Below are 72,089 nucleotides of genomic sequence, written 5' to 3'. Positions count from 1 at the left end.
AAGTGCTGTGCTTTTGTTTTTAACTTGAAAGTCTCACTGTGCTTCAATAGGAAGTAGTCATCTTGAGTTTGTTTAAAAATTCCTCGTCGCCACTGTTAAGTTTTGTAACTCCAAAATATAAGACCTAAATGAATGAAAACATGGAGCCAGGAGTAAATGTACACGTTTCATTTTTTAAATTTTAAACGAGGCGTGCACTTATGATGTGGCAACATAATGACATATGCTACTTATGTACTTTTACATATAAACTGCAGTGCATTATGTAAACAACATAGGATGCTTAATCAAACAATATATTTACAACTATTACTCAAATATTAAATATCCAACATGGCCGGCTTCTTCCTATACTGTAACTCAGACCTTCTAGTCCTGGTATGCTTGTAAATCTTTACTGCACGCCTTCCAGTTTAACCACATCCTTCCTATAACATAGTCTATGCTGGTGCTGCAGTGGTATCTGCACCTGGACATCAGAACAAAAAGTCTGGGTTCAAGTCTGGCCAGCTCCTTGCATGCTTTCCATCCAAGCTGGGTTGAGTTTCGAGCTAGCAACTTGGCCTTGTAAAGCAGACATATGCTAAAGGCACAGCAAAGTTGTCGTCTGATGTGCCAAACAAAGTGTAGGGAAGAACTTCTTCTGATAACATGGTGACCAAAACTGAATCCAGTACTCCAAGTGTGTCCTTACCAACTTATATAATTGCATGTGTGACATTAATTATTTTACTGATGTTTTAAACAATTCAAGTAGCCTAATAAAGAGGACGCAGAACATTAATTGAAGCTTGCTGTAACAAGAAGATTTCTTGATGTTGGGAATTGGAAAGTAAACATGAATCAGCACTTGCTCCTATTGCAAAAGAGTCCCTAAAACCAGCATAATGCGACCTTCCAAAAGATCAAAGTACAAAGTACACTTATTATCAAAGTATGTATACTATATACAATCTGGAGATTCATCTCCTTATAGACAGCCACAAAACAAAGCAACCCAATGAACCCATTTTTAAAAAGAACACTGCCAAACACCTAATGTGCAGAAGAAAAAACAAATCATGCAAACATCAAAAGCAAACGAACAACTGAAGTTCATGAAAGTAGTCCATAATAGTCAAGTGGAAAAGATACCATAAATAGATATCATTCTTCCCACCATTGTTCATGTCATTGACATTACAAAGATTCCCTTATATGGGATAAATAGAAAAGTTTCAATGAGTATTTTAGTTGAGCTGAATTATAGCAGAGGCTTGTGAAGTGTATGGAAAGCTGTGTCTTGGTGTAATTCATCATTTGTATGTGTCCTGTCATACTTGACTCAGAGTATTTCATAATAGAAACATTTGCTGTCATTTCCTTTATCATAAGCATGATTTCCACTTGTATTACGTAAAGCTTAATAATTTAAACTGCGCTTTGTTTCAATATTATAAACTTTGAACTCTTAAAGGTTGGAATAATGTGAAATTTCATCTGTTGCAGATGCAGCCACGTAAACATCTCTGGTTTCAAAGGGAGAGTCATACAGTATGTATGTTCCAGTGAATACAAAAGTATTCATTTGAAAAGAAAGACACACCTTATCAGGATCTTCTGGAATGTACTTCTTACAATGCAAATCTCTGTCATTTGTTCACTTTTCTTACAATATGTATTGAAAAATATGGATTTGAAAATCAATTATGCATTTTACGTGTAGATTTGAGAATTATAGTTTTCAATATAAAGAAATACCTGCCAGAAGTAATTGTGTAGTTCATGAGAAGTAGTATTCTCAGCCATTAAAAAGTCAAGGGGATATTTTGGACCCTGGCCTTGGGATCCACCTCCAGGCCACAACATTCTATGATGCTTTGCTGAATTTCGGGTGACGATCTGGGCTTCAGCTTGTTTTGTCCCTCAGAGCCAAACAGAATATGTTGCCCCAGTAATGTGAAGGTGATGGGTTGTTTCAAACACAGCCTCACTCAATGTGTATTAGTGAGCAGAAGTGGAATCTAAAAGCAGGGGCATTATGAGTGAACAAGGCTAGATGGGAATCTGGACCAAAAGAGTTGTGGATGGAATTCACTGTGGTTTGAATCTGATTGATTGGACTAAAAGCCATTAATTGTGAGATGACAGAAATCAAAATGATTAAATTGGAATCTAAAAATGGAAATATTACACCTCATCCCTACATAACCTTAGGTAGGCCCCAGCTCTCAGCTATTTTCCCTCAGGAGGATATTTTGGCTTTGGTAGGTGGCATGATCATAAGGCTCAAATAATTAAATTATTGTGGAATATAAATTAAACTTGATTTGCTTTCTGCTTTCCCTTGTGTTTAAAAAAAATGGTGAGGTGATCTAGATAAGACGTATAATGTGATTGATGATGGAACAGAGAAGAATTTTTATCTTATAGAGCACTGCCAAGCAAGAACTCACCTTAAAGTCAGAGGAGGTCATGTTGGAGTAAAATTACTAAGCACTTTTTCACCCAAGAGGTAGTGGAAATCTAGAAATGCTTCCCCTCAAAACAATTGGTGTACTTTTCTTAAAGTGTCAGGGAATATGTTCAAAGGTAAGTACAGACGAGGAACAGATTTGCCCAGAGGGATTGAATATTATTTTGATCATTTTATTCCTATCCTATATTTTCATTATATTCATCCACTTAAGATGCACAACTGTAAATTCTGTGCTTTAAATTCATGTACAAGAGTAGCAATGTCATTTTATAATCCTACAATGTTGTAGTAAGAGGATTAACTCGTTTAATACAACCTACGAAATGACATGAAATGTTAATGCTAAGGTGAACTTGCTTCTGCTTTAGATGGTTACAAGAACGGATAAGGATTTTTGAATATAGTGGTTTACCATCTGACTGGTATACAGAAGATTGGAATCACAGTTTTAGGCTTTACTTCAAAATTGAGATGATTAAAAATCTGTCTGCATGAATGCTTTTATTTCACATTTTGGTTTCATTTCCAGTTTCAAGAAAGAAGGTTAAGTAATAATAACCTCAAAGATGGTAACATTGCAATGTAATTTTTATAATTTTATTTTCATGTCTACTTCTGGGATTTTATTGGAGTTGTTTGGTATTTTACAAAGGGGCCATGATCATAACAGTTACAAAAATGGGGAACAAAGTCTGGGTGATTATTAGAATGAAAATGTAGATTAAAAATGAGAGTAATGCAGGATTAGATTACAGCTATCCTGTTATTGCAGGTCAGCAGCTTGCCAGCAAAACCAGAAGCGAGTTTTAAACATCCATTATTCGATTGAGTTTCCCTCTCAAGCAGGAAACTGTGCTCTGGGTGGTGCTGAGCTTCCTGGGTAGTGTGAGAGCTGCAATCTTCCGGGCAAGTGGCGAGAATTCCTTCACAGTCCTGACTTGTGCTTTGCAGATTGTAGAAAGTCAAGAGGGGAATCACTTGCTGCAGTATGTCCGGCCTCTGACCTGTTCTGGTATTTACATGGCTGGTTCAGTTGAGTTTCTTGACAATGCCCCTTCAGTGGATAGAGGCATATTCAGCAACAGTAAGGGCAGTAAATGTCAAATGTAGGCGATTAGACTAAAATTAGCAAGTTAAGATGTGAGCTAGTGTTATTGTCTCAAGTTGTAAAGTATGTATTGTAAAGATGAAGGAAGTCACTTTCTTCACCATGTCTAGCTGCTGGTCAGTGTGACTTTTCTCTGTTAGGTCATTCCCCACCTCCCCCCAACGGTATCCACTTCTGCATTGTGGATGTGACTTATTGCTCACCAGCCCTTACCGAATGTCAATCAGCTCTTGCTGCATTCATGCATGATCTTTTTCATTTCCCAATGTGTTGCAATCATAAATTAGCATTTGTAGGCTTTAACGGAGTCAACAGGGTAAACACAATTTACGGCATGCTTGCCTTTATTAATTGAGGCACTGAATTCAAGGGTTATATTGCAGCTTTATAAAACTCTAGTTGGGTTGCAACTGGCGTATTGTGTGCTGTTTCAGTGGCCCCGTTATGGGAAGTATGTGATGGCAATGGGGGATGCAGAAGTGCCAAGCAAGGATGGAGTGTTGCCTTTTGATATGGGTTGATGTAACAACAGTGCGTAGAGACATCCTCTTTTGAGGATCATCCAGTGAAGCCTGAGTAGAACTTAGAAGCAAGCAAAGGAGGATCACTCTAGTGGAGCCAATAGTAAGCAGAACTTAAGAAGTAAGTACATGTTCGGCATAGCGTTCTGGGCCGAAGGGCCTGTATTGTGCTGTAGCTTTTCTATGTTTCTATGATATCAGAAGATATAAATACAGTGGCAAAATATATTTACTCAAATGGGTGATTAAACCTGGGGGTAGGCGGACTGGGGGCAGGTTTGATGGATCACCTAAGATTTGAGAGGGCAATGTGGAGAGATTGCATAAAAATGTGTACTAAATTGGCATTTAGCTCAGAATAGTCATTTGGGTGGGGAGGGGGCAGAGTGATATTCTTTTGCATATGAAGGGTCAGGGAAAAAATGGGCAAGTCTTAGGTTTTCAGTGCAGTTATTTCATTGAATATGAAGAACAGCACAAAACAGCAAACCTATGTGTGCAAACTCCCACCATTACTGAAGCCCATTTACATCAGTGGTGCGCAAGTGGAACAGATCAAAAGCTTTAAGTTCCTCGGGGTCAATATCACAAATGACCTGCCTTGGTCCAACCAAGCAGAGTTCACTGCCAAGAAGGTCCAACAGCGCCTTTACTTCCTGAGAGAAATAAAGAAATTAGGCCTGTCCCCTAAAACCCTCACTAATTTTTATAGATGCACAGTAGAAAGCATTCTTCGAGGGTGCATCACAACCTGGAATGGAAGTTGTCCTGTCCAAGACTGGAAGAAGCTGCAGAAGATCGTGAACATGGCGCAGCACATCACACAAACCAATCTTCCGTCCTTGGACTCACTTTACACCGCACGCTGTCGGAGCAGTGCTGCAAGGATAATCAAGGACACGACCCACCCAGCCAACACACTTTTCATCCCTCTTCCCTCTGGGAGAAGGATCAGGGGCTTGAAGACCCATACGGCCAGATTTGGGAACAGCTTCTTTCCAACTGTGATAAGACTGCTGAACGGATCCTGACCCGGATCTGGGCCGTACCCTCCAAATATCCAGATCTGCCTCTTGGTTTTTTTTGCACTATCTTACTTTCCCTTTTCTATTTTCTATTTATGATTTATAATTTAAATTTTTACTATTTACTATCGATTTGTACCCCAGGGAGCATGAAGTGCAGAATCAAATATCGCTGTGACAGTTGGACACTCTAGTTTTAATTGTTTGGCGACAATAAATTAAAGTAATTAATTCAAGCAGTGTTTCTCAATGGAAACTGGCTGAACCAGTACCATCACAAGGAGGTGACAACAAATGCGACAGACATTGCGGTGTTGGAGGTACTTAGACATAGAATATTTGGAATCATCTGGTTATACAGAGCATCCAGTAACATCTGGCTTATTGGTCCACAAGATTCCATAGCTCCATAGCAACCAGATTTTATAGAAGATAAGGGTTCCTGTTTGCATGTATTGAATTGCTGGCTACTAATTTCTGCTATTCCATTCCATACAGTTTCTTCAGATGTTCACTCTTGCAGCAGTAATGTTTTCTGTGCATTGATCGACATCAAGGCGTTGCTCGGTGAGAAAGGTTCACAGCTTCATGGGGTCATCAGGTGCACACAAGATCATAACTGAATCTTAGGAGGATTGTACAAAACTCCCAATTGCATTTCATTCTTCAAATCCATCTGGTCCAGTTAGAAAACAAAAGTGAAATTCAGGGTCAACATTTCTAGTTGTAGGTGAGATTAGAACCAGGGATCAAAATAGTCAGAAATAAATCTCATGAGAAATTCAAGGGAAACTTTACTTGGGGAACCATAATTTGTTGAACTACATGTCATTAATACATTTTAAGGGAAATTTAAGGAAGCACGTGAGGGACTAAGGAATAGAGGGAGACATTGATAGTATTAGATGAAGAAATATGGGAGGATCTTCCTAGTAGATAATTAATATTCGTATAGAGATGTGGCAGTGAATGACATGTTTTTGTATTATGTTTTTTTAAGATGTACTGAAAGATAGAAGTTTCCAGCAGAAACAGATCAGGAATTATTAGCAAAGCTCTGAGTCATGCTTGACATTCTGTATTCCTGTGCCAAGACTATTTTCAAAGTGTAGAAATGTCTAACTCTTTGCTGCAGCAAAAAACACTGAACTGCCATTGGATCAGTGTCTATGTGCATTGAAAGATGAGAAACCCCAGGAAAGTTATTATTTGTTTTTCTTTATCTTAAGTGAACATTTGCTGACTGTGAAATGACAGTCCATTTTAAGTCTCATCAATTCTCTCTTCATTCGGCAGATGGAACATGTGTTGTCAAATTGTTATCCATTTTACACTTTTGCCAAAGAATAATCTCATTCCCAGTATTCCGTTAAAGGGTATATTAATAAAACTACAGTCTATATCTGCTACTTATGAATAACTTGGTGTCCAATGACTACTGGAAAAAAGTAAAGTCAGCTTCTACTTTATTCCCATGCCAACAAAATATGGAAAGATTGTTTTAATCTGCCGTTAGTTTTAAGCATATATGTAAAGCATGGGGTACCTTAGAAAGTGGATCAGGGTTTCAAATAATATATGTGGTGAAGGAAAATGTTCTAAGCTGCATCAAAGGAAGTCCCACCAGTAGGTAGACAAATAGTGGGACTTTGGCAGAGTAAAGAGTTAAAATATTTGATATTATAACTTCTGCAGTCATGAGTCAGCAAAGGTACCAAGCTAATGTGATAGTGTAATGGTTGATTCAGTGGACTAATAATGCAGACTTCCATTCAAATACCATCAACACAGTTTGTGAATTTGATTTAAGTCAGGAAAACAAAAATGAAATGAACTCTGAAACAGTAAAATGTAGCTATCAGATTGCAACAAAACCAACAGGTCTGTTAACCTTCCTCAGGCAAGGAAGAATACTTCTCTTTCCAAGTGACTTAGCAAGCCATTTAGTTGTATCAAGTCATTATTACAGGAAATAAAAACTGGATCGATTACCCATCTTTGTTATTTGAAACCAACAAATCAATGGCTGAATTGACCCCTTAAAAACTGCTCACTAACGGAAGTCACTAGCACTGAAGTTGGGAGTATCCTATAGTCCATTCAAGGTGTAGTCTAATCTTGTGCTATTCATAAGATTCCAACTTTCAGCCAACTTCCCAAGGTCCAACATCACAATCCTTGTGTATGTCTCATTTCATTCACAGACTGATCCAACAGACAGACAGCATTTCTGCAATTGATTGTGCAGAGACATTTTTTTAAAACAGCCTGAACTTAAAAAAAGGACAATATGGGGAAATTTACAATGCTCTGTTGGTACACAGATAATACCAGAGGACTGGGGATTGGTGAATGTTATTCAGTAGTTCAAAAAACAATGAAGTAAGAATGACCAGCCACTACAGGTCAGTCAGTGCTGGGAAAGCTTTAAAAACATGGACCTGAGACAGGATTAATAGTCACCTGGAGGAAAATGGATTGATTCAGACAGGTCAGGTTGGATTTGTTGAGTTTTAACTAAGAGTTAATTAAGTTGATACAATTTTTTGATAATATAGTAGTTAGGTTTGATGAGGGTATTGCATTTGCTATGGTGTATAACATATTGTGTAACGGGCTCATCGGCTAAGATGATGCATATGGCAACATAGGGACATTGAGTAAAAAGCTGGCTAAAATCAACCGGTGGTAACTCATAGTGAATGATTGTTTTAGGACTAGATGAAGATGACTAGTTGCATTTTCCAGCATTGCTATTAGGACCATAGCTTTTTCCGATCTATATTAATGACCCAGAGTCGAGGGAGTAACCTTCAAATTCTAAACTTGTTGATGAACCAAAATTTTACAGGACCATGAATTCCAAAGACGCTAGTGATGCTATAAACCAGCCAGTGGAATAGACGGATACACAATCAATAAGTTTTACTGGGCAAATTTGACATGATTTATTGAAAGAATGAAGAGAGGCAATATAGACTAAAAAGGATGCAGGAAGAGAGGGAAATGGGTTTCTGGGTACACAAGGCAATGAAAGTGGCAGGGCTGGTTGCAAAAACAATTCTGAGGTGCATCAATTGAGGTACACAAAGTAAATCTCAATATCTGTAAAAAAAAATAAGGAAGGTGCAATCACTATGATGTGATTATACTATGGATCCCACATGTCAGACCGGAGGATCCCGAAAGACCTGCTGTACGGGGAACTGGCCTCCAGCAAGAGAGCACAAGCGTGGCTCCATCTTCGTTTCAAAGACGTTTGCAAGAGAGACATGAAGTCACTGAAAATGAATGTCGAGAGGTGGGAGGACATCGCAAGCGATTGCTTTCACTGGAGGCTGGAACTACGCAGAGGTCTAAAAAGAGGAGAAGAGAAGCTGAGGTTTGCTGCTGAAGAAAAGCGCACTCGTTGGAAAAACAGCACCAAGACAATTCTGGAGGACAGTGCCTTCAAGTGCTGTCTCTGCAGCCGAGACTGTCACTCCCGTGTGGGACTCTATAGCCACAACAGACGCTGCTCTAACGCAGAATGAAGCAAGACTTTCCAGGCGCAGATCCATGGTCTCGCGAGACTAACAGATGCCACCACCTCCACCACTACAGATCCCCCGATGCCTACAAGGACACTGAAGAACAGATAAGCAGGCAAGTTAGGGAAAGGTGTAAAAACAATAGGGTTGTAATAATCAGTGGGTTAAATTTCCCTAATATAGACCTTTTTAGAGCAAGAAATTTAGATGGGGCAGAATTTGTTCCGTGCATCCAGGTGTGTTTCTTAAATTAACCTATATATAGTCCAACAAACGAAGAGTCCATATTGGAGCTTGTGTTGGGTAATGAGCCCAGCAAGGTGATTGACCTTTCAGTGGGTGAAAAATTAGGGAAGAGTGATCACAACTCCTTTTGCTTTAAGATAGTTATAAAGAAGGATAAATATGTTCCTTGCTGAAGAATAGTAAATTAGAGCAGGGTAGACTGCGAGAGTATTATGCACTGAAACTAGGGACAGTTAATTGGGAACAGTTGTTTCTGGGCAGGTCCACATCTGACTTGTGGATAGTGATTAAAGACCAACTATAAAGAGTACAAGACAGGTATGTTCCAAGAAGAAGGACAAGAATGGCAAGGTAAGAGAACCTTGGATGATGAGAGAGGTGGTAAATTCAGTCAAGAAGGAAAAGAAAGCACGTGTAAGGTTTAGGAAGCTAAACTGAAACAAAGCTCCTGGAAACTATGAAGAACTTAAGAAGGAAATTAGAAGAATCTGGGTGGGCCTTAAGAAGTCCTTGGCAAGTAGGTTAAAGAGAACCCCAAGTGTTTGATATGTACATCAAGAGCAAAAGGTTAACTAGTTAGCAGATAGGACCACTCAAGAAAAAATCAGGGAATACGTGCTTGGTGAAGGAGGATGTGGCTGAGACCCTAAATTAGTACTTTACATCAGTATTTACAAAGGAGAAAGAGGTGGAAGATAGGGAAATTAGTTTGTAGCATGCTAATTTGCATGGGTATTTCAAGATAAAGAATAAGGTAATCTGGGGTCTCTTGGAGAACATAAAGGCAGATGCGTCCTAGATCTTAATGGGATATACTCCAAGTTCTTGGAGAGAGACTACTGGGGCTTTGACTAATGTCTTCCTGTCCCTTATAGCCATAGATGAGGTCCCAGAGGACTGGTGGGTATCTAATGTAGTTCCATTATTGAAGGAGGAAAACAAAGGGTATCCAGGAATATCTTGCCATTGGTAGGGAAGTTGCTGGAGAGGATTCTTAAAGATATTATTAGTGGACCATCTGGAAAACCAGGTCCTAATTAGGGACAGTCAACATGGCTTTTTGCAAGGCAAGATATGTCCTACTAACTTGATTGAGACTTCTGAGGAAGTGATGAAGGTGACTGATAATGGTAGAGCTGTGAATGTTGTATGCATCGATTTTTAGTAAGGCATTTGATGAAGTCTCTCATTGTTGGCTCATCCAGAGATTGAGACACATAGGATGCATGGTGAATTGGCTGTTTGGATTCTGAACTAGCTTGCCCACAGAAGACACGGAGGATAGTGGTCGATGGAACTTATTCTGGTTGGAGGCCTGTAACTAGTTACCGTCAGGAATCCATATTGGCACCCCTTGCTGTTTGTGATATATATAAATGACCTGGATGCAAACATAAATGTACATTTAGTAAGTCTGCAGATGATGCAAAAATTGGTGGTGCTGTGGGGAGCATAAAACAGTGATGGCACTCTTAATGGCAAGACTCTTAACAGTGATAATGAGCAGAGAGGGTTTGGTGTTTAAATTCATAGCTCCTTGAAAGTGGCTACACATTTGATAAGGTGGTTAAGAAGGCAAACGGCATGCTTGCCTTTATTATTTGAGGAATTCAAGAGTTGAGCAGTTACTTTGCAGCTTTACAAAACTTTCATTCGGCTGCATTTAGAGTATTACATTCAGTTTTGGTCACCCAATCACAGGAAGGATGTCGAGGCTTAAAATGCCAGTGGTACAGAAGAGGTTTTGCAGGATGCTGCCTAGGTTAGAGGGCATGTGCTGTAGTGAGCAGTTAGGACAAACTTGGTTTATTTTCTCTGGAGTGGTGGAGGTTGAAGAAAGTTCTGATAAGGGTCTGTAAGATTATGAGAGATATCGATAGAGTGGACAGCCAATATGTCTTTCCCAGGATTGAAATGTCTAGTACCATAGGGTATGCATTTATGCTAAGTTCAAAGGAGGTGCATGGAACAAGTCTTTTACACAGAGAGTAGTGGGTGTCCTCAATGTGCTGCCTAGGATGATGATGGAGACAAATGTGAAAGAATAGAGACGTTCAAGAGCTCTTAGGCAGACACATGAATGTGCAGGAAATGGAAAGATATGGGCATTGTGTGAGCAGAAGGGATTTGTTTATTTGGGCATTTAATCTGAGAATGAATCCTAAGGTATTATATGGTGGCTTACAGTATAGGCACTTTGATAATAAATATATTTTGAACTTTGATTATTAATTTGATTAATTTAGTACAACATTGTGGGCTGAAGGACATGTTCCTGTGCTGTATTATTTTAAGTTCTCTACTGATATGGCCTCAGCTGGAGTATTATGTTCAATTTTCATTGTCATGTTGAAGGATTTTTAGAAGATTCAGAGAGTTATGAAAATGTTTCCTGTAAGGATAAGATTTATTTTTAAGAGAAGGTTGAGGAAAGATTTGAACATAAAATGATGATGACTCTGGGTAGAATAAACAGTGAGAGGCTGTTCCTATTGAATCAATGATGATATATCACCATTTTAAAGCAAAGAGGAAGGGAATCTTGCTGCTATGGTACAGTATTTTGATAAGAAAACAAATGGAGCATTATACACAGTTCTTGCCATCCCTAAGGAAGGTTATGTTCTTCGAAATGGTAGAGTGCACATTCATTTAATTGATTTCTAAGATGAATGTGCTTCCACATGATGTATATTCGAACACATCTGGCCTTCATTGATTGGAATTTAGTACAATGAGAGATATCTCATTGTAACGAATAAGGCTCTGGAAGGGATTGACAACATGGATATAGAGAGGCTGTTCTTTTCCATTTTAAAGTCACATTAGAATAGCAGATTGTCCATTTTGTATTGTTGTGAGGAGAAATTTATATTACTTTGCTCAGAGGCTAGTAAATATTTTGAATTACTTTACTGGCGAGGACAGCAGTGATCAGCCACCATGTATATTCAAGGCTCAAATTTAGAGTCTTTGATATTCAAGGGCTATAGGAGTTGTGTGGAAAAGTGCATATGATACAGGACTGGCAAGCCTGTAGTGCTATGTGGCCTTTTCCTGGTTTTTTAAAATACTTTTAGGCTCTTATGGTGTTCATTATTTTAATGCAAAAGTCGTGACTGAACTATTTGGAATCTTTCTCAGCCAGAAGTATTCCTGCATTTTGGTCTACTCCACAGATCTTCACCATTGCAGATGCCAATGTACAGCCATTGTCCAGGCATTGTCAAGAATTGACTGAATACGCTGATGCAATGGGCGAGACTCAAGTGCGAATTCCCCTTGTGTTCAACAATGCTGTGGGACTCCACTATAATGCTCAAGGTCTCTGCTCCAGTTTTTTTTGAGATACAGCAGAGAACTGGCTCTTCTGGCCCTTCGAGTCACATCATCCAGCAACCCACCAACTTAACCCCGTCCTAACCATGGGATAATTAACAATGACCATTTAATCCACTATCTGGTACATATTTGGGCTGTGAGAGGAAACTGGAGCACCTGGAGGAAACCCATGTTTACATGGAAAGGAACGTACATATTTGCTGACAGAATATGTTGGAATTGAACTCTGAACTCTGATGCCCTAAACGGTAATGGCACTGAACTAACTGCTATGCTGTCATGGTGCCTGTGGTAAACCATATATATGTTGTAACTGGGTTAACTGTCTGGACACGCCCCTCTGCTGACTGACCCTGTGGCTCCTCCCACAGATTCCTGTATAAAGGAGATTTTGCCTTGCCCCATCAGTCCGGGGGAAGACACTCAGCATGGAGGTCGTATTGTACAGCGATTAAAAGCCTTTCAGTATTTTACCCAACTTCAGTCTTTTGGAGTTATTGAAGGTGCTTCAGTGCCGCAGTTGTCCCATTGGCAAATACTTTACTAATTATCCTTTTCACAAGAATGGTCAAACCTAATTCAGCCAACAGTGAGTTAGTAACCTGCAGGGGACTACTCGTTTTCAGATCTCATTAAAATCATGGTCCAAAACTGGCATGAAGAACTGTACTTCACAGTTAAGGTGAGAATGTTAGCCTTCGTTATCAAGGCAGCTTATTGACTGTGTGTAACAATAAGGAACTCAAGCAAAAAATGCAAATTCATTGGGGAAGAAACCTTCAGTGGCTGCAGTCATTCCTGACAGTAGTGAAGTGTAGAATTCTTGAACCTAAATAATTTCTGCTCCAGTTTATTACTCTGTATCTTAAGGCTAGATTACTTCAGGTTCTTCATTAATGACTTTGCCCACATTCTATTCATAAACTTATCCATAATTTAGTAAGCATGTGTTGCAGATCTTGTTTCTTTTCAGGTAATTAGAAGACATTTTTCTCTTAATGCCATTTTATTTAAAGCCATTTATTTATTATCCAATTCATAATTTTGTTATGCTAATAGTAAGAGTTGTTACATCACATGTGGGAATTCCATCATAAATTCATGATTCACAGCAGCTTCTACACCTTCTGGAATGGTCACTGTGGTATTGGATCTGTGATTAGATTTTGGTCTTCATTAAGGTTGCCAGCATAAGCTTAGTTTCTTCCTCTAAACTCTTCCATCCAGCACGCTGAGCAATGGCGAGAGGATTCCGGGTGCTAAGTTATCTCACAACATCACATACAGATATTTTTGGTGATTTCCACTGACGAGATTTTGACATCATTCAGAATTTGGAATCTGGTGATGGAGCTCAGGTTCTCCACACGATGTTTGAACTGACAAACTGCACTTCCGTCAAGCAAAACGTGGAAATATTCTTTGTCGGAATAAATTTCTATCTGTCATAAAAACAGAATAAAGTAGCTGAACTCTTTGAACCCATGGAAATTATGTTGGTTTAATTGCAAAGTGTAACTTAGCTGAACTTACCCTTCAAAAACTAAAGGTTGTATTTTGACTATGTGCTTAATAAAGTGGAAGTCAGGAGATTACTCACATTCTCAACGCATTTGTATGTAAGGAAAATGAAGCACAGGAGTGCTGCCCCTCACAGTCAGATGCAGACCTGCTTTATATTGAAGAAAGCATTGCTGCACTGTACCACTGATGTTGGCAGAACTTGAAAGGAACTGGGCCGAACTCAAGAGCATGAACTGACAGGGTCAGGAAACAACAGCAAGTAGCCAATGCCCCATGTGTGCCAATAGAAAGAAAAGTAATTTGTCAAGTCCCCATATGGAGTCCTTGAAAATCGCAGGCCCTAGGCCAGCTTCTCCTTCTGAGATCCCTGAATGTGTCAGTTTACATTTTCATTCCTGCCCCTTCACATTGACCATGTTGTCACTCCTGTGGGTCTCATGTGGGAGGCAGTGCAGGTAAAAGTTAATGAAGCCTGACAGTTAAACAGCTTGGGCTTCACATTCAGCTGTCCGGAGAGGATCTCTGCGTGGTTTGAATAAAAACTTGGAGCCGAAATAAACAAAGTTGAGTTCAGCAGGCAATCGAAATGTTGGAAATTGGAAACGTACCTGAACCCTTCATATGTTTTTGTTACCTCATCATTTGTTTGTACTGAATTTGTATTGATCCTATTAGTTGCCTGCCTTGAATCCGATCTTTTGTTTTCAGATGCGAGTGAACTTATTATGCATTTCAAACAATTTCAAATGATTGTCAGCAATTAAAGCTCCTCATTTGATTGTACTATTATCAGGATAATGAGTGGTTATGCTTTGTATCCAATTCAGTCCTCACCTTTGCTTTCTATAAAACGTGGCATGGTTTTGAAGAAAACAATTTGCTTTAATTCACTTGAAGCCACTTTCTATATCAACCACTGAATCTCATGCTGTTTTTCACAGGCATTGTAGACCATGTACTGTAGTTATGCACTGGTCTGTACCTTTATGACCTCCGTGTTCATAAGCAAATCTATTTACAGTATAAATGGCTGACATTACTGATAGGGTAATTATAAGTGTTTATACAATAAATCTCAGTCCACATTGACCATTGGACTTGCCTTTTCAACTGGCTTTACACTGGACACTTTGGAAAATGATTCCTCCTCTGCAACTGATCCATGCTATTTGTCATACTCTAGTTCATATCGATGATTATGTGTCTTCAGTTACCATTTTATTACAAAAAAATGTCAAGTTTAAAATTTTGTTCCCCTAAAATCCTCTTTCTGAGGTTGAAAGCAGTCTACAGCAATACCTTTGTACAGTGTGGAGAGGTATCTGTGTCATTGAAATCATTGCACTGGATTTCACCTAGAAATAACACTATATTATGAATATTATTTTCTTTGGTGTCCATGGCTTCTGTAGTGCATGGTTAATCCATAATGTGTATATCATAGTTCCTGAAAATCTACAATACTAAACTACAGACCTGGCTGATTTGATGTACTACTGAAATCCCACAGTACAATTCTAAAAACACAAAGCCTTCCTTATGCCTCCTGATCAACATTACTGAGGGAATTAAACTCCTCTTCTGATGTTCGAATTGTTAATCCTTACTAAATGAGGACTGGCTACCTTAATTGTCAGCACAGTAATGGGAACTGCTGCTCAAAGGTGATCCATCAGGTATGAAACATAACAGGGGGTGAACGAACTGCTGTGTAAATGTAAGCTTTCCCTTTCTAATTTGCATAATCAAAGTTTGGCTGGACACCCTGTATAATTCAAGTTGTGACCATTTCCAGTCACACAGAGTCCTCTCCACACTGTGTTAACTGCTAACCATTTAATCCTCCAAACTTTGAAAGTGATTTGATGCTACAGAAACATAACTGGCAGATTCTCATAATCTTACTCCATGATTTAAGAAATCTTGCCCGAGTAAAAAAATATATATTTATAGACAAAAATGCACTTAGGTGTTTCAGGTGTGATCTTGGTAGGGGTATGAGAAAATGACCTTTAGCTAGTTTATTTAGCTAGGTCTTTTGAGTATAATTGTCTATAATGTAAAATTCTTAACACTCTAGTTTCATATAGATTTTAAAAAAGTGTTTTTCTTGTAGGAGTAAATCAACTATAATAGGGTGGATTCTAATGATGAACAATATGATGTGGCAGCAGAAATATAATGTATGTTTTCCAGGGGAATGCGTCTCTTTCCCACTATCAAGGATGAGGAAAATCAGTTAGGAAAATAAAGCAGCATGCAGAAGGCAGCAACCCTCCAGGTGTAACCTTCCACAGTGTATCCAAAAATAGCTCAGATGCTTCAAAAAATAGAGAGAACTCATGGCACAATTGTATAAGGCTACAATTGTTAACTTTGTTAAGATGATACAGTGCTAGAGCAGTCTGTCTCTCTTAACCCTACCGGCTGTGTTATAGACGTTCCTCTGAAAAATTAATGTCCCTATGATTAGAAAGGACACTTTCAGTGTTCTCTGAAAGCACAGCTGGCCTCTGACTGCATTTGGTTCCTGCAGTTTTGTTCAGCTTGGGGAATTTCTAGAGTGGATCAAACAGGCAGAGGATGGAGAAACAAATCTCTGCAGCTTCCCTGACTCCCCTTCAGTGTTTGAATGCAGACTGATTTCTTCACTGACACTTGCACTGCTGTGTGGATGCAGCTCACAATATGTTTAGCAAGTAAGTGTACCAGATGTAGAATGTAAGACAACCAGGAATAGCATTACTGACAATCAGCAATGCTTTACACGGTTCTGGTCATGTCTTACAAACATGATTGAGTCTTTTTTTTAAGAGCTGCCAAAGATTGTTGATGAGAGTAGTGCAATAGATATGTATACAACACATTAATAAATCCTTTGGAAAAGTCTCTAAATGGTAGGTTGATCCAGAAAATGAAGGGACATGTGAACCGTGGAGACTTGGTAGACTGGATCGGCAATACAAAGCCGCGGATAATGATGGAGTGATGGAGATTTGTAACCATTGGCGGCCCACATATTGGGAAGGGTGTGGAGGCTTTAGAGCAGGTGTAGGTGAGGTTCCCCAGGTTGTTGCCTGGATTAGAGAGTTTGAGCTTGAAGGAGAGGCTGGACAAACTTGGATTATTTACTCTGGAGCTCCTGAGGCTAAGGGAAGACCCAGCAAAGGTACCTAAAATCGTAAGAAACATAAACAAAAAAAGTCACAGGCCTTTTATCCAGGGTGAAACTGGCAAATACTAAAAGGGATCACCTTAAAGTGAGGAGAACAAAATTAAAGGAGATTTCAGAGGCAATATTTTCCCCATGCAGAGAGTGGCAGGTGCCCAAAACATGCTGCTAGGAAAAGTAGTGAAGCAGATACAACAGTAATGTTTAATAGCCATTTAGACAGGCACGTGAACAGGCAGGCAGTGGAGGGAGATAGACCATGTGCAGGCAGGTGGGAATAGTTTGGAATTGCATCATGGTTAGCACAGATGTTGTAGGCTGACGAGTCTGTTCCAGTTTTGATCTGTACTCTATTTTATGTTCTATGTACTTCAACCTGTATCACTTCATGGGCAAGAAATCTGCCTAAAAATTCAATTTTTCCCTTTTTTTTGAGCAATAAACTTATGCTGGCTATAGGAGTAAGGCCCAACTGGAATCACCACAAACAAAATTAGGAAATTGGCCAAACAAACTTTAAAAGACAAAATACTGGCAGTTTATATCCAAGCAACACACATCAGAGTTGCTGGTGAATGCAGTAGGCCAGGCAGCATCTCTAGGAAGAGGTACAGTTGACGTTTCAGGCCAAGACCCTTCGTCAGGTCCTGACGAAGGGTCCTGACGAAGGGTCTCGGCCTGAAACGTCGACTGTACCTCTTCCTAGAGATGCTGCCTGGCCTGCTGCGTTCACCAGCAACTTTGATGTGTGTTGCTTGAATTTCCAGCATCTGCAGACTTCCTGTTGTTTGCAGTTTATATCCAGATTTGTTTGTTAAAATAGGATTGTGTAGATCCTGATGGTAGCTTCATTTAAAGCTCTGACTTGCTATGCTGGTCACTAGGAAGAGGTGTGGAGATTAAGGGAACTCTCCTTAAGAGAACAATATACTGTAGCTGCATTCTGCTGAGATGAATGAAAACACAGAAGAGAGGGGTCACAGTGATACTCTGTGAGTATGAATTATTCTGAACGATAATCAACCCTCACTGAGTCTGATGCAGGATGAAGAATGAGGCATTAGCTCTGATATGCATGACATAAAAGAATCACTGAAGGTGAAGCTTTGTCTTCCCAAGAAAGAGATGTTGCAAAGTTTAGAGCCTCACCAAAAGAGTGCTATGTTTAAATTGTGCACTGAATACCCCATGGATAATTACCTGGAATGGCTCTTCAGCCTCGAATGGGCATGTCGTGCTCTGTTCCTCTTTACCCCATTTGTTTGCAAGGTAGGAATTACACACAAGCAATGATTCCGTAAAGCGTGGGTTAAAATGAAATGCTATCTCTTCGCTTCTGTCACACAGAAAATTGATATCAAACCTATTGGCAAAGAAACCATAGTTAGATTGCATTTAATTCCATACATTATTGTCTAAGCTGATTAACTAGGTTAATCCTTCACGAAGGGCAAAAATGTAATTTTTCTCTTTCCTTGATTCCCAACTCATGATTGCTCTTTTGGTAGCATACCTTTCCATGGATATTGATTGTTACACTATTGGCTTTCAACAATTTACCAACTCTCAAGGCCAGTATCTTGGCCACATAAAACAGTGGTCCCCAACCTCTGGGCCATGGACCGATACATTGCCGCAAAGAATGCAGGGATGCAGCGGTAGACGGAACGCACCCAGCACATCTTTAAGAAAAAAAACTGAAATCAACAAGCTAATTAATTAGGTGCGGCCTGGCACGTAAATGTTGGCCCAGATCAGAGGCGACACTTACGTGCTGGGTGGCACCTAATTAATTAGCTTGTTTATTTTGGCTTTTTTCTTAAAGATGTGCTGGATGCGTTCTGACTACCACTGCACCACTGCATTCTTTGTGGCAATGTATTGGTCCGCGGCCTGGAAGTTGGGGACCACTGACGTAAAATATTGACCTTGAGTAATAGTAGTTAATTTATTTCACTCACAAACCTGATCCAATATCTACCATCAAAGTGTTTAAGATAGGCAATCATGGCTGGTTTATTCTTTTATGATTCATTGGCATAAAGCAATTTGTGGTCTTCCATCAAGCAGTGTAAATTACGGATTGACACAGGATGAATATCCATAAACTAATGACATTTTTCCTCAAAATTTTTGAGGAATTCAACACTTCATGTAAAAATCAGTTTCGTAGACAGAAGACATAACTGATAAAATTGATGATTACTTTACCACGCCATCTCTCAGTTTAAGTGCAAACTTGGCACAGTTGGTAGTATTCCTGCTTTCGTGTCAGAGCATGAGGAACTCCACTGAATGGGTTAATAACATAACACTGAGAGAGGTCTTAATTGTTTAAATGCTATCCTTTGTGTGAGATGTTAAACTGGCATCCATCTGTCACAGATTCAGCAGTTAATGCCCAAGGGAACGTTAAAAATAAACCAATGCAATTTAGAAGCCAACATAAAGTTTGGCCAGTATCCTAACCACAGCTTCTTCTGGTATCAACACAACTAGATTAAACTGGTCACCCCCTTTAAAACTCTGGGACAACTGCACATGTAAAATGATTGCTTTCAAAAATTCCAAAGTAAACACTGAGACAAGCACTTCAGATGCTTCATCATGGAGAATGGAGACTCTGTTTACATATGGATCTTGTGAACATTTTAAGTATAATACTCCACACAGAAAACCAATGAAATATGTACTGTCGACATATGTTATCAATAGTCTGTGCCGCAGAATCAATCTTCTCCCAAAGCATAACATAAAATCATCAAATTTTGTGCTGATGGGCCCATAGGTCATTTTATACCCGGCTCAAAATTTTGGAATAAATGCCCCTGTCATTGCTTCCTTCCTGGAGGCATTAACTTGTACTTCAGGCTTTTCCTGACCAGAAGATTAATCTGTGTCCTCAGGAGTCTGGTTGAAGTCAACACAACACTGGAGTCAGTGAATTCCAAAAATGTTTTAAATCTCAACAGCAAGTACAAATGCTCATTTCAAGATCTAGGGATAAGGGGTTACTAACTCCCATCTGTGGCCAGAGATGAATAATATAACAAGTCTAGGACAATCATATTCAGTCCATCATTCTTTTAATCCTCTGGGGAAGGATTTTCCAAGGATATGTGATCTTGTAAATCAATAGAGGTTAGAGCAATTTTAGAAAAAGTTCAGATGTTTTACACCATTGCCATGGACCGGCCAAAACAGGAGTTCTTCCTACCTTGCTGCCTGGCTCCCATAGTTATTTACATGAAAGCAAAATACAAGAAACTCTCAGCAGGAGAGGAATATGTGGAAGAAAGACAACAAATAGCATTACATATAAAAGACCCTTCATCAGCACTGGGAAAATAAGGAAATCAGTTAGTTGTAAGATATGAAAGAGGGAGGAAAGGGGTAAAGGAGATACCTTCAGTAGGCTGAAGCCAGGGTTGTCTAGCTGATTCCAGTGTTTAATGTGTCATTTGGTTGCTGAAGCAGTTAGAGAGAGATGATAAATGATTGGACATTAAAGCTATAAAGAACTGGCCTGTCCTGTTCCTGAAATCCAAGCCAGAAAGAGAATGTTGGAAATGTGCTCAGCAAGTCAAGCAGTTCTGTGATAACATTACCACAGAAATGGCAAACTCCGATTAAACACAGGAACCATTTTTTTGATTGCAATGTTGAGTTCAAAAGGCTGCATACAGAAAAAGAGGTGCTGTTCCTCAAGCATTTATTGGGCCTTGTTGGATCAGAGCATGACAAAATGAATATAAAAACAACTGGAAGCTCAAGGTTACCCCAGGGCAAGTGGTCATCTAATTTGTGTTCGGTTTCTTCAATGTAGAGGAGATCATATTGTGAACACAACTTGCTATAGACCTGACTGCATGACGTACAAGTCAATAACAGCGTCATTTGAAAGGACTATTTGGATGGTGGGAAGGAATGAGGTAATGTGATGGTGTTGCATAGCAGCATGCTATAGGAAGGAGTGATTAGAGATGGAAGGGAGGAAGTAACACGGTTAATTGCCCCTGTTGAAAGGTGAGGGGGAGGGAAAGGTGAGTCTAATTGTGAAATCTTGTCAGAGTTGATGAAAAATTGCGAAAGTTGGTGGTTGAGAACACAAGGGTTAAGATTAGAGACAAAAGAAATATTTGGCTTACAGTCAAGGGCTCTGTCAACTGTTGTAGAGGGAAAGCCTCAGTTAACGGAAAAAAAAATCTCTATTTGTCTTTCCACAGCTACTGCCTGACCTGCAGGGTATTTCCAGAATTTTGTTGTTTCTTTTAAAGTCTGAGGGATCTGCAGCTTTTCATTTTTGATTTTATTTGTTCCCTGTTGGCTAACTGCACTCACTATCAATCCCATTCCTCTAGCATCCAAAGATACATTCTGGTATTAACCTATCCCTAACTTTCTAGTCCATAACCAAGCATTGATCATTGGTCTCACCACTTCCAAACTCAAACCCATCAATATCTAGGAGTTGTTATAAAGCATTTACTGAAAGGGACGACACATACAATTGTTGGCTGCAGGGATTTTAGATTTTCTGAAAATGGTCATAGATTGATTTCAGAGTTGAAAGTGTTGTGGGGAATAATCTAATATTGGAGGTATATTGACACTAAAATAAAATACAATATTTATGAGATAGATGAGATAGATATAGTAATCAAAGGTTTTAAAATATTCACTTGTCAGTAGTGGGTGCAACTGTCAAGGTAATTTTGTAAGAAGATGGTGATGAAAACCATTCTAATCCACAGTTAACTGTCTGATTGTTGTGCTGAGGAGAAATGGAATGACTTCCTGGGGCCATTTTGGAGTTAACCCCATTATTGTTGTCTGGCCTCACATCTTGATTATCCAAGTAATATTTGCTCTGCTAATGGACTTTAGTGAAAACCAAGTAACTTCATAAAACAACGGAATTTAATACTCAATGTTACTGGCACTAGTTTTGTTTTATTAGGGTTATTTCTTTAGCTGAATTTAAATTTTCCAAGCTGATGTTCTGGGATTTCAACTTATTTATCTCACGTGTCTCATTTGTCCAGTGGTCTGGGTTAATTATCGATTAAATAAACCGCAATGCTGTAGAGTCATAGAGTCATAGAAATGGACAGCACAGAAACGGGCCCTTTGGCCCATCTAGTCCATGCCAAACCATTCAAACTGCCTATTCACATTGACCTGCACCAGGTCCATAGCCCTCCATACCCCCTACCCATCCATGTACTTATTCAAACTTTTCTTAAACATTAAAATTGAGCTCACATTCACCACTTGTCCTGGCAGCTCATTCCACACACTCATGATCCTCTGACTGAAGAACTTTCCCTGCACATTCCCCTTAAATTTTTCACGTTTTACCTCTAACCTCTGGTTATTGTCCCACCCAACCTCAGTGAAAAAGTCAGCTTACGTTTACCCCTCATAATTTTGTAAATTTCCTCTCAGTCTTCTACACTCCAAGGAACAAATTTCTAACTTATTCTATCTTTCCTTATAACTTAGGTTTTCTCAACCTGGCAACATCCTTGTAGATTTTCCCTGTACTGTTTCAACCTTATTTACATCTTTCCTGTAGGTAGGCGACCAAAATTGCGCACAATACTCCAAATTAGGTCTCGCCAATCTATTATTACATGCCATCTCCTGAACTCAATACTTTGATTTATAAAGGAAGTACTTTGATATATAAATATCCTGTTGCGTTTGGATTCAAGTTTTATATACAGTGGGATGCAAACGTTTGGGCACCCCGGTCAAAGTTTCTGTTACTGTGAATGGTTAAGTGAGTAGAAGATGAACTGGTCTCCAAAAGTCATAAAGTTAAAGATGAAACATTCTTGTCAACATTTTAAGCAAGATTAGTGTATTATTTTTGTTTTGTACAATGTTAGAGTGAAAAAAAGGAAAGGAGCACCATGCAAAAGTTTAGGCGCCCCAAGAGATTTGAACTCTCAGATAACTTTTACCAAGGTCTCAGACCTTAATTAGCTTGTTAGGGATATGGCTTGTTCACAGTCATCGTTAGGAAAGGCCAGGTGATGCAAATTAGATTAGGTTAGATTATGAGGACACGCAGTCCTCTTTTATTGTCATTTAGTAATGTATGCATTAAGAAAATGATACAATGTTTCTCCAGAATGATATCACAGAAACACAAGACAAACCAACTAAAAAAACTGACAAAAAACACATAATCATAACATATAGTTACAACAGTGCCAAGCAATACTGTAATTTGATGAAGAACAGACCATGGGCACGGTAAAAAGTCTCAAAGTCTCTCAAAAGTCCCATCATCTCACTCAGACAGTAGAAGGAAGAAAAAAAAACTCTTCCTGCCATGAGCTTCCAGCGCCGCAAACTTGCCGATGCAGCATCCTGGAAGCACCCGACCACAGCCGACTCTTGAGTCCGTCCGAAAACTTCGAGCCTCCGACCAGCCCCTCCGACACCGAGCCCTGAGCACCATCTCTGCCGAGCGCTTTGACCCTGGCCCCGGCAACAGGCAATAGGCAAAGCTGAGGATTTGGGGCCTTCTGCCCGGAGATTCTTGATCGCACAGTAGCAGTGACAGCGAATCGGACATTTCAGAAGTTTCTCCAGGTGTTCCTCCATGCTTCTCATGTCCGTTTCCATCAAATCAGGATTGTGCATGGCCCCTAGTTAACACATACGATATCATATCGGAGCGGCCGCGCGCACTGCGTTGTGCCGCCATCTCAAAGCTTTGTAAATATCCTGACTCCTCAAACCTTGTCCCAACAATCAGCAGCCATGGGCTCCTCTAAGCAGCTGCCTAGCACTCTGTAAATTAAAATAAATGATGCCCACAAAGCAGGAGAAGGCTATAAGAAGGTAGCAAAGCGTTTTCAGGTAGCCGTTTCCTCAGTTCGTAATCTGATTAAGAAATGGAAGTTAACAGGAATGGTGGAGGTCAAGTTGAGGTCTGGAAGACCAAAGAAACTTTCCGAGAGAACTGCTCGTAGGATTGCTAGAAAGGCTGCTGAAACCCCTGTTTGACTGCAAAAGACCTTCAGGAAGATTTAGCAGACTCTGGAGTGGTGGTGCACTGTTGTACTGTGCAGCGACACCTGCACAAATATGACTTTCATGGAAGAGTCATCAGAAGAAAACCTTTCCTGCGTCCTCACCACAAAATTCAGCATCAGAAGTTTGCAAAGGAACATCTAAGCAAGCCTGATACATTTCAGAAACAAGTCCTGTGGACTGATGAAGTTAAAATAGAACTTTTTGGCAGCAATGAGCAAAGGTATGTTTGGAGAAAAAAGGGTGCAGAATTTCATGAAAAGAGCACCTCTCCAACTGTTAAGCATGGGGGTGGATCGATCATGCTTTGGGCTTGTGTTGCAGCCAGTGGCATGGGGAACATTTCGCTGGTAGAGGGAAGAATGAATTCAATTAAATACCAGCAAATTCTGGAAGCAAACATCACACCATCTGTAAAAAAAAGCTGAAGATGAAAAGAGGATGGCTTCTACAACAGGATAATGATCCTAAACACACCACAAAATCCACAATGGACGACCTCAAGAGGCGCAAGCTGAAGGTTTTGCCATGGCCCTCACAGTTCTCCGACCTAAACATCATCGAGAATCCGTGGATAGACCTCAAAAGAGCAGTGCATGCAAGATGGCCCAAGAATCTCACAGAACTAGATGCATTTTGCAAGGAAGAATGGGTGAAATTCCCCCAAACAAGAATTGAAAGACTCTTAGCTGGCTACAGAAAGCGTTTACAAGCTGTGATACTTGCCAAAGGGGGTGTTACTAAGTACTGACCATGCAGGTGGCCAAACTTTTGCTTCAGGCTCTTTTCCTTTTTTGTTATTTTGAAACTGTAAAAGATGGAAATAAAAAATAATCTTGTTTAAAATATTAAAGAAATGTGTCATCTTTAACTTTATGCCCTTTGGAAATCAGATCATCTTTTACTCGCTTAGCCATTCACAGTAACAGACATTTTGACCAGGGATGCCCAAAGTTTTGCATGCCATTGTAGTTGGAAAAGTATATTTTTATTAAAATTATTTTCAATTCAATTAAGCTAAATGAATATATATGAGATGATTTAAACTTTACTGAAGCAGAATTATCATCGTAATGTTAATATTTAATTTAATTCACCCATGGAACACCATGAAACATCAATGATTTTGGATAATTATCCAATAACTGCAAAAGAACAGGATAATCCTTCAGCAATCAGAGCGGATTCATCCCACAGCAATGGCAAACTCAGTCTTTGAGAACATACTGAATTAGTGAGTTTAGTGACATTACAGGCTCCAGTGTTCCCTCTAATTTGTAATGTCCTGTGTGCGCAAAAATATTGTGCTCTGCAATGTTTTGCCCAGTGACAACAAGTGCACATTGAATTTTATATATCGAGGTATTCAATTTAACAGCTAGCAAAACACTGTCAATAAGAACTTCGATCTTGTCTGGGTTTGACCATTTTCGCTCTTGTTCATCTGCACTGTCACAAGACATACATAGCAGGCCCGTAGTGAATAATGCAAGATTTTCTTTCTGGAGTTTTTGCATAGCATACATATATGACTTGCTTGCTAAATGATGCTTTAGTAGGTCAAGTTTCAGAATATCACTCCACTTCTCACTTGCAAATTCCTCAGCAACTTCTGCATCGTGACAATACACAGAGGTAACACCAGTTTCTATATGGTACATAAATATTTCTCGTAGCTGCACGTTCCTGACCTCAAGAGTTTCCGGTGTAGCAGTTTCTACTGTTTCATTAAGCCATTCCACTTTAAATGACCTAGCAGTTCCTTTGCTTCTTTGGATTTTGACATGGTGATTCAATAAATTCTTCAATAAAAACAGTATAAATAAGGTCAGTTCTCAGATCTGCAGACAGATCATCGCAAACTCCATGTTGTCAACACTGTCCATATCAGAAACTAGAAAAGGTAATGTGATTGTGAAGAATACTTGACATGCCAACAAGGTAGAGGGTGACAACCTTTTGTGCACAATTTCAATTCCTTTGTGTGCTAGTAGCAAACGATGAGTGCACACACACACACGCCACCTTAGAAGGAACATTAACCAGCTCCAACTTTCCACTTTTGTTCCAATATTGGACAGCAAGGAAAGCAAGGAAACACACTCAAAATGTTAGAGGTGCCTTGGATAACAGAGTGAACTATTTATCATGTTTTATGAAATTATTTTTGAAATCATTATTGGAACTGTCCAGTGTTACCCTGAAAAAGTTTCTGAATTCTGGCCAAATTAGGTAGCTGGTCTGAACATAAACTACTCAAATCAGCCAGATGTTTATTTGACAATGCACAGTGTGTATTTGCAAACAGAACAAGATTGCAGTCTCTCCTGTCCTCCCCCTTCCAGAGCAACATTACATTCCCAGTAGTAGCTCTCTGCCATTTGATGTTAAGTAAATTAAGCAAAATGTAAATATTGTTGGCTCCTAAATCATGCTGCTGCATCAACATTAACCAATTAACAACTGTACTTTGACCAAGGCTGTTTAATGGAGTGAGATGTACAAAGAAACCCCAGATCTAATGACAGGCAGAGAGAAAATGCTAAATAATGAATTGGAGACAGTAGGACAGGGACTGCTCTTGTTTTACAGTGCTTGCATCCATGCTGAGGGCAAGTGAAATGATCTCATTTAAACAGCGTAGCACAAAATAGGATCGTAGGCAGATCGCTGGTCTCTTCTCCTCATTACAGAAATGTTCCACCCCAGGCAACATCCATCACCTGATAGAAATATATAAGATTATGAGACACATAGATAGGGTAGTCAAAACCTTTTACTCCTTTTAGGATTATCAATGACAAGGGTTTTTTAGTTTAATGTGAGAGGAAGGAGTCTTAAAGATGATCTTCTTCTGACTTTTAATGGCGGTTGGCAGTCCAATTTAAAGGTGGATTACTGCCACCAACTGGACTGAAGTGTAGTGTAGAGAGTTAGGAAATAAAACCCCTACTAGCTCTTTATTGTCCTTATTGTCATTTAAAGTTAAGTTGGACAGCTATATGGACAGGAAAGGAATGGAGGATTATGGGCTGAGAGCAGGTCGGTGGGACTAGGTGAGAGTAAGAGTTCGGCACGGACTAGAAGGGCTGAGATGGCCTATTTCTGTGCTGTAATTGTTATCTGGTTATATGGTTTATTAAATGAAAACTAAATTACGCCAAAAAGCCCTACAGATTGTAAATAATCAAAGAAAATATTGTGAATTAAACTGAAGTATCTTTCACAACTTAGTAATATTTTTAAATGAAAACTATTAACCCTCAGAGATAGTGGCACAGCTTGCATTTGCTTTCTTTAAACCTTACAAGGTTTTTACCAAGGGAGTGGTTGATACCTGGAACATGCTGCTATTAGCTGATACAATTTCTACATTTAGACAGATACTTGAATAGGCAGGACATAGCAGCATTGTTCTAATGCATGCATATGGGATTAGCGAATATGGGCAAAATGCCGGCATAGGTCTGGATTTTGTTTCTATGTTGTACAATTCTATGTCTCTGACTCTATGATATCCTGGTAAATTCACTATACATTCTGCAGTGGATTCACACCTTTCCTACAATGTGACAAGCAAAAGTGTACACACGGGCAGATTTTTCTTAAAGCCATTAAGTAAAGCTAAAGTTATACAGGAAAAGACATATGCAAATATCTCCGAGATTTGATGTGTTCCAGGAATTGGCATTGATCTGGTTATCATCAGACTATACTGGGTGTTCACTCTCTCTGCCCCTGCCTCGAATATATTTGCATCAGTGGCAGTGATGGTGTTGCAGCCATATCCCTAAACAAGAGCCCCGCGAGTTAGTGTTGATTGACATCTCTTTGATGTGTTTCAGTGCGTTTCACAATGAGCGAGTGGCTGATCGAAATACAAAGGAAATGAAGGTGGAGGAATGGGAGAAAATTCCGAGTTGAAAGGACAGTGGAAGCTGGAGAGACAAAAGAACGAGGAAATGTGCGAGTCTAATTTATGGATTTTATTTGAACAATTCAGCTGGTAGGAGGAGCTCCAGGCTCTGATCTGCTTCTGCCCTTGTTTGATATCTGGGCACACCTGCCTGCATCCAGCGAACTTCTGGTCGGGGGTGGAAATCCGTGCAGATCTTTGGCAGTGCTTCAAGAGATATGAACCCAGTCAGAAAGCATGAACATTGAGGCAGTCAAGCAGACTCTCCAATTACCTTTTGGCTCCTGCGGTCGGTTCGCCCCTCACTGTCACATTCCACCCAGGACATAGGCCCTCAGGAAACTCAGCTTCAAACTGCTCACAAACAGGAAGATAAAGATTAATGCAGGTTTATTAAAACAATCCACTTATCCTTAAATAAGTAAATCAATAAACATATTCTTTCCAATATTGCTGGTTGACAGCCATTCATCTTCCTACATGCAGGAGGATAACTGTGACTGTGAAATTCTCTGCGAATGTTGAATCTGTACACCTGTCCCACCTTTTTCGTTCGTGAGGTGGTGTCTGAGAACGCAGAAGGACCAAAGCAGATTGGATTGAACTAATTTATTGCCAAATATTGTTGTTCCACTGTAATGTAGTGAACGTGGTTAAAATGTCAACAGCGTTACCAATTGCAATGTTATTGAGTAAACAGTCAGTGCTGAGTATATGTTCTGCTGGCACAGGCTGGCTCCCATTTCCCAACCATCACAGCAGCCACAATGTGGCTATAATATTGGCTTAGCTCATGTAGCAAAGGAGCAGGGTTAAGCAGAGCAAGAAGGGTTGAAAAGGGGAGAGGAGATGGAGGAAGGGGCCCCTTTCTGGCTGCACTATCTAATTCAGTAGCATGGCGGTTAGCACGGTGCAGTTGCAGCCTCGGATTATCAGAGTTCAAAGTTCAATTCCGGTGCTATTTGTAAGGAGTTTCTATGTTCTCCTCGTGACTGTGTGTGTTTCCTCCCACAGTCCAAAGGCGTATTGGTTAGTAGGTTAATTGATCATTGTAGATTGTCCTGTGATTAGGCTCGTTCAGCCAGATGAGCCCGTCTGCACTGTATCTCTAAATGAATAAAACTGTATCACACAGCCAGTGAAAAAAAGCCTTAATGGAATTTATTTTCCACAAAAATTGAACAAAATTCAGAAATTTTACAGCAAGACAAGATGGTTAAGAAGACACTCAGCACACTTGTATTGGTCAGGGAACGGGGAGCAAGAGATGGGATGTCATGTTGGTGTGACCACCCTTGGAATATTGTGGGCAGTCCTGGTCATCCATCTATAGGAAGGGTGACACTGAGCTGGAAAGGGGGCAGAAAGGAGTCACAAGAATGTTACTGACACTGGATACCTTAAGGATAAGGCAGTGTGTAAAAAGAGTTACCTTTCAGTCAGGTCTATGTTCAAGCTTTAAAAAGCAGGGCTCCGAACCAGTTTTCTCTGAGTTGGACAATCCACGTCAGGTGTGCATAAAAAGGGCTACCTTTTAATCAGGACGGCAATCGAGATTTTAAAGGTAGAGTTTCACGGCACTTTCTCTGAGTTGAGGAGTGACCAGTCAGCAAGAGGGATTCATTAGAAAGGGCCAATAAAAATAATACAAATGCACATGGAACATCCATTCTTTGAGTGTGCCAGACTTTAGAGTGGCTTTGGCTCATCGGGCTTGGGTGAGGTAAAGTATCTTGTAAGTTACTCTCTCTCTGTTCTTATTTGTTCGTTCCTCATCTACTCAGGCATAGCAGCTTAATGAAATTGGCTCCAGGGGCAGTGTTTTGTACTGTGTGGGATGTTGGAAGTCTGGGAGGCTGGAGGTCTCCCATATAAACGCATCTGCACCAGGTGCACTGAGATGCAACTCATGAGAGAACGTATTAAGAACTAAAGCTGCAGCTCGATGACCTTCGACTCACATGGGAGAATAAGGAGGTGTAGGCAGGAGCTACAGAGAGGTAGTCAGCTCTTGATTGTAGGAGACAGGTAACTGGGTGACTGTCAGGAGAAGGAGGGGAAATACACAGCCAGTGCAGAGTACACCTGTGGGCATTCTGCTCAATAATAATTATACAACTTTAGATACTACTGAAGGGGATGACCTACCGGCGGTGGGGGGGGGGGGAGCCATAGCAACCGTGTCTCTGGCATTGAGCCTGGTGCTGTGGTTCAGAAGAGCAGAGAGATGAAGAGGACTGCAGTGTTGATAGGAGGTTCCTTCATCAGAGGAACAGAGGCAATGTTCTGTGTGCACGACAGAAACACCCGGACGGTATGTTGTCTCCCTGGTGCCAGGATTCAGGATGTCTTGGATTGTGTCTCCGGCATTCTCAAGGGTGAGGGTGAGCAGCCAGAGGTCTTGGCACATATTGGTGCCAATGACATAGGTAGAGAAAGGTGAGGAGTGTTAGAGCGATTTTTGGGTCTAGGATATACACATTTAGCAATTGGCTTTCGCTACCAATCTTCACATCTGAAAATGTATTGCAGAGTCCACTGCCAAGAAGGCCCACCAGTGCCTTTACTTCCTGAGAAAACTAAAGAAATTTGGCCTGTCCCCTAAAACCGTCACTAATTTTTATAGATGCACCGTAGAAAGCATTCTTCTAGGGTGCATCACAACCTGGTATGGAAGTTGTCCTGTCCAAGACCGGAAGAAGCTGCAGAAGATCGTGAACACAGCCCAGCACATCATACAAACAAATCTTCCGTCCTTGGACTCACTTTACACCGCATGCTGTCAGAACAGTGCTGCCTGGATAATCAAGGACACGACCCACCCAGCCAACACACTTTTTGTCCCTCTTCCCTCCGGGAGAAGGCTCAGGAGCTTGAAGACTCGTACGGCCAGATTTGGGAACAGCTTCTTTCCAACTGCGATAAGACTGCTGAACGGATCCTGACCCGGATCTGGGCCGTACCCTCCAAATACCCGGACCTGCATCTCGGTTGTTTTGTACTACCTTACTTTCCATTTTTCTAATTTTTCTATTTATGATTTATAATTTAAATTTTTAATATTTACTATTGATTTGTAATCCAGGGAGTGGGAAGCGCAGAATCAAATATCGCTATGATGATTGTATGTTCTAGTATCAATTGTTTGGCGACAATAAAGTATAAAGTATTGTGCATTTAATTTGGAGTGCAGCTCTGAACAATGGGTTCCTAAAAGCTGTGAATCCCAGACCAGACAATGCTGATTAAAATTCATTTGGATGTCAGTGGTAGGAATGTGAATCAGGAGGGGTGAAGGGTGCATGTAGTTTCAAAGGAAGCATTGTAAATATGGAGTTGTCCTTTGATGTTTGGCACATAAAGTATCGAGCCCCATGTTGGGCCAGCAGACCTTTCGACTGAAAGCGTCTCCATATGATGCCTGTTGTGTCTTGTTTTGTCAAAAAAAGAAGCTGCTTTGTATCTACCAGTAATTTGCTCCAGTGACTTCATTCACGCAACAACAAGGAGGTCTTGAAGAGAGATTTTAGAGAGCTAGGTAGAAGACTGAGAAACAGGACCTCCAGGGTAATAATCTCTGGATTGCTGCCTGTGTAATATGCTAGTGAGAGTAGGAATAGGATGATCTGGCAGGTGAATGCATGGCTAAGGCAGTGGTGCACGGGGCAAGGCTTTAGATTTATGGATCATTGGAATTTCTTCTGGCAAAGGTATGACCTGTACAAAAGGAATGGGTTACACCTGAACCCGAGGGGCTCCAATATCCTTGTGGGTAGGCTGGCGAGAGTTATTCAGGTGGGTTTAGACTAACTTGGCAAGGAGATGGGAACCGGAGTGATATTGCTGAAGATGAGGTAGTTGGTTTACAAACAAAGGCAATGTGTAGTGCATCTCCCAGAAATGAGAAACTGATGATAGGGCAAAATTGCAGTCAACAGGATGAGTTGCAACGTAAAAGATGGACAAGACTGAAAATGATGAATACAGGACTGAAGCTGTTACATTGGAATGTTCACAGTATACGGAATAAGGTCGATGAACTTGTAGCACAGTTACAGATTGGCATGTATGATGTTGTAGGCATCACTGAATTACTGCTGAAAGAAGATTATAGCTGGGAGCTTAATGTCCAAGGATACACATTGTGTTGAAAGGATAGGCAGAAATGCAGAGGGGGTGGCGTTTCTCTGTTGGTAAAAAATGAAATCAAATTATTAGAAAGAGGTGACATATGGTCAGAAGGTGTTGAAACATTGTTGATAGAGCTAAGGAACTGCAAGGGTAAAAAGACCTGGATGGGAGTTGTATACAGACACCCAAACAGTATTAAGGCTGTGGTCTACATGTTATAATAGGAGGTAGAAAATAGATGCCAAAAGGGCAATGTTACAATACTCATGGGGCATTTCAATATGCAAGTAAATTGGGAAAATTAGGCTGGTGCTAGATTCCAAGAGGGGAAATTTCTAGAATCCCTGTGAGAGAGATTTTTAGAGCAGCTCTGCTTGAGCCCACTAAGGGATCAACTATTCTGGATTGGGTGTTGTGCAATGAAATGCAATTGCTTATAGAGCTTAAGGTAAAAAAAAACCCTGAGGGGAAAGTGATCATAATATGATTGAATTTACCCTGAAATTTGAGAAGGAGAAGCTAAAGCCAAATATATCAGTATTACAGTGGAGTAAAGAGACATGAGAAAAGAGTCGGCCAGAACTGATTGAAGGCGGGGTGAAGTCAAGATGGCGCTAAGCAGTGGCTCCTTCGCTTGCATCTTTTCAAACAGCTCTGTTTCTACCTTTGATACCTCTTTTTTTCCTTTTCAGGGTGTGGGGGTACTTTTGAAGACCCTGACCTGGAATTACACTCTGACTCCAGTTCTTTGCAGGAATGAGACCTACTCTCAGGGCCTCATGACCAGCGGCTTTTTGATATCCCAAGGACGAGGCCTGGAAGAGGAGCATACTTTTAGGGTTCTAAGATTTTGTTGCTCTGTGGACATGCTGATTCTAGGGCGATGCCCCTGACTGAAGTGTTGTGGGAGAACACAGAACATCGGGAGCAGGCGGTTAGCTGCCGGGGATTATGCATCCGGAGAGCTGCGGCTTTTTGGTGCCAACTCTCTGGGCACAGAGCTCAGAAAAGGCAACGCAACAGACTTTTAACATCGTAAATCAGCGAGTTGTTTGTTATGTCCCCCCTCTCGCTGTGAAATGGGGACACCCCTTTTTTCCCTTATTAGGGAGAGACAGTGTCATGGTCCGGTCCGTGAAGTCCACATTCTGGTTCACGGTCCGGTCCGTGGACTCAAGACTCGGGTCTTCCAGCTGTCCCTTGTTTTGGCTGAGTTAATGATAGGCACTTGATTCCTGTCTTGGGGCTTGGAATATAAGTAGCCTTGGGGTTAACTGTGGACTGCTGGTTTGTCTTGTCAAGATCCCCTGGGAGCAACCTGCCAGTGGAAGGCCAGAGTGGCTACTCGCCATCTTTAGGCTGCGACTGGGGAACCATCCCCTCATGGAGCCTTGCTGTCAGTAGTCGGAGCTGTCTTTGTGGTATGGATTTGGCCGTTTCCTGGGCCAGCTGAGTGGCCATCAACCACTCCAAGCTAGGTAGGAATCCGGCTGTTTCTGTAGCCAGCCAAGGTTGCTGGCCATAACTGCTATTTGGAGCAACCCCGATGCAGAGATGGAACTGTCTGTCATTCTTTGGTGTCTGTCTCTTCTTGTCCTCGCCTCCATGGGGTAGGTCAGGCCATTCTGCCGTTGCCCTGCAGGAGGATCTGTCTTGTCTTGTCCTCACCTCTGTGGGGTAAGTCAGGCCATTCTGCTGTTGCCCTGTGGAGGGGGGGGGGTCCTGTCTTTTCTTATCTTGTCTTTGCCTCTGTTGGGTAAGTCTGGCCATTCTGCCATTACCCGACGGATGGTCCTGTCCCACCTCGGTGTGGAGAAGTCTCATGTTAGTGCTGAGTTAAAGATGAGTCCTGGCTTTTTGAAGGATAAGTCCCGGCTCTATGTTGATGTATAGTTCCCAGTCTGTCTCCGAGCTCCAGACTTCGAGTTATCAGCCTCCGCATTCCAAGACTCAAGACCCCAGCCTACAGCCTCAAGACCCAGACCCCAGCCTCAAGCCTCAAGACCCAAGACCCCAGCCTCAAGCCTCAAGACTCAAGACCCCAGCCTGCAGCTCCAAGCCTCTAGACCCCAGCCACATCCTGTCCTGTAATCATGTCATGTCCTTGCCTGGTTCTGGGGCCCGAGCCCGAGGCAAGACCCAGATTCTGGGTCCTTGTCCAATCTCTGGCTCGGGGTCCTCCCCAAGCCTACATTCTTGTCCCTGCTCCTTGTCTGTATTCTGTCAAGTCCCTACTCTAGTCAAGTCCTGTTCCTTGTACCTCAGTGTCTGTGTCTTGCACTTGGGTTCGCTACCTGCGCCCCCATTGTGACAGAGAGAGCCTGTGGTATGTCAAATTACTGGGTGAACTCAGAATGGAGACAGTCTTTGCCAAGGTGGTTGACTTCATTGGTGTAACCTCCCGACACCTTGAATGAGCAATTTGAAACAGCAATCTAAAACATGTAGTCCATGAATGGCCCAGCAAAGTCAGTATGTACTCTTTGCTATGGTGACGATGGCCACTCCCAGGGGTGTAACGGTGTCTGTGGGGGTGCATTTTGAACTTTTTGACATTGTGAACAGCTTTTGGCCAAGTCTTCAATCAGCTTGTCTTTTCCTGGCCACCACACATAGCTCCAGGTGAGACTCATCATCTTGACTGTACCCAGGTACCCTTCATGCAGATTTACTAACACTCTGGTGCACAGTTTAGAAGGTACAACAATATGAGATCCCCACATCAAGGTTCTTTGTCATCCTGACTGTTGGTCTTGTCCCGCTGAGAACTCTGGAAACATATGGTTACTATGAGCTGGCCATCTTTGCATGGTGATTTCATAGACTTTTGACAATGTTGGGTAATTCCTTGTTTTCCTTTGTATTTCTGAATTTGTTACCGGCAACTGGTCCACCAGTGAGGTGTGGAACACTTCTGCTGGTCACAGTTTGAAGACTTTTCTTCTTCAGTTGCCAATAGTGGAAGACATGACAATCCATCGGCACTGCTGTGCTGTCTGGTACCCTTGAACTCAATGTCAAAAGAGTGGGCTCCTCAGAATAGTGCCCAATGTTGTAACCGGGTAGCAGCCATCACTGGAATTCCCTTCCTGGGATTGAAAATGGGCACAAGGGGCTGAAGATCTGTCACTAGTGTAAATCTCTGTCCATAGAGGTAGTGGTGGAACTTCTTTATTCCCCATACCAGACTAAGGGCTTCTCAATTGATCTGTGCGTAGTTGCATTCTGCGCTTGTCAGTGATCTTGAAGCAAATGCAATCAGGCGCTCAGATCCATCTTTCATTATGTGTGACAAGATGGCTCCAATGCCATAAGGGGACATGTTGCATTCCAGTCTGATGGTCATAATGGGTGTGCAGTTCATCGGATGTGATTAGGTCTCTTTGTTCCCTTGAATGCTTCTTCACATCTTTCTAACCATTTCCATTTTGCTCCTGTTTGAAACAGTGCATTCAATGGATGCAGCACTGCTGCAATGTTTGGGAGAAAATGGTGGTAGCAGCTTACAAGGCCCAATTATGATCTGAATTGTGACACATTTTCAGGTTTGGGTGCCTGTAGCACTGCTTCAGTCTTCTCTTGTGACTTACATAACCCATTCTTGTCAATGACAGGTCCAGAGTATGAGATTTCATACTTGAAAAACTCACATTTGTCTCTCTTCGCACACAGATCTCTCTCACTCATCCTGGTAAACACTTTACCAAGCTTCTGGAGCTGCTCTTCATCTTCTTGCCAGTCATGCTGATGTCAACATTGTCCTCCTGGGATACCTTGGAGCACTTGGTCAATGGCCCTTTGCCAAACTATTGGAGCTCATGCAACGCCAAAGACAAGATGATTTTACTGGAACAGTCCCTTTTGAGTGTTGATTGTGAGGAACTTCCAGCTTGACTCCTCAGTCTCCATTTTCAGATAGGGTTGTGACAAGCCAACCTTTGAAAACCTCTTGCCATCTGCCAAAGATGCAAAAATGTCTTCTATTTGTGGCAGGGGATACTGCACAGTACGCAGCACTCCTTGAAATCCCCATATATGCAAATAGCTCCGGCTTTCCCTTTCTTGATCACCAGAAGAAGTTCAGCATCCACTTTAGGATGTAGTGTGTGAGGCACTGGACATGCTTTATGAAATCTTGATTTTGCTGTTTTATCAAGTTCAATTCTGGATTCATGCTTTTGAGTTTACCAATCCCCTTCTCAAACACCTTCTCATTAGCATTAAGCGGCTGTGCCAATCTCTGCTTAGTGCTCCCATTTGGGGTGCTATTGCCTGTTGATGTCACACTAAGACCTTTGACTGAGCGCCAGTCTAGTTGGATTTTTCTCAACCATTCACGTCCGAGAAGTACTGGCCCTCCACTTTTCAATGGACAAAGCTCTAACTGCTGTGTTTGGCCTTCATACATCACATTTACTTTCCGTTTGCCTTTGGGGGACACTTTCTTAGCTGTCTAAGTCTTTAGCATCATCGAGGTCTTCTCTAATGGTGTCTTAGAAAGAGTCTGTTATTGTCGGTCTCTGAAATTATGGACAAAGCTGACCCTGTATCCAGCTCCATTTTCAGTTTTACACCAGACACATCTATTGTTATCCAAATTATTTTGTGATCTATTTCAGTTATACTATGTAATTCTAGGCATGACAGTTCACCTTTGTCAGATTCTGTTTTGCATTTGGTAACTTTATGTATTTGCTAAGTTTTGTGTTTGGGACTTTTCACTCAGTTGTGCTTTTTGTCTGCCTTGCACAATCTCTCTACGTGACCTGTCTGTAACACTTCCTGCAGACTTTTTCTATGAATCAACAGTCAATTGCATCATGGAAGGATTTGCCACATCAACAAAATTGTTGGCTTTTTGCACCATTCAGGGACATTTCATGCATTTCACATTCTAACCTCCTTTTCTGTAGTCCTTTTGCATCGTTTGCTGCGGTCTTCAATGATATTTCAATGGTCAATGCTCATTCTAAAGTTAGGTCTCTTTCAGATAGTAGCCTCTTTAGAGTGCTCTGACTATGCATGCCACATACAAGCCTGTCCCTAAATGCATCTAAAGTCACAGTACTGAGAAAGTTTGTACAATGTATTGATTGGTTCCATTAGTAAAATCTAAATCTCACAGCTGTTACGGTTTAGGGCTCAAGTGATTTTGTAAAATTGTAATAATTTCATGGAGCGTCTTTCCTGCTGGCTTTGCAGGGGTTACTGAGTTGCTTAAGAGACTGTACGTTCTTGCACCCACTAAGCTAAGAAGCGTAGGTGCTTTGTTTTTCCCTTCCACGTTGTTTGCATTACAATACAGTTCTGCCCTCTCAACATATGACTCCCAGCCTTCATTAGCGCTATCAAATTCACCAACTTTCCCAACTGGAGCTATCGCCACGTTATTTTCACTTTAAATTCAGCACTTCTTTCACTTTTATTCATGGGCCCTCCAACTTTCTCATGATATTTAACTGTCTATTTCATCCCATAATGTCTGTACAATTCGTGATATTCTCTGACGTTCAGATTCATACCCCCTCGCCAATTTGTTCTGTCTGCACACAACTACATATCAATTAAATAAAAGCATACATGCAGGACATGGCGTGAACTGATGTATTCACATTGCAGCAAGACAGAGAGAACAATGTGCATGTGTAGACACAGATCAATATGTAGTGCTGGGTGGGGGTGGTGTGGGGAGGGGGTTATTGCTCGAAAAGAAATACATCCATACATTATAGTAACCTTATTGAGGTATATAAGTCAGGAGGGGCATAGATAGTCTCTTGCCCAGGGCAGGAGTCTAAAGCTGGAGACGTAGATTTAAGATAAGAGGACAAAGATTTAAAGGGACCCAAGAGACACTTCATTATAAAGGATGGAGGGTGTGTGGAATGAGTAGTGGGAGATGCAGGTATAGCTACACTTAGACAGGCACATGGATAGGATGTGTTCAGAGGGATATAGACCAAGAGGGATGAGCTCAGGTCAGTATGGACAAATTTGGGTGATGGGCCTGCTGCTGTTGCCGTGTAACTGTCTGACCCTATGTCATTTGCCTACAGAGCGGAGGTGGAAGCGCTCCAGGCCTTTTCCCAGGCAAATAATCTCTTCTTCAGTGGCACCAAGACAAGCGAGATGGTTATCAACTTCAGGAAAACTCCCACCACTCACACTCATCTTCACATTGGCAGCACAGCAGATGAAACTGTGAACAGTTTTGAAAACCTGGAAGCTCATATCTAGCGCAGCGTCTTATGGTTCCAGAACTCATCCTGCATAGTCAAATCTCACCAACGCCTCTACTTTCTGAGAAGGCAAACGGAAGCAGGACTATCCACATCAATACTCATCACCTTCTACAGACATGCCGTTGACAGCATAGTGGTCAGCACATTGCTTTATGGTACAGATAACCCGGGTTCAATTCCCGCTGCTGCCTGTAGGGTATCTGTGTGCTCTTCCCGTAACTGCATGGGTTTCCGCCAGGTGTTCTGGTTTCCTCCCACAGTTCAAAGATGCACCGTTTGGTAGGAAAATTAGTCATTGTAAATTATCCCATGATTAGGCTAGGGTTAAACTGGGGGATTGCTGGGCGCCGTGGCTCAGAGGGCCGGAAGGGCCTGCATCTGTATCTCAATAAATAAATAAAGAACACGCTGTAGTACTGTGTGGAACAGAGCTACACGTCACTGTGTGGAACAGAAGCTGCATGGCGGCAGAGAGGAGAGCTGTACAACAGCTTAAAACTGCTCAATGCATCACTGGCACCAGCTTAAATCCCGTAAAGCACATATATACAGAAAGGTGCCAGAAGAAGGTCAGCACCACTGTGAAGGATCCCTCTCACCCTGCTCATGAACGGTTTGTCCCACTCCCATCAGGGAAGAGCCTCTGCGGCATCCACACCAGGAACACCAGGCTCAAAAAGTTACTTCCCCTCAGCAGTCAGGCTGATCAACACCTCCAACCACTAACTCACCCTACCGCCTCCCCGCCCCCACCACCACTACTTCATCATGTCCTGTCACAAGCACCTTATGTACAGACACGCCTGTACCTAGTGTCGCTTTATGTGCGCATGCGCCGGTCGTGCATGCAGCCTGGTACAGCCATTCCGATCTATTCTTACTTTCTTCTTCTTACTTTTTAATTTACATTATTTTTTGTATTTCTTTTTCTCACGGTAACACGTTGAAGCTGCACCCTCTCTAACATGCTGGTAGAGAGAGTTTTATTTGTTTTTTTTAGCGTTGGAAATGGTTACATCCCGACACGCGGGACAGAAGTAAGGTTGCATTGTGTATTCCAGGGACCAGCTAATGCCGGCCGGTTTAGCGAGCAGAGCGGCGGACGCCCCTGCTGAAATCCAGAGGAAAACACACAGAGGATGCAGAGGGGGATCACAAAGCTGAGGAAAGAGGACCGGGTCGAGACAACAGAGACTTTCGGAGAAGAGGAGTTCGGTGGGTAATACCGTTCCGGCTGACCGGATGTGCACTGAGAGCGGTAAGCGTGAAGGAGTTGGGTGCTTACTGATCTGGTTAACAATGGATGGTGCAATCTGGGGCATATTACGATCAAGGAACGTGTTTGCAGACTGGATATTGAACTTTTTACTGTTGGACTTCGGCCACATTCCACCGTGATACAACACATGGCGGCACGGGAGGTCGTTCCTGCCTGTGGCCATCAAACGTGCAGCTCCTCCCGTGGAGGGTCAGACACCCTGAGCCAATAGAATGGTCCTGGACTTATTTTCCATCTGTCATAGTTTGCATTTTGTTGTTTGATTGTTGGGGGGTTTTGTATTGCTATATTTACGCTCTATTCTTGGTTGGTGCGGCTGTAACGAAACCAAATTTCCCTCAGGATTAATAAAGTATATCTATCTATCTATATGTAATCAGTCTATGTATACAAACCAATCTTATGCATTTATGTGTTTTATTGTGTTCTTTATGCTTATTGTGTTTTTTTTAATGCTGCATCTGATCTGAAGTAACAATCACTTTGTTCTCCTTTACACTTCAGTACTGATGAATGACAATAAATAACCTTGAATCTTGAATCTTATGACATTCACAGCAAATCAGAACAGACAAAAGAGATTCTTTAATAGTTCATTGCTTTTCATTTGGCTCTTTTCTTATCATCCGCACTATCTTCATTATAAAGCTGTGATACTTGTGAACTGCAAACAACAGGAATTCTGCAGATGCTGGAAATTCAAGCAACACACATAAAAGTTGCTGGTGCGTTCACCAGCAACTTTTATGTGTGATACTTGTGAACTGACCAGGTCTTCAAGGTGTCTCCCCTTCACCTCCTCTCAGGAAAAGGGGTTGCCACTTCTGCAATGGTTGGTCCCCGGAGTTGTTGATCTTGATCTTGATCTCAGTCACACAGGTGGAGAGACTCAGGTTCTTGAGAACCAATTCAATTAAAAAAATTTCGGCTATCTGGGATCCATTTCTTGCCTACCTAGATGAGGCCGGGGGCAGATGAACAATTTCCCCCCAGCTAATCTCTCACAGCCCTCATTTGAGACTTAATGCTTAGCATTTTTGAGCACTCTGTACAACAGGTATCCTTCTAATGTTATGTCCTCTTTTTTCTTCTTTTTTGCTCATTTTATTTTCACACATGTCTGAGCTTATACGTTCTTGTTAATTTTATTTGTGACGAAAGAGGGTTACAAAAGTACACATAGACTAAGATGTTAACTGTCCTGTGCTAGCACCAGTGGGATCAACAGTTGATCTGCCACCTGTCTTCAGGAGAGAGAGATAAGTAAGACAATGGAGCAGCATTTGGAAATGTTAATGAAGAGACGAGAGAGTTTAACGGAAGGAGACACTGGTCTGGGTATTGTCAAGACCGGCTCCTTTTGAACCCTGAAATGTTTGAAGTGTGATGGACAGGCGATACCCCAGCAGGGGGATAAAAAGGGGTAGGTTCGCTAAGACACCACACACGACACCATGAGGTAACGAGACCCTGGAAGCGGTGCGTCCCCACAAGTCGGTGGGAGTTTTTGGATGTCTGATCGCGGGACCAGCCATAGACACACAGGGTGGAAAGATACGGTCGGCGGGAACCTGGTGCGTGTCCACCCTTGCCTGGGTGCAGGGTTCACCGCTGAAGAACGATCGTGTCTGGAACGGAGGGGTCACAGTCGGTGACCTCAGAAGACATTACCAAGGACTCGCCCGAAAGCTAACTGCGAGGAATATCGAAGGTCTGTGTGGAATCCGTTTTGAATATTCATTTGCTTTCGCTCTCTCTCCTTTTCCCCGTCCAATGGCACAACAGTGATTACTGCGAACTGAACCGAAATCAATTGAACTGAACTTTGCGTCACTTGAAACTGGTTATTTACCCCTAGACTGCGATAGAGCTTGATTGATCCTATTATCCTAGTTCTGTGTACATGTGTGTTTATTCATTGCTAACCTGTTGCATTTATATCCTTACTATTAGAGTACTGTGCTGCTTATTTCTTTAATAAAACTTTCTTAGTTCCAGTAATCCAGACTCCAACTGAGTGGTCCATTTCTGCTGGTTTGGCAACCCAGTTACGGGGTACGTAACATATTGTTTTTTGAAAATTTTGAAAATAAAGTATTTTAAAAAAAAGATAAATGTTTGATACTGGATCCAAGCCACACATGTATACAGGATGTCCTTGGCAAGACCCTTCATGCTCATATGAGTGGAACTCCCATCTCCCAATTCTTACCCTTTCATTTTCTGAATGGCTTGCAGGACACATCTGAGCATATTGCACTGCCTGTCTGGATATTGCATTAGTCAGACATGTTTATCAGAGCAAAATGCTCCATTATAGTCCTTGCACTACTGCTCGTCCATGTCTAGGGCACAATGGGGTACTTAGCATTCATTCCTGCTTTCAAGATTCAAGATTCAAAAAACTTTATTGTCATTCTAACCGTACATCAGCTCTGCAGGGCAGAATGAGACAGTGTTTCCCAGGAGCAGTGCAATCATAACATAACACACGCAACACTAAATAATAAACATAACAATAAATAGTAAAACACAACAGCCACATGTCAGTTAAAATCAAGTTATAAGTGTCCAGTGCAAGTTAAAAGTGTCCAAAGCAGAGTCAGGTAGAGCAGCTATTTAGCAGTCTGACTGCCTGTGGGAGGAAGCTGTTTAGTAGCCTTGTGGTTTTAGTTTTGATGCTCCTGTAACGTTTGCCTGATGGCAGAAGAACAAACAGTTCATGGAGAGGGTGTGAGGGGTTTTTAATGATGTACCGTATCTTCTGGAGGCATCGACTATGAAAGAGGTCTTGGACAGAAGGTAGGGAGACCCCAATAACCTTCTCTGCTCCCCTAACCACCCTCTGCAAGGCTTTCTTGTCGACAGCACTGCAGCTGGAGTACCAGGTTATGATGCAAAAGGTCAGCACACTCTCAACCACGCCTCTGTAGAATGTAGTTAAGATGTTAGTGGGGAGTGATACTTGTTTAAGCTTCCTCAGAAAGTGCAATCTCTGCTGGGCCTGTTTCACAATCCCAGTGGTGTTCCTGGACCAGGTGAGGTTGTCCGAGATCTGCACCCCAAGGAACTTGATGTTTTCCACTCTCTCCACTGTGGAGCCGCTGATGCTGAGGGGTGTGTGCTCAGGCTGAGACCGTCTGAAATCGATGATCATCTCCTTGGTTTTGGTGACATTAAGCGTCAAGTTGTTATCACTGCACCAGCTCTCTGACCTCCTCCCTGTACATTGTTTCATCATTTTTGCTGATGAGCCCCACCACTGTGGTATCATCAACAAATTTAATGATCAGGTTCTCTTTGAATCTGGCTGCATGGTCATCTGTTGGCAGTGTAAATGGCAATGGGCTAAGCACACAGCCTTGTGGAGATCCAGTGCTCAGCGTGATGGAGTCAGAGATGTTCCTGCCAACACGGACTGACTGTGGTCTCTCTGTCAAGAAATCCAGAATCCAGCGACACATGGCAGTGTTAAGGCCAAGCAGTGACAGTTTCTCCACTAGTCTCTGCGGGATGATGGTATTGAATGCTGAACTGAAATCAATGTACAGGATTCTGGCATAAATTTCTTTGTTGTCCAAGTGAGAGAGAACTGTGTGCAGTGTGGTGGATATTGCGTCCTCCGTAGAGCGATTTGGATGATAAGCAAACTGCAGAGGATCCAGTGATGAGGGGAGGCTGGCTGTATTATGAGGCTTGACAAGCCATTCAAAACATTTCATCACTATGGGGGTCAGGGCAACGACTTCTCCTAATTACATTTTAAGGAGGAACTTCTGTTACCCCTTAAGCTGTATCCCTGTGAAGTAATATCTTCCTTAGTATTTTTTAAGTGGTCCACACCTTTTGCACAATTATGATTTTTGTTACTTCGGCATTTGATATTGTCCCTGAGTAGAAGTTTGGTGAGCTTAGATTTTTCATGTCAAATCTTGGGTGAGTGAAGAGAAAGAAGAGTGTCGACCCTAGGACTGCATTCTAGTGAGCAAGACACAGACAGTCAACAGGGGCACATGTGACATATCAATTGGTCTGGGTATATGCTGTGATAGAAGATAATGTTAATAACTGTGGCCTAAAACAGGGCACTACTTAAAATATCACCACTTAACTTTCCTTGGCTAACATAATGGTCTTTCTGTAGAAGCAGTGTTTGGGTTATAGTTCGAGATTACAGGCACCTTGGAACGTGAGCCAACCAGGGGAGTGTGTTTTTGTGTTGTCTGCTTAACACTGGTGTGAACTGGGTCCTTTTGTTCGGCGGGAGGTGAAGAGAGAAGACGCTGGGGAGAACCGGATGTAGGATATAACCCGGTAGGAGACCCGTTTGTTCGAGATGGATTGTGAGTGGCGTTTGGAAGCTGGAATGTGCTTTCACACAGACCGAGGGCCCAGTGCGCGAGTGACGACAAAGTTCAAGATGAGCTCCAACTTGTGCACATTTGACTGTTTATAATGAATCGTTTTTTTCTTTCTTTTCTAATCCTTTATTTAAGTAAGATTCATAAATGTAAGTCCTTTAATTGAATGCAGTGTGCTATCTGTTATTTTTTGGCATTGAGTTGTAACAGGGTAGCGAAGTACACAGCATCCACACAGACCGGGATTTGGGGTGGGAGAGTCGTCTCGATCTCACAGGTTTGGCGGGACTGGAGTAGTATTCCCTATATAAGCTTCTGAAAGATTACAATGAGCTGAAACTTGCTGCCGATGGCGAACTGTCTATGTTCACCATTGGCTAACTCACCAATAACATGTTTTCTAGATCCATTATTGACAATAAAACCTGCCTAAGGAACGACTGGAAGAGCTTGGCATCTGACAAAACCACCTATAGTAGGCTTTGCCAGCTGATAAACCTACTGAGGATTTGAATGCTTCTGATTGCCATTGACAATTAAAATGATTAAAACTTATAGAATGAGAACACTAAAGCACTTTTAAACAATTGAAACTTGATGCTAACACAGTTATTGCAAAGAAGTGTATGTTGCTTTTTTTACTCTTTCTTCTCTCTCTCTGCCTTTTGTCTCCGTGCAATGGGTCTGCCCTTCCTGTGTCAACACTTGACTGCCACAGGTTCAGTGGGCAGGTTCCCTGCTGGAAAACTACAGCGAGACTGTGGTCTGACACTGGCTCCATGCAATCCTTACAGTGCAGCTGCAGAATTGCTGGTGGAGCTCAGCTGGTAAACTTGGACCTTCCACGCTTGTGTGTGATTCCTAAGCTTCCTGGAGGAGGTAGAAATGGCAACTGTTCAGTTCTGAAGAACTGACATTTCCTAGTGAGTTCCGACCTATACTGTACAAATATCTATTTGTTTATTTAATGATACAGCACAAAGTAGGCCCTTCTGGTCCTTTGAGCCATGCCGCCCCAGCAACCCCACAAACCCAGTTAACCTTAACCTAATCATGGGACAATGAATAATTAACCTACTCGGTACATCTTTGGACTGTGGGAGGGAAACGGAGCACCCGGGGAAGCTCAATGCATTCTACGGAAAGGATATACATAGACTCCTTGCAGAATTGTGCCAGAATTGACCTCCAAACTCCAGAGCTGTAATAGCATCGCATTAACTGCTACGCTACTATGGCACCCAAATATGATTGGAAGAGATAAATCACACTTCCTTCAGACTGAATATATTGAAATCTGTGTTAAATGTAATATGTAAAACAGTCCAATGGGCTGAGCTAAAGAACTGGATCCTGACTGATCCATCTTGCTATCTGTACACACCTATAATTACATTTGGCTGTTATAACACCTATACGTTCCATCACACTGGTGATCTTCACTCTGTCACTCTTCCCTGAGGCAACAGATCTGGCACACCGAGTCCTGTCTCTCACAGCCAATCTGATGGCCTTTGACAACTTTCTACAGTCAAGCATCTTCCAATGGTTGTGTAAAAGCTTCTTTCAGAAACTTCAATGGAGTTTAAATTGTTTTAAGAAGTAATTACTTTCAAAACAAAAATAATGAGTTGTTAAAAGTATATCAGCCTACTGTGAATTAATTAAAATATAAGTTGATGTAAAGAGAAAAACTTAACCTTGTTTAATTTTTTTTCATGAATGTCATCATATCCTAATGAATGTGGTTGTCTCTTGTTCTTTGGCATGGTGATGTAAAACTGAAGGGATTGGTGTCAAGTATGAACTGGTAATGGTGATTGCCAGGTAGAGAGAGAGAAATGTTGATGTTTTCTAATCCTTCTTATAATAAGGTAACATTTCCATCAACTCTTAGGATCCTCAGGACTGCAGCCACTCAGAATGGAGTTGGAGCATTCTTTGTGGCAAGGGGAAGCTTACGTCCATTCATCAAGAACATGATGTAAGGTGGTGGAAGAAGTAAATTCAAGAAGACAGAATGAGGGTACTTCTGAGAATGCATTTCAGTACATAGATGCAGAATTTAAAGACATGCTGCACACTGGGGAAGGGATGGTAAGGGTGGTTTCCTGAGATCCACTCCCTATATCAGAGCTCAATTCAGCCCAATGTTTCAGAGTTTTTATACTTTGACTTCACTGTATGATGTTACATATACTGCTCTAACCTTGCGTGGAGGCATTGTTTGGCCAGACAGCAATGTGGACACAATTCACTTCTACCACACTGATTCCACTCAGGAGAAAAGGCAGGTTTCAGGGAGGTGGGTCCCAAACACTTGTTGCTTTACTGAGAGCAGACTAGATTGTACAACTAGATAAACACAAAATTTTGCAGATGCTGGAAATCCTAAGTAACACACACAAAATGCTGAGGAACTCAGCAGGTCAGGTAGCATCTATTGAGAGGAATACAGAGTTGATGTTTCAGGCTGAGACCCTTCATCAGAGTCCTGCCTGACCTGCTGAGTTCCTCCAGCATTTTGTGTATGTTATTCTACAACTATATTGGAGTTTCAGCACGTGTAAATGAACATGGGAAGTTAGACTTCATTAAAGATAAGATTCCCTGGTAAAATGCGTATTTTGTTATGTTGACACTTCAAACATGCACTGGTGCAGTCAGTGAATAACATAAGCCTTAGCTTAGCTCTGATGGCTCTTTTATTGAATGCCCTTCTAATATACAGCATATTGCAGAGGCTCGCACATGAAATCTATTGCAGGCATTCAAATCTCTCATTCCAGGAAGTGGGACACATCACAGAGTCAGGGCCACTATAGGGGATAGGACATAATAGCGAAGTCTGCGAAACTGCTTGTGAAAATAAACATGAGTTTGCATCACTTCATTGATTTTATAACTATCACATCAACAAAGCCAGCAAACATTCCTGTAAAATGATAATCTAAATTTAACAGTCTAGTAAAAATTAGACATTGATTCAAAAACCACATTTTGGTAAAATTTTAGCTTCTGAATAGACATAATGTGCTGCACTTCATCAAAAACAACTTGTTTATGGGAGTAAATGGCCCATGTTGTTTTCCCAGGTAAGGGACTTGTTGAATGCAAGCATAGTGGCCAAACCGTCAAGGTGATTGAGGAAGCCCTTATACATATAATTTAAACATGCCCACACATGCATTCTCCCACATCCACATTTCTTTCCCTCTCAAAAATGTCCATAATGATTATTGCGCTCTTCCTGAGAAATTCAACCTAAAATTAATCCAATTGTAGTTCAACTACTAAAATGAAATGTCTTTTTCTTGAAATTCTAAGCCTGATTTGTAATCTCTAAATTAGGAATGCATTGTAGGCATAAACCTGAATGTGAATCTGGAAGAGTATTCATGATTACCTTTTTTTCTTTGTGCTCCACCATTAGCAGGTGGGATCAAAATCAAGGCCGAATGCTGGATTGAGCCTTGATATTTTGGAATAACTGCAAACTGACTTAGCGGTAGGATTCTCACCTTGGAACCAAAATCTTCTCAAAGCCCAACTTCATGGGTTTGAGTACAAAATTTTAGCCGATATTCCTCGGACAGCTGTGAAGAATTTCTCCACTGCTGAATATGCTCTCTTTCTGATGAGATATTTAAAAGAAGAGTCTGCCTTCCCTTTTTGGAGTGATCTGAGACGGCTGGGTTTATGTCGGGGATTTTCTCCCTAACACTTAGCTGCTCCACAGAAATAGATCAATGGTCATTATTAAACTGCTGTTCGCTGGTACCTCATTGTACTTGTTAATGCTATACTTTCCATGTTTGGTAATTAGCCCTTCAAGTCATCTTAAACTGCATTTAAATATAAGTTGTTATTTTTTTTCTTTACATCAAATGTTTTCAAATGTTTTTATTGTGAGGCAATATCAGCTTAACCACAACCGACAATGTCCTAAAGTACAACGCTTCTTTTTTCTTTTCTTTCTTATAACAACATAATGAAAGTCAAATGAATGTATGTACAGTAAACAAGCAAAAAAGCAAAGGAAAACCTACCACCCCATCTCCTTTCCCCCTCCCAGCCCTCCCCTCCTCTCACCCCTCCCATATGTGCTGTTTAGGTCCTACCACCCCGCACACTTAGTTCATGGAATGTACACAATTATTTTAGAAATCATATTTCCAGACAAATCTGAAGTTCACATTTAGTTTCTATGTTTGAGATTTTCAAGCTTTCTGATTAATCTTTCCTTCAACATGCAGAGGAAAAGATTTACCTCTCTAGGAAAAGATTTACCTCTCTAGGAAAAGGATGATATAGCAAAAGTATAGCCTATGCTAAGGTTATAAATATGGGGAACACTCAGCAGATTAGGCAACTTTAATTGAAATATAATTCAATTAATATCTTGGATCGAAGAGCCTTCATCTTCCATCTGTAATATTAACTCTTGTTTCCCTTTCCACTGATGCTGTCTCACCTGTTGAGTCTTCTTAGTATTTTCTGTTTTATTCCAGATTTCCAACATATGTCACTTTTATTTTTGATTTTCCTTCCACTAAGGTGTACAGAACTACCACCTAGTTGGAAGGTACTGACCTGTGGGTTCACCTTCAGATGCAGCAGAACACACCTTAATTTCCTAGGCTTCACCCATGGGTGCACATTATTAGGTAACTCAGTAAAGTTTATTTTATTTTCACATTCTAAACCATTACTAAAGCAATCTTCACTGAAGCTATATATATTCCTGTTCACCTTAAATGCTTTCCTATTTTCAGATGATCATTTATTTCATTTTCCCCTGTCACATTAAATTATATTCAGACATTTCTAAAAATATAGCAATAATTTTTCAAAATTCTGATTTTAGCTATAATGAAATTGCTGTTTGACTGAGCTATAGACCATAAGATATAGGAGCATAAGCAGGCCATTCGACCCACCATTCAGTCATGGGCTGATCTAATTCTTCCAGTCATTCCCACTCCCCTGCCTTCTCCCCATACCCTTTGATGCCCTGGCTAATCAAGAACCTATCTATCTCTGCCTTAAATACACCCAATGACTTGGCCTCCACAGCTGCTTGTGGTCACAAATTCCACAGATTTACCACCCTCTGACTAAAGTAATTTCTCCAAAGGCATATGAGAAGAAAGGATTTGTTTCATAAAATATACCTCACAATATCACTCATCTAACAGTGCATGAAGAGTCAAAATGCTGAGGGGCAACATGCACTTTTGACTCAGTAAGCAATTCATTTGTGGCACAGAAGATAGTAAACACTTTATACTCACCCTTAAGGCCATTGAATCTGCTGTGTTCTAGCTGTGCACAGGGGACTTGGGTTTACAATAGTTCCAGCTGGGAAACAGATATACAATAGGACCAAGACCACGTGGGCTTGGATTAGTGGCCTGACAAAGCAGATAGAGATATGTGATGATCTCATCGCTGTGATTCAGTTGTGACAACCTTCTCATAAAAGAACGGTAGTTAGGAATGTTTGCACTAAAGACCAACTCTTCATACTCTTCTCACTTGTTCCAAAATTCCTTTGAGTAGTCTAAGGGTGGCCTGAAAATTTTTAAGAATGTACCGCATATAAAATAAAATTACATGCATCAACTTGCTATGTCCTGGCTGAATTTTTGAACCTTAATCTACAAAAGGAGAAAATAATTATGTTCAAAACCAGTTTTGTGGCTTAAAAGGAGGCTTAGTTTTTGATATTCATTTGCATGCTACTTCTCATTGCTTAACTAGTTCAGAATCAGAATCAGAATCAGATTTACTATCACCCACGTCTTGAAATTTGTGGGTTCAATGTCCAATCAGGAGTCAGATGGCAGAGGGAAAGAATCTGTTCTTGAGTCATTGAGTGTGTGTGTGTTCAGGCTTCTGTACCTCCTTCCACAAGACTGTAAGATATAGGAATGGAATAGACCATTCAGCCCATCGAGTCTGCTCCACCATTCCAACATGGCTGATCCTGGTTCCCACTCAACCCCATACACCTGCCTTCTCGCCATATCCTTTGATGCCCTGACCAATCAGGAAACTATTAACTTCCACCTTAAATATACGTGCGGACTTGGCCTCCACCACAGTCTGTGGCAGAGCATTCCACAGATTTACTACTCTCTGGTTAAAAAAATTCCTCCTTACCTCTGTTCTAAAGGGTCACCCCTCAATTTTGAGGCTGTGCGCTCTAGTTCTGGATACCCCCACCATAGGAGACATCCTCTCCACATCCACCCTATCTAGTCCTTTCAATGTTAGATAGATTTCTATGAGATCCAGCGCCCCCCTCCCCCCCTGCGTTCTTCTAAATTCCAATGAGTGCAGGCCCAAAGCTGCCAAACACTCCTCATACATTAACCCCTTCATTCCAGAAATCATCCTTGTGAACCTTCTCCAATGACAACTCAGCATTCCTAACGGTAGCAAAGAAACAAGGCATGACATGTGTGATGGAAGCTGGCTTTCTCACGATATGCACATGGACCTTTAAAATTATTCATCCAGCTACCACTCATCAAACTTCGCCATAAATAACTTGGTGACTTTGATGTTAACTTTCTTCTCGAATGATTTACTTACTTTACTTTATGTACTTTAATAATAAGTTTACTTTGAACGTTGAATTTTCTAGATGTCTAGACAGTGTATCTCAGCAGATTAATATCGAGTGAGCAAGTGTCAGTCAAAACTTTCCTGACCTGCATCAATGCTAAGAAATATGTTTGTAACATTTATTGGGCGATGATGGAAAACATCGACTCATTTATCAAGGCTGATTGACTTCAGTCGTCCTTGTGGAGAACTGTTAACTCAGCACAGATCAGGGAATTAAACCCAAGCACCTTCTAGTTTACATTCCTCAGATTTGCACTGAATAGTTCATTACCAACTGAGCCATGAAAGAAGCTTGTCTACTTTTTAAACTAATGTCTTCCTGTACGCACTAACCATGATTGATTGCTATGTGACTCCTTGCTCAAGAGGGCAGTATTCACTACAATTTCTCTAATAGACTACAACGTAGGCATGTGTTCTGTGACAGTGCTGTGAATGGATTTAATGAAAGTTGCAATCATGCTGTGTGAGCTCTTTGCCTGACTCTGTGTTGATTTTTTTTTCTCTCTGAGAGATGTTTTATTGTCCTAGTGTCTGTTCACATTTTCCACTCTGCAGATTGGCTTTGTTGAACATTACACACAACTGCTTCACTATAATGCCATTGCTTGAGCATCAAATTCTTGCTAAAACCTGATATTTGTAACTATTGTCAACCACAGATTCCACAACAGCAGTATTTTATGCTGATTGTCTTTCATTCTTACAGAATATGATGCCACAATGATGCAGCCTCAAGTTCCCCACTGTCTGTTTTGGCATAGCACAGATTCATTCAATGTATCAACACTTGTTCAAGGATCTATTGAGAAATTATACGATTATTAGTACGATGTTAGTAACTGAGCTAGATTGAACACTGCACTTCTGAGATTGGTTATCAGATTTTAATCAGATAACAAAGCCTCTTACTTTAAATGCATCTGATTTTTATATTTAAATCTTAGAATGTAGCAGAACATAAGAGGGCACTCAGCTCATCCTGTCAATGCAAAGTTTTTGAAAGCTTTATCCAAATTCTGACTCCTCTCTTGTGCTTTTCCACTTCTTCTTTGCCCTGCCTTCTCCCTTGGTGTTTTACTGTCACTTAATGCACAGTAAAACAAAGAATTGCACACTTAAGTCACTTAACCTGATCTTCACATAGTAACTGGGACAAATACTCTGAATATCATATATTCTCGAGAAATGACACTTGTATGGGTTCAGATCTCATCAATCCATTCGTGGAATGTGAATTCAAATCCAGTTCCAACTTATTGGAATTATACTGAACCAGGATTACCAGGACAACAATAATTTCACCAAAAGACAACACTCACTAATGCACTAAGCAGATAAAGAGTAAAGTGGAAACATGTTTTGTCTAATATATTTTGTAGTCAATGTAAGCAAACTGTAGGGGAAGTGATTAATCTGGGGCAGTATTTTCTGCAAACGCAGTAATTGTGACATCAGTTGATAATACTTGGAAATATGTATTTTCAGGGATAAGTCAAATCTCCAAGAAGAATGTTTTTAGAAAGATGTAATTTAAGCGGCAGGTGGATGGGATTCTTGTTGAAGGTTTTGGTGATGTAGCAAGAGAGAATCTAAGAAAATCAACCATCCAAAAAAGTTAGCATAATATCTGGAGAGGTGAATTCTAAAAAAAAGTACTGTATACATAAGAATAAAAAAATGACCGAGTATTTCTAGATCTTTCAAACTGATTCAGGTGGTGATCGTTTCCGTGATAGAAAAGCTAAAATAAGGTATACTGACAGTACAGAATTTCTATAAGTAAACAAAATCAATCAAAGTTCTTTTGCCAGTTACTGAGACTTTAATTGTTTTTCTATTCCTGTAGAATGAACAATGATCAGCTCACAATAGTTTAAAATGTGCAGTGAATATTATATTTTAAACTGACTCTGTTATTGAAAGGGTGCCATTTTATAGGCTTGAAGTCAATGCTGGAGGCCATGGAATACAAACAGCTACAGCATATGAACTGGATGGATTGTACAGTGGAGTCTCCAGGGTTGGTTCGAAGGCCAGTTATTTTCTAAATATATGTTAATGGCTTAGACTTGTTACGAGCACAATTGCCAGATTTGTAGATAATGCAAAAGACGGAGATGAACCATGAGGAGGCTAGTAAAGGGCATCCAGGAGGTAAACACAGCCTGGTGGAAGGGTTGGATAGGTGGCAGACGAAATTTAATGCTGAGAAGTGTGAAGTTTTACATTTGACAGGAAGAATGAGAAGAAGCAAAATAAATTAGAGATGCAGTGCTAGATTGGGTAACAAGGACAGAGAGATTCCTTGTTGGAAATAGCACAGAATATTGAGAAAGTGCTGCTGCTCTCCTCATATGCAGACAAAAAGACATTTCCTATATTCTGAGAGTTATGTGATTACTGGACTGCACTTTATATTGGTTTCCTTCAGTTTCTCGGTGTTTTCTTTCTTGTGGATGATCTTTTAATTTTTTTCTGTGTTAGAGGGGGCTTGGGAGGTTTGGTGATACTGTCACTGTTCTCTTCTGTGAGTGAGGGGGTCGTGGATTGTAATGTGTAGGGGGTCGTTGATTGTTATCATGGCTGCTTTTTGCTACAGGTGGGGGGGGGGATGTTGGGGTCTGCGAATTTTATTTCTTTTCTCTTTGTGCCGGTAGTGGAGGGAGTTGATGTCTTTTCTTTCATCGACATCCATGGTCCTTCTGTATTTAATGGTTATCTAGAGTGGACAAATATCAGAGTTGTGCTGTACATGCACACTTTGACAATAAGATGAACCTTTGAACATCTAAATAAGGATTTAAGATCCTAGGCTCTATAAGTACAGGTACAGAATACCAGAGCAAAAGTCATCATGATGAACTTCTATTAAACACTGGTTGAGCTACAACTGGAATCAAGGCAATGAAGGGAGGCAAGGAGTATATGAGATAGGACACCTGTTCCACATAGCTCATATAGACCTGTTAAGTTAAAGAGGGACATGAGAAAGGAGTCTGTGGAAATGTTTAGTTCATCAGTTGGAGAGGGATGATAATCTTGAGGGATGGGTTGTGACGTCAGGAGGTTGGAGATATCATGATCAGCTGCGGGGGGGGGGGATGAAATTGATGGGCGAGGTAGCAATAGTTCTTCTACTCCTGGCGTATAGGCAGAGACCAATAAATGCAGTACCAGTGTTAGGACCTTGAAATGATGGTCAAGTGAGGTGGAGGAGTGTTTACAGGATTGCTTTGAATCAATGGTCTGGATCATATTAAGAACGTGTGCTTAGCCCATGCTTTACTCTGTCTGCACTCATGACTGTATGGCTAAGCCACCTATATATTTACAGGCGGCACCACTGTAAAATCTTAGTTGGCAATGAGGAGGTGTACAAGAATGAGATATATCAGCTAGTTGACTGGTGTTATAACAACGACCTCACACTCAATGTCAGCAACACCAAGGAATTGAACATGGACTTGACAGAAGAGGAGGTGGGAGAAGTTCAAGTCCAAGTTTAGTTGTCATTCAACCATACATGAATACAGTCAAATGAAGCAGCGTTACTCTGGTGCCAAAGTGCAAAACTGAGTACCAACAGTCATACACAGCACAGGGCACATATAGCACATATAAGACACCAAGAACATAAAAGGTATCAGTAAATTACAATCACACAAAAAAATGTAGTCCAAGTCCCTGTGTCCATGAATATTGGAGCAGTCTGCAGTCAAACACAATACGGCTTGTCCTCTGCTGAGCAAACACTAGGGGGCAACATCGACTCCCTCATGGATGCCACACCATGGCACGTCCAGCACTCTAGTTGAGGACATCGACTCCAAAGCCTCCAGCTCTCCTGGGCAGCTGTGAACAGGCGGCACCGTGCTTGAGGCCTAATCCTTGTTATGACCAAGGCCATACAGATCCTCTGCCATCCGCCAATAAGCCAACGTGTTGGACTTGCAGCATTCCACAATAACAATGTCCATAGGGTCTTGCAATCACAAGCAAAAGTGACTAAGATGATCATTTATGGTTAGATTGCACTTCGCTTTCAGAAGACAGCTCCTCCGATGTCTCTCTGACTCAGGCAGCAACACAATCCACAAGAAGTTCAGCTCCTTCAGAGACTCTTCCAAATTTCTACGGGCGTATGATGGAAAATGTTCAACTGGTTGCATCACAGCTTGGTATGGAGGCTCCAAAGCACAGGATTGTAAGAGGGTTACAATGCAGAGGGTTGTAGAGTCAGCCAGCTCCATCTCAGGCACCACCCTTCCATCTTCAAGAGGGCGGCAGCCATCATTAAGGCCTCCCAACAGGGAGGAAGTACAGGAGCCTGAAGACCCACACTCAGTGATTTAGGAACAGCCTCTCTCCTTCTGTCATCAGAATTCTGAATGGTCCTTAAACCCTTGATGTTACCTCATTATTTCATTCTTTTATACTACTTATTTTGTAATTTGTAGTAACTTTATGTCTTTGCATTGTACTGCTTCTACAAATTGACAAATTTCATGTCCTGTAAGTCAGTGAGAATAAACCTGATTTCAATTCTGATTGAGACTCTGGCTGGAGAGTCTGAGGCAGTGATGTAGTTTAGCACTAGAAAAAGTCAATTTTGCAATCAGGTCAAGGTTTGATTGTTGATGAGGGGTTCCAAAGAGATCCTTATAATGAGTAAATCGAAAACCTGAAGTAGTCAGTGCAGTTATTGTCCTGGTGAAGCAGTTCTCCATTAAGACATGTTGGAGTGGGCAAACAAACACAATGTGAAAGTCTGCCACGGTCCCGGCATACATCAATGAAACATGCAAGCCCGGCATTGAAATGTGTCAGAAGCTAATGAATATCTCTGCTTTAAGATGCCCTCTATATACAGTGAAGTCAGACCACTGTGGAGACCTAATGGAATCTGGCACAGCTTGAAGAATTAACTCTCACTGGCTAATCTCAGAAGCTCTACATGGAATTTCAGCACATGAACCTTCTTTCATTTACTAATAGATTAGGAATGCATTAATGTAACAGCTTACTCCCCCCTGGACTCCATGTGGTGTCCAAGTTCCAGTCTTGTTGATATTGCCTTGCATTACCCTGGAGAATCACCTTGTAGACTTTCCACAAGTTTAGCCAGAGACGCCACTGATTTCAAAGTTCAAAGTTCAAAGTAAACTTGTTACCAAAGTACGTATATATCGTACCATATACTACTTTGAGATTCATTTCCTAACAGGCACTTACAAGGAAAAAAGAAATACAATACAGTTTTTCAAAATAGTACACATAAACAAAGTCTGACAAGCAACCATTGTGCAAAAGACAAACTGCGAAATTAAAAACAAAAATGACGACATGATTAGAAAGGGTCCTTGAAAGTGAGTCTGTAGATTATAGAATAACTTCAGAATAGTGGGGAATGAAGTTATCCACACTACTTCAGGACCCTGATGGTCATAAGATAATAATTGTTCCTGAACAGAGGTGTGGGACCTAAGATTTCTGTGCCTCCTGCTAGATGGTGGTAGTAAGAAGGCAGCATGGCTTGGATGGTGGGACTCTTTGATAATGGATGCTGTTTTCTTGTGGCAATGCTCCATAGTAAATAATGGACTGGGCATTATCCACTACTTTCTGTCACCTTGAGCACTAGTATTTTCATACCAGGTTGTGATGCAACCACTCCACTACGCATCCATAGAAGTCTGTCAAGGTTTTCGGTGACAGGCAGGATCTACACAATCTTTGGGATGACACATGTGTTGGTCCCAGGACAGATTCTACGATATGTTGATGGCAAGGAACTTAGTGTTACTGACACTCTCCACCTGGGTCCTCTAATGGGGACCTCCAGCTTCTTCCTCTGTAGTTGATAACCAGTTCTTAGGTTTTGCTAGCTTTGAGTGAGAGGTTGTTGTTGTTCAATTGAGATTGTAGGACTAAGGATTGAGAAATAGAATGGAAGATAATCTCTATATCGTCATTAATTTAATGCAGTTGTCTCTTTACTGGCCAGTGTGTGTTTACTGATGGATTCATTATGGAGAGAGGGCATTGATGTCAATGATCAAATTCCACTTCTGGACAGCTCTTGCTGCTATTCTTTAAAGGGCCTGGAAAATCAAATAAATATGCTCCATTTCAAATTCCATTGTAAATTAATCCAAAAGTTTGATAAAATTAGGAAAATTAAAATAATGAGTCTCTACAAAGGATAGGAGGAGAGACTGTCTCGATGTAGATTAATTAACAGAAGGCAGCCAAAAATAGTTTGCTTAATTTCTCAGAAATAGCTTTGATATTTGACACAACCAGTATAGACAGAGGCATTATTTGTAAAGCTCGTTCCATCAACAGTCCCCTAGTGGAACTCATTTTTCACTAATGATATAAAGGCTTCTTTTGGCATAAAGCCCTGACTGGAAAATCTTCCCCAACAGCGTCAAGTGGATAGACTGCTAATTCTGGTTTAAATCAATGATAAGGGGCAGACAGATGGTCTTACAGAATGGCGCATCCAGACTACAGCTTGCATATGGTGGCATTCCAGTGCAACAGAAGAGAAGGCCTGTTTATGTAAGATGCTGGCAAGCACCAGTATAAAGGTCTTAGCCAAGTCTGTCTTTGTTTCTGGATACTGTCTCTTGATAGGGCCAGGCATTTTATTCTCTTTACTTGAAGAAAAGATTTCTCTTCAGGTGTGCCTTGACTAGGGTGGTGTAATTTCTAAAGAACCCAGAATTCGTGAGCTCACTGACTAAGATAAGAAAGCTGAGAGACATATTTTCCCAATCAGAATGTTACAGGATTAATATGATTGCGAAGCAGCTTCTGTAGATAAGGTTGTGGTCGTCAAATATTTAGATTTTACAGTTCAAATTGATTATTTCTGTAGAGTGTCAGTATTATCATTTTTATTTTTTTTAAATTGTGCAGTCATTTTAATCTGTGAAATGGATGAAGTCAGGACTGTGCAAACCTTAGTCACCTCATCAAATTGTCCCATTATCATTTAACTGGATTGCAGGAAGTAACCCTGAGAGTTTGCTTAGTACAAACTCTCATTGATAATGTCTCAGAGACCATAGAACTACAGACTCCAGTTATTTTCATCAGAAATCTGAAAGTGCAGCCTAAAGTCTGGCTGGGTAGTGAGTATATTGCTTCCATTCTTGGGTGTGGGCAGAGACCTTGTCACCCACTTCTCCAACTCCAGCTGCTGCTTGCACAGACCATGGCAGGATGGATATTGGCCTGATACTGGAATGAGGGTTGCCAAGCTGACAGAACGGGGATGGAATTTCAGGAGAACTGGCTCTGATGCCCACATTGGGATCCAAGTCTGATTTGTCTTCTTTTCAGATATCAACACTTATGTTTAATGGGTCACCAATTCTTATTATGAACATTCTGGATTATATGTCTTTTTCTTGTGTGAAGCGAGGCACTGACCCCATGACCCAGGAGCAGGTATCCAGCATTCAGGTGGTATTAATGCTCATAACATACCTGGAACCAGGCATGAATCATTAAATTGTAATTTTCCTAGAGTCCAGGATCTAGAATTCATTGAATGCTATTCTGACATTTCAGTCCCAGTTATTGCTGATGAGATATTTGTGTACTAGATCATGGTTAATGCTGATGAGATATCTGTGGCCTGGATTATGTGGCTTATGAAACTAACCGGTGAGTAAAGTAGTTTTTAAATGATTGTAAGTTCATTGCAACACTCCTCTATCAGGATTTTGCTCCTCTGTTACCTCACACACGTTTACATCACATTTTTTCCTAGTCTTTCACTATTTTAATGTGGAGCCACACAGGACTGAAAACACAGCAAGAGAGGATGGCAGACTTGCACAATCTCACTGATATTTGTGAGTGCATAATTAGTACCCAATCTCTTAAGTACGTGCCAAATAAAGGAAGACCTGTATTTATTTAGTGCTTTTCACTTTCTCACCATGTTCCAAACGTTTTACTCCAGACAAAGCACCTCAGAAGTGTGGCCACAAGGAAACATGGCAGCTTATTCGCACTCAACAAATGCTCACAAACCACAAAGGGGTAATAACCAGGGATGTCACACTGAAGGAAAATAATGAGTGAGGCTCCCAGGGAGAACTCTCCAAATCTGCAAGTAGCACCATGGAAGTTTTGACATTTAACTGAGCGAACATTCAGGACCATGACTTAACACTGCTTCTGAAAGGTAACACCATCTGTCAGTGCTTCACTCTCGCAGTGTTGCACCAGAACTGTCAGCCTAGATTATGTGCTCAAGTGTCTGGAATGAAGACCGAACACCTGACTCTCTTATTCAGATAATAACGCTTATACCTGGATATATTCTATCAGATTAATCAAGGCATGTTTTAAGATTAACAAAGGTGCTTGTGAAAAGTGAAGCAAATGGTCTGTAAGGATTTGATGTCAAGACTAATAGTGCATTAAGCTGAAACAAAAGCAGCTCTTAGACAGCCGGAAGTATTTTGAATGTAGGAAGTGCAGAGAAGTTTATGTAAAGGCTGTACAACAGGTTTCACAAACTCACCAAATGAATACTGAATACAAAGTTCCATTAAAATGTAAAGAATACACTGTGCCTTTGGCAACAAAATATATTTTTTCCTATAAACAGACTAAGGGAGATATGATACAAGTAAGATCAAGATAGGATGATATCTTTACAATAGGCTACAAGAGGACATAGCTGCATAATGCACAACTCTGGAGCTAGAATAATAGAGTAGAAGTTAGCCGTTCAGTCCATCTGGACCATTTCTCAATAACTAGATCTGCCATCTCACTCTCTGTTTCACACAGATTGTAAAATATACAGTGAAGCAAGTGATCAGCTAAGACGTTGTGCATGTCCTTTTCTTAAGCTGTGACACCCAGTTCAGTACTAACCAGTTTTAACTATTGAGCCTGAGCTCTAACACACAGTCATTTGCCGTTACACCCTATGGCTCAGAGTTTGCTTCATCATGATAGTATGGAACACCTTTGCGTCTATATTACCTGCATATCATTGCTGCTGTTACACTGCATGCTGCTTGCAGTCTGCTTCAAACTATATCGTATTTTCTTTTGCTTAAAGTTAATAGAAATAAAAACTATGATGAACTACGTTAGCTAACCTGTTTTATGTTACAGTGTCCAGTCAGAAGAGGATCCTTATGAAAGTTTGCACAGAAGAGCTGGATTAAAAAAAAAGTCATTTCAGAATCTGTACAGTGATGACTAGATCAACATTGACTGGCCAGCTCCAGTTATTTTAAAGAGAATGGCACCTGCTTCCTAAACTACGTAATTCAAGTAGTAAATGTTGAGCATAAGCTACAAGCTGTGGTGTCCACTAGCTTGCTTCAAGGAACAGTTCAGTGTGAATCACATTAACAGTATGATGAGAATCACATAGAAACCAGATAGTAACAAAGGCAATATGTTGTTCCTTAAGAAAGTTTGGAAACTAGCTGAGTTTCTTACAGCAATCTGAAATTTTCATGATATGTCCAAGTTTATTTTTCTTAAATTGGGGAGGTCAATTCATGTTCTCTAAACTACCAGCTCAGTAGTAGTATGGTCACTCAAGTTGGGCATGATGTTCTCCTAAGAGGTTGTCTACTGGTGGGCCCTCAGGTGGCTGTGATCCACATATTTTGATGCTGTGTAGGCAAGAGTAAGTGGTGACTGGAGTTAGTATTTGGGTCTTTTGGTTGTTCATTCTTTCCTTTTGCGGCTGCTGCTTGTGCTCTGTGCGCAGCAGAGGTCGTTCACATGCAACACAACTCCCTCCTGAGTAGATTTCCGCTAGGTGTATCTACTGCGTGCAATGCCTTTCCAGTTTTCCGATGTAATGTTACATTTCTTCAGGCTGATTTTGATGTTTTATTTTGAAGAAGTTCCTTTGCTCACCAAGGGCTCACTGACCTTCTTTCAACTGGGTGTAAAGGGTCTGTTCGGGGAGACATGTTACACAGCTAGCAGTGATAGAACACAAGTAAATAGGAGCAGGAGCAGACCACTTGGCTCTTCAAACTTTCCCCACCAGTGGTTATAACTGTAGCTGACCTCTGCCAAGACTTATCTCTTCTTCTGTGCCATTTCCATTTAGCCCTCAATTCCCTGATCAAACAAAAGTGCACTTACTTCCTCCTCAAATACACACAGTGTTCTAGCAATGTTTTAAGCTGTCTCATTTTGGGATTCGCTGGTGCTAATCTCACCCCTGAGTCATAAAGATCTGGATTCAGGTCCAGCTCTAGAGTTTGGCTGACACTTCACTTCTCTACTGAGTAGCTGCTTTAAATTCATAGTTGATTTTGTTTTTTGGATGAGATGTTTAATAGAAACCTTTTTGATACACTCAAACCATAGCATTATTTCAAAGAAGGAGCTAAAACATATACCTTGGTAACCCAATAAATATTTATTCCCCGATAACACCAACTAACATCTGAAAGATAAATTGCCTGGCCATCATGATTTGCTACTTGTGGGGAACCTGCATGCAAATTGTCACTGCAATTCTTACACTGTACCAATCAATGCTGCATAAAGATCTTCAATGGTTCCAATAGCCTACAGATGATAAAGGCATTATATAAATGAAAGGTTTTCTTTAAACTCTTTGTGCCTGATGATTGACCATAAGAATGCTTTATAAAACAAACATATGTTGAAACTGTCATTTTTGTTAAAATTACAGTTAAGGTTTGAAAGTGTTTCAGTAGAATGTGATTCCCATTTAATACTAAACTATAAAGAATTTATTTTCTAGTTTCCATATATACCCATGTTTGCTATTTTCAGTGTCTTTGCACAGTTTCCTTTTCCTCCCTATCCCTGTGGAATTATTCTATTTCAATAAATGAATAATAATGCAAATGTCACAAGTATTTGTCAAAACTGTCAGTCCCACAAATAGCAAGGTCACAAATGAAGGATTGTACAAGCAAGAAAATGCAGAAGATAACTAAAAGTCAGCTGGAATATAAAATTAATACAAAAATATAAGGAAGTTATAAATTCAACCTAAACAAATAAATGTTAAGGGATTTTTCCAAAATAGTGTGAAACTCATCTTTTGGAAAGTAAAGAAAATAATGATTTTTAACCTTGCTCTATCCCTCTGTCAAAATCCATTTCACCCTCAAGCAAACAAGTAGCTGTACAGGTGGCTCGGGAGATTTGCAAATATTTTAAATATTGCCCTTTTTTTTTAAACATTTGAAAGGAATGTGTCATTTTTTTAACTGGGAAACTGCAGGGCAGTAAGGGATTGTAGCCCCAGCAGCTGTTATCTCAATGTTGTGACGCTTCTACTGTCTGCTTTGTCATCCCAAAATAAAACAATTGCATAGAACAATTGACTGGAGAAGGCTCAGATGCCCCATGCTGTCGTGACGTACTCTGCATCAGGACAAGAGAGCTCCTGCACACTAACTCTGATGGGGGCTGTGGTGAGAAGCTAACCAGCAGAACAAAATTTCAAGGTCATGCAAGGAAAAAACTAACCTGGAAAATTGTGCTCATATCCAGAGAAACAAGGTGGATCATGCTTTGGTAGTGCCATATCTGTTGCAATTTTCACTCTCAGGACCAAACCTGCTCTCAGGTGCACCATGTGGTGGTCATTAGCATTTGTTTCACCATCCTGCAACTGGATACAAACAATGATATTTTTCTATAGAAGAATATTAACTTTCCTTTTTCAATGCGTAGTTAGTGCTTGCAAGTCCACTCTAATAAAGCTCACATAATGCACCACTTACTTTTTTCCATAGTCCTCATTGATATCACATTTAAGTTCATGCTTTACCAAAATATGAGATGCAGCTATGTAAACAAGTATAAGTAGCTAAAACTTTGACAATACTCAACATTCCCAGGACCCAACTGTGAACTTTTTCCAAATATTGTACAGGGTTTCCTGAATGTCGATAACAAATGTCAAGTTTGAAATCAAATGTCACTTTTCACCTTATAAATATCAGTCCTGTTCCCAGTTTGTTTTGATTATAGTTCAGAGTTTTAGTTTAGTTTAAGTAAAACTTTAAGTTAAGCTTTTAGTGGATTACTAGCCACTGTAACCAGAAAGTCAAGTATAACAATGCTTTACGTTAGTCCTGCTTACATTGCAGACCAGTGTTTCTTCAAAGGCAATGCTTGGAGTCATTTGAGCTTTACAACCTCAGCAACATCATAATAACTTTCAGATTTGTTCTTCCAAAAACCTTTGCCCAGGTTATTAAAGAATACAGATCTTGACAGAAGTTCCTGTGGGACATCACGGATAGCCAGTCTCCAACATGGATAACTACTCTATGCCTGTGGGCGTAGAGCCGATTTCAGGCCCACCCCGTGTGGTTGACATGTAACTGTCTCCTCAGTTCAGGAGCAATTAGGCACAGACATTGATGCTGATGTTCACATTTCCCGGATGAATAAAGTTTGCAAAAAGACAATAACGAACCCCTGCAGCGGTCAAGACGCACAGCTAAACTGTAATGCAAATACAGACTGTGTTTAGCATGAAATGCCTCATATGTACAGGAGTTGAAGCTTGTGCTGATTGCTGCTTAAGTATACTGTTTGCATGGAGCGACGAAGCTCCACAATGCTTTGGTGGATGGTATCCTCTCAAAGCAGCCAAACGATTGTCAGTGACAAAGCTTTGATGAGAACTTTCAGTGGCAGTTGGAAGTCTTTCAGCTAAAATTAATCTGGTTTATTAAAACAGCATTGTGCACCACTCCAATTTCAAACCTGATGAAAACATAGTCATTTTCTGACACAGAAAACGTAATGCGTCGTGTACATTAGAATCACACACTTTCAGTGCCCTGCATGATAACCCACTTCAGCTGAAAGTAATTTCCTACATGATGTGAAAACCGCATTTTCTCTTAACAGTAGTAGCTCTTAAAGTTATGGTTCCCAACAGGAACTGTTACTTCAGGTGGTGAGGCCTAATAAAGGCAGATTTGCTTTGAATCAGTAAGCAATGGGAAGGGCAAGGATACATCTCCATCATTGTCATTTCAGAGGGTATGCACAGGGTAATGATAAGAGTGGTTGACCCTGTATCTCAAAGGAAGAAGAAGGACTTAGCTGTATCTGGAAGATATTAGACCACTGGTAATGATTGAAAGTCGACTATCAAATAGTAAATCACGTAGAGATGGACTCTTTAACTAATTCTCCTGAAACTTATCTGCATGCTTTGCCCCTGAGCATAATACTAGCAGCAAACTTGGAATAATAGCAGAATCTGCTCAGCAAATTTTGCATGTCAGAGAGCATATATGGAATGAGAAATAAGTTCATCTTTCAGATGGATAAGTTTTCGTCAGAACTGATCGAACATTTCTATGAAAGGCCATAGGCCTGAAATGTTAATTCAAAGTTTTAAAGATTTCAAAAGGTATATTTAATGTCAGAGAAATGTATGCAATATACATCCTGAAATTCTAATTCTGTTTCTTTCTCATCAGATGCTGCCTGAATTGCTGAGTATTTGCATCATCTTATGTTTTTTTTCTATTTCCACTACCTGCTGTATTTTGTGAACAATGAGGCCCCAGCTGTGATCCCTGCAGTACCCACAAGTAATGTTTGAAAATAACCCTTTTATTCCCACTCCTTAAGCAACCATCAATATTCATAAATATATTATTCCTTACCCTGTGCATTCTACTTTTTTTAATTAATCTCTCGTGTGGCACATGATCAAAACCTTTCTGAAAGGTCAAGTCACCACATCTACAGCTTTTCCTTCATTTATTTTATTTATTGAGATTCAGCGTGGAATAGGTTCTTCCAGCCCTTTGATTTGCATGGCCCAGCAATCCCCTGATTTAATCCTATCCTAACCACAGGACAATTCACAATGACCAATTAACCTGTCTTTGGACTGTGGGAGGCAACCAGAGTATCCTGAGAAAGCCCACGAGGTCACAGGGAGAACGTAGAAAATCCTTATAGGCAATGGCAAGAATTGACCCCAGGTTGCCGGCACTGTAAAGCGTTATGCTAACCACTATGCTACCATGCTGTCCCTTTTATCTATTTCCTTAGTTATATCAAAACCACTAGCAGATCTATCACAACAACTTCCTGTTCATAAACTTACGTTGAATTCACCAAATCATTGTTATTTTTATAAATGGCCTGTTACCACTTTAATAATCCTGTATTTTCCTCATACTGATTACAGGCTTTTTGATCTTCTCATAATATCCATTTTCACAGTGCATCTCATTCCTGTGTCACTATGTTATGCTCCTTACAAGCAAGTATTGAATTACCCCATTGATGTAGTTTAATATTGACAGAATTAAACTGAATTGTTTTAACCAAATTTGGTCTCATATTTAACTCTGACACAAATTGGAATATGTCGAATATTATCGAATTACATTATGTGCTAAATATAATTATCAGTGCTGTAGGGAAGAAAATTAATTCAATTAGTTTGAAACCAACATTACAAAGTAGGATTCATTTTGCATTATCATCAACCCAAATCCACACCAAAAATACACAATCTTATCAGTTAATCAAGTAATATATATTGGTTTTCAATTCAGCACATATGAAATGTAACTGAGTTTTCATTCTGTTTTTAATTTGTGCTGTTATTGATATTCAGCAATATTCTAACCTTCAAATATCAATAATCATCCAGTGTGTTTTAACATAAGAAAGTATAATTTATGGACTGAAGATGCTATATGTCCAGTTGAGTTGCTGAGGTTTTGATTTTCATACATTCAGGGGATTTCAATCTAGCAGGCAAGTTGAAAACTCAGGCATCTCCCTCTAGTGGATGAACCATCCTTGGTTCAAATTAGATGCACCTCCTATTAAATGTCTTCATCATTAACTGTGTTACTACAACACGCCTGAGCCAAAGAGACAGATCACTCATTGGCGTCTGTAGGGTGATCAGTTATATCTCTCACATTGCCCATGCTTAAGATGGAACAGATATCATGAAGATAGTATGCAAGCATATGTCTTGCCATATGCAATATGTATGGCAAAATGATCATACATTGCGTTCCCCTTGTAACAAGTTCCATGTTTTTGTTGGTTGTTGTTTGTCCTCAAAGCTTTTTCCATCATCAAGCAATTGCATTTGCCTGAGTTAACCTTCACTTCCTTATTTCTTGTTTATTTTTATATTTGAGAGTCCTGTTCTCCCCTACTATTCCCCCCTGATTTTCAGGCATGTTGACACAGATGCTTAATGATTGATTCTCACATCACCCCAATCCTCAATGTTGGCTGCTGTATTTCACTCAGAGACCTAAGGCTTAATACCACTTAAACTTTTGACACTTCTGCAGCCTAACCATTTATTGCCACTGATTCTATGCTGGTATGTTGATTAATGACTTCTATGTATACTTTAGTTACCTTTATGTGGCTATGCCGTCTCCTTATTTTGCCAGCATTGCCACTATATTCCTTCTAATTGTATTCATTTTCATTGGACAAAGCAAAATGACCTGTATAATAAACCTAAAAAATGTTAATTCTTATCTAATCCAGATAACCCACATAGTACACCACCACCTACTGACATTGTCATAAAATGGCAGTGTGCTTCTATTTCATCATTACCCTGCACTTGCTCAAAGGGTGTAATAAGATGTCCTATCCTGCAAAGAGAGACAGTGGAGGTATTGAATCACAACAGAAATATAGATAGTGGGGCTGGAGTCATTTTCCTACAAAAGAATGATATGTATTGAGAAATTAAAAAAAATAAAAATTGGTAACAGGCAATAATGTCCGTGGCTGAGGAAAGAAGGAAAGGTAGGATTAAAGGACAGAACAACTATCATCTAGATGAATGATGCAACAAGCTGGAGAGCCTTACTGGTCTGGTTACATCTGTCTGGTTTGGTATACGTAAGACTTTTTTCCAATTTGCAAAACTGTGTGCTAGTTAATGCATGGATTCTGCAGTGAAATTCCTTGTGGGAGGCCTGTGGAGGCTATTGAAGGCCACACCAAGCAACACAGGCCTGAGAAGAGCAATCTGGCTACATGATAGACAGTTTGAGGCAAATGAAACCTCACCAGTGCTATGGATGAGTGGAAGCCCAAGGTTTGCAAAAGAAATCAATAAAACGCAGTTGAAAATCCAAGGTGACGTGTGAAGCCAATAAATGCAAATTCAGCTCGGATCCCAGGAAGCTACGACAGATCAAATGGAAAAAGTAACGAAGAGATTGGGCATTCAAGGTCAACATGTGGAAGGGCAGCAAATCATCTGATAGATTTTCTGAAATACAGTTTTCGTGAGTATAGGCTTATAAAGTCGGCCATTAACAAATGAACAGTATATGCTCTAGAATTTTGGGGAGGTGATAGAGGCCAGAAACACTGGATAATGATTTACTGTGATAAATTGTCAATATTACGCAAAAGAGTCTTCTTAATGAAGAGCAGCAAAAATTTATGGTGACTTCATCCGCATCTCCATTTCCCAAACACCCGTCCTCACCCATCTTCCCATCACCTTAACAGGGATAGTATTCCTTTTGTCCTCACCTACATCCACAAGCCTCCATTTCCAGCACATCAATCTCCACAACCTACACCATCCTCAACAAGACCCTACCGCCAACCATATCTTTACTTCCCCTCAAATCTCTGCCTTCCTCTGTGATTTCCTTGTCCATTTATACCTCCCCATTAATCTCCCTCCTGACACTGACACTATAAACACAAGATGTGCTACACCCGCCCATTCCCCTCCTCACAAATCTCCAATCAGAGCCCCAAACAGTCATTCAACACTTCAGCTGTGAATCCGTTGGGGGTTATCTACTGTATCCAGTGCTCCTAATGCAGCCTCTTCTACATTAGTGAGATTCAACATAGACTGGGAACTGCTTTGTGGATAGATTGGGGAACACCTTCATTCCACCAGCAGAAAAGTAGGATTTCTTGGTGGCTAAGCAGATTAATTCTAATCCCCACTCCCATTCCAACATGTTGGTCCATGACCTCCTCTACTGTCACAATAAGGCCACTGTCAGGTTGGAGGAGCAACACCTCATATTCTGTATGGGTAACGTCCAATCTGATGGCATGAACATCAATTTCTCCAACTTTTGGTCATTTATCCCTTCCGCTTCCTCTTCCCTCTTCTTTGATTTCCAAATCTGGCCTTCCTTGTTGTTTCTTCCTCTTCTCATCTACCTATCACCTCCCCCCGGTGCCCCCCCTTCCCTTTCTCCCATGGTCCACTCTCCTCTCCTATCAAATTCCTTCTTCAGCCCTTTACATTTCCACCTATCACCCACCTTCCATCCAGCTTCTTATTTCATCCCTCCCCCATCCAACTATCTTCTCCCATCACCTATCGGCTATTGCGTCAGACTGTGGTTTATTGATTACAGCTCAGCGTTTTACACAATTCTGATTGTGTAAACTACAGTTCTGATCAAAACGCTCCAAAATCTAGGCCTTTGCACTCTCTCTGCAATCGGATCCTCACTAGAAGAATACAGTCTGTGTGGATCAGAAATAACATCTCCACCTCACTGACGATCAACACTAGTGCACCTCAAGAATGTGTGCATGGCCCACTGCTCTACTCTCTCTACACCCATGACTGTGCGGCTAAGCTCAGCTCAAATGCCACCTATAAATTTGCTGATGACACAACTACTGTTGGCAGAATTTCAGATGGTGATGAGAAGGCACACAGGAGCGAGATAGATCAACTTGTTGAGTAGTGTCAAGCAACAACCTTGCACTTAATGTCAGTGAGACCAAAGAACTGATAATGAATTTCAGGAAGGGTAAAATGAGGGAACACACACCAGTCCTCAAACAGGGAATAGAAGTGGAAAGGGTGAGCAATTTCAAATTGCTGGGCATCAAAATCGCAGAGGGTCTATCCTGGGCCCAACATATCAATGCAGTTACAAAGAAGGCAAGATAGCAGATATATTTCGTTAAGAGTTTGAGGAAATTTGGTATGTCACCAAAGACACTCGCAAATTTTTACAGATATACCACGGAGAGTGTTCTAACTGGCTGCATCACCATCTGGTATGGTGGGGCCACTGCACAGGATCGAAATAATCTGCAGAAAGTTCATGGGCGTTAGCCTCTCAAGCAACATTATGGACCCCTATCAACCAGGAAATGCCCTCTTCTCAATGCTACCATCAAGGAGAAGGTACAGGAGCACAAAGGTACACACTTAATGATTCAGGAATAGCTTCTTCTCCTTTGCCATCAGATTTCTGAATGGGCGTTGAACCCATGAACTTTACCTTACTATTTTTTTCCTCTTTTTACAATAACTTAAATCAATTTTTAAAATATATATATACTTTTTACTGTAATTTTCAGCCTTTATTTTTATGTTTTGTAATATACTACTGCCGCTGATATTAAATCTGATTCTGTGTATTCATTTACATTGATGATGCCCGACCTGCTGAGTTCTCCAGAGTTTTGTGTGTTTTACCTAATGGAGATACAGTTGACTAACCAGTATTCATCAAGTCTGCAGAGATTCCCGTTGACACTCAATATTTTTGGCCAAACAGAACTTATAGGATGTTACTGGATTTTTTTCAGGACAAATTCCCAGATTTTTCCTCTAGGGGGCACAACCTTACAAGAAATGTTTCCTCTTCTGCAGTAAATTTTCATTCATCCACCAGCCATTCCTACACCTCTTCTTCACCTTGCTGTCGCCTCCTAACATCATATTGCAAGGCTCATGTCAAATGTAGTTCTCTCTTGCAACATTCTAATTGCTTTTGCAGTCATTCGCAAAAGGTATTTATGTGCAGTCTCAAGAGTCTGGGGAATTTAAAATCTGACAGCTCAGAATATCTTACAAAGGAAAGTCTGCAGAGAAATTGAGAAATTTGCAGTAAGACAATAATAGTCGGGACAGTTGCGGTTGTAGTGTATTTAACATTTTAGTAATATTTGAGAAATATATAGTTTGATTAAGAATATTTGTTTGATTACATAATTCGTTACAAGTTATATGTGAGAAATACATGAATGGCATAAGTCAGTATACCAGCAAGTCATATATGAACACCTCATTAAAAAATTAGGTTAAAAAATGAGTAGATTAGTATCCTGGCTCCTGTATTTTTCTTTCAATTCATTTCTGGAGTAACAGTGGTGATGAGGCAATTTTAAAATGAACTCGAGACGACCTGTTGAAGTACAGCACGTTTTTCTTTGGAAGGGGAGAGAGAGACATTGGAGTTAAAAAATAAAGCAGAAAATGAATGAAATTAACAAACAATGAGTATGACCACAGACTCGTAAACAGTAATTATCAAGTGATAATTATAATAAACAACAAAAAGCAGAAATGGCTGGCTACATCAGAAGGATAGATGTGTTCGATTGCAGAACAGATAACTTGATGAGATATATGGAATGAATTGAGCAGTAATTTGAAGCAAATGAAATTGCCAACGAGAAATGAGTGCCAGTGTTTTTGACCAAATGACCTATTAACCTATGTGGTATTTATTTGGACTGTGGGAGGAAATTGGAACACCTGGGGAAAACACATGCATTCTATTAGAGGACATACAGAGACTGCTTACAGAGTTGTACTGGAATTCAACTCCAAACTCCAGAAAAGCCCCTAGCTGTAACAGCATCATGCTAACCGCAACACTACTGTGGTACCTGATGCAGTAACATTTAGAAACAAAGCGATTGTTGATTGCAGAATGCTTTAGGTTTCATAAGCGGAATCAAAAGGGGAGTCCATTTCAGCTTATGCGGCTGAATTGAAGATATTTTCCGAGCATTGTCCATTCAGTGATGGGCTTAATGATGCACTGAGAAGTTGTTAAGTTTGTGGAACCTTAAAGAAAGCATTCAAAAATGGCTCCAAACTGAAGCACAACTTACATTTCAAAGAGCAGTTGAAATCACTGTATTAATCGAAATAATAATGGAGTTGCATTCAGGTATGCAAGTGAGTGTGAACAAATTTGCAACATCTAAACAGAAACCTGCCTAATGAAGAAATTGTGTTACCATTGTGGCAGGGGCTCACATACAGGTTTAAAGGTGAAAACTGCAGAATGTGCAACACAGTAGGACACATATAAAAAGCAAGCCAAGCAGACAAATAGATGGACTGCAGATGACAAAAATAGATGAGACTTTCCCAGAACCGTTTTCCTAAAACTCAGCACCCTTTTGCACAATGGGGATGCCAGAGACAGACGAGATTACATTCAGATGTGAAACATACACAAGAGCAAATCTCTATTGCCTTTACCAAGTTCAAAGTATCATCAGCTGTCTTGAAGTTTCGATTAACTTTATCTCTATTGTGAATGGCAATTGATCTTGCATGTAAGGAATTCAAACATATGTCATTAACAATGATCAATATTTGTAACTGATCAGCCAATTCTGTATAAAAGCATCAGCTTTTTTGTTTAGACTTCAGCAGAGTGTGGGTGACGGGGCACATGCTGTTCTCCTTGTGCACAAGTAAAATAAATAGAATGCTTGAGTCATAAGAGTGCATGTGTTCTGGGCACAGTTGTTTGAGTATTTTATTTTACTATCTATGATGACACAATCCTTGAGTAACTTTTGTGAAAGGGTCTTAAGATATGTATAACATCACGTTACTAGAGTAGCAATCATTTACAATGTATTGTTGCTGGCTGTCAGAAGAGAATTGGACACATCTCTGCTGACACTAATAGTATCATTGAACAAGAGAATTCACTAGATTCTGTAGGAAATATACCCTTCAGAAAAAAAAATTACTGCTCTCTCCTGCTGGCTGTGTCTGTTCACGGGAGGTGGATGAAGTTGTTTGCTGACTTGTATTACTTTACTGCCTTTCATAGCCTTAGGCCAAAGTACTTTAAAGTGCAATTACTGAAGTTAGCTAGCCCCTGATTCCTTTATATCAAGGGACAGTAAACTCAAATGCCCCTCCTGCATCAACAGAAATGTGAGGTGGTCTCACTGGAGGAGATGAACATTAGTGATTATCCTGAGTTAGGGTTGCCAACTTTCTCACTCCCAAATAACGGACAAAAGTAGCAGTCAAATATGGGACACTTGTGTTTACCCCGAGAAAGACTACTATGACCAAGAAGCCTTGCGCGGGCACCTGTGTGTGCATGCATGACGTGCGCATACGTGTACATGTCGATCTTCTTCTACAAATCGGTTTTGACTTAATCTTCCCGATTCTGATACACTGTACATACATTATTTCTACCTTATATAGGGTGTGTATTTATCATATTATTCCTGCTTTTACTATTGTTAGTGTTATTTTAGGTTTTATGTATTATTGGTATGATTTGGTAGGTTATCTTTTGGGTCTGGGAACGCTCAAAAATTTTTCCCATATAAATTAATGGTAATTGCTTCTGCGCTTTACGCCATTTTGCCTTACGAACAGTTTCATAGGAATGCTTTACCTTAGCGGGAGAAATACAGGACAAGGGCAGTCCCGTATGGGACAAACCAATTTAGCCCAATATACGGGATGT

General features: G+C 40.7%; 1 protein-coding gene across 2 annotated transcripts; it reads right to left on the bottom strand.

Annotated features, from left to right (window-relative positions):
- Positions 1-13,439: 13,439 nt before the first annotated feature.
- grifin (galectin-related inter-fiber protein) lies at positions 13,440-62,092 on the bottom strand. 2 transcript variants are annotated; one of them, XM_063057426.1, is made up of 5 exons: positions 62,059-62,092; positions 59,679-59,738; positions 28,167-28,246; positions 18,127-18,289; positions 13,440-13,672 (listed from the first exon to the last, which is right to left on the bottom strand). In XM_063057426.1, exons 1-5 carry the CDS (start codon positions 62,074-62,076, stop codon positions 13,508-13,510), a joined length of 486 nt encoding a protein of 161 aa, XP_062913496.1. In that variant the 5' UTR covers positions 62,077-62,092; the 3' UTR covers positions 13,440-13,507. The 2 variants fall into 2 exon arrangements, with proteins under 2 accessions (XP_062913496.1, XP_062913497.1); XM_063057427.1 differs by lacking the exons at positions 59,679-59,738; positions 62,059-62,092 and adding an exon at positions 49,200-49,297.
- Positions 62,093-72,089: the final 9,997 nt, after the last annotated feature.

This window comes from Mobula hypostoma, chromosome 9 (genome assembly GCF_963921235.1).
Source record: "Mobula hypostoma chromosome 9, sMobHyp1.1, whole genome shotgun sequence".
In the NCBI taxonomy this organism is placed as follows: domain Eukaryota; kingdom Metazoa; phylum Chordata; class Chondrichthyes; order Myliobatiformes; family Myliobatidae; genus Mobula; species Mobula hypostoma.
Note: the sequence above shows the minus strand (reverse complement) of the source record. Positions and strands in the feature narration are given on the sequence as shown.

Coding starts and splice junctions, on each gene's coding strand:
- grifin (XM_063057426.1), bottom strand. Junction 28,247..59,678: donor GACACTGTAACATAAAACAG/GTTAGCTAACGT, acceptor GTTTGTGAGCAG/TTTGAAGCTGAGTTTCCTGA. Junction 13,673..18,126: donor AGGCTGAAGAGCCATTCCAG/GTAATTATCCAT, acceptor TTTTTATGACAG/ATAGAAATTTATTCCGACAA.